Source organism: Hyalella azteca, unplaced genomic scaffold, assembly GCF_000764305.2.
Source record: "Hyalella azteca isolate HAZT.00-mixed unplaced genomic scaffold, Hazt_2.0.2 contig8205, whole genome shotgun sequence".
NCBI lineage: Eukaryota > Metazoa > Arthropoda > Malacostraca > Amphipoda > Hyalellidae > Hyalella > Hyalella azteca.
This window is the reverse complement of record NW_025938304.1, coordinates 39,608-111,696: the sequence shown is the minus strand read 5'-3', so window position 1 is coordinate 111,696 and position 72,089 is coordinate 39,608. Positions and strand designations below refer to the sequence as shown.

The 72,089-nt window shown below is 38.5% G+C and overlaps 3 protein-coding genes and 2 long non-coding RNA genes across 5 annotated transcripts in view; 1 reads left to right on the top strand and 4 right to left on the bottom strand.

Moving 5' to 3' along the window:
- LOC108681454 overlaps nt 1-6,742 on the bottom strand; it is a 10,392-nt gene extending 3,650 nt beyond the window's left edge. Inside the window, exons 1-4 of the mRNA XM_018170483.2 lie at nt 4,748-6,742; nt 4,074-4,303; nt 585-813; nt 263-411 (exon numbers count right to left, since the gene is read on the bottom strand). Of these exons, the coding sequence (XP_018025972.2) occupies nt 263-411; nt 585-813; nt 4,074-4,303; nt 4,748-6,639 (2,500 nt within the window). The 5' untranslated portion in view covers nt 6,640-6,742. The remainder of the gene's footprint in view (nt 1-262; nt 412-584; nt 814-4,073; nt 4,304-4,747) is intronic.
- Nucleotides 6,743-30,597: 23,855 nt separating this feature from the next.
- Nucleotides 30,598-39,700, top strand: LOC108681458. The gene is made up of 10 exons (XM_018170486.2): nt 30,598-30,837; nt 31,273-31,387; nt 32,276-32,412; nt 32,709-32,827; nt 34,312-34,586; nt 35,154-35,277; nt 35,471-35,581; nt 37,068-37,225; nt 37,915-38,129; nt 38,507-39,700. The coding sequence occupies exons 1-10, from the start codon at nt 30,795-30,797 to the stop codon at nt 38,647-38,649; spliced, it is 1,440 nt and encodes a 479-aa protein (XP_018025975.1). The 5' UTR covers nt 30,598-30,794; the 3' UTR covers nt 38,650-39,700.
- A 2,866-nt stretch (nt 39,701-42,566) lies between these two features.
- On the bottom strand, nt 42,567-43,913 carry LOC125178240. The gene is made up of 3 exons (XR_007156833.1): nt 43,822-43,913; nt 43,387-43,541; nt 42,567-43,013 (listed from the first exon to the last, which is right to left on the bottom strand). It is a non-coding gene; the product is annotated as an uncharacterized LOC125178240 (long non-coding RNA).
- Nucleotides 43,914-47,785: 3,872 nt separating this feature from the next.
- On the bottom strand, nt 47,786-49,807 carry LOC108681459. Its single transcript, XR_001931500.2, has 3 exons — nt 49,769-49,807; nt 49,268-49,351; nt 47,786-48,458 (listed from the first exon to the last, which is right to left on the bottom strand). It is a non-coding gene; the product is annotated as an uncharacterized LOC108681459 (long non-coding RNA).
- A 6,254-nt stretch (nt 49,808-56,061) lies between these two features.
- Nucleotides 56,062-59,616, bottom strand: LOC108681461 (spidroin-2). The gene is made up of 3 exons (XM_018170492.2): nt 59,547-59,616; nt 57,410-57,562; nt 56,062-56,791 (listed from the first exon to the last, which is right to left on the bottom strand). Exons 2-3 carry the CDS (start codon nt 57,556-57,558, stop codon nt 56,167-56,169), a joined length of 774 nt encoding a protein of 257 aa, XP_018025981.1. The 5' UTR covers nt 57,559-57,562; nt 59,547-59,616; the 3' UTR covers nt 56,062-56,166.
- Nucleotides 59,617-72,089: the final 12,473 nt, after the last annotated feature.

Sequence of the window (72,089 nt, the reverse complement as noted above, 5' to 3'; positions counted from 1 at the left end):
TTTATCTCTGACAATTCATGTACTACGGTCTAAAGTTACCTAAAAGGGTCTAAAAACTACTGATTGGCTACAACAGATTCATTCTCTGACTCTTCATGTACTTGGGCCTATGTTGCCTTAAAATTAAGATTTTTTCGAAGTAAATTCTGTCACATCACAAACACTTAAAACTAAGCATATTTACTCTATATAGGTAAAATGTTAATTATTATTCTACGGATTTTATCTATTGACAAGGATCTATGGATCTATTCACACTCACAAAGCTCCTGGTGCTTGTGCTGCAGGGGCGTCAAGTCAACGTGCGGCTCCGTGACAATCAAGAAGTCTGAGTTGGGCGTCGCGACTTTGGCCAAGGATTGGATGCTCTTCGTATCCTTGATACAGCCAGCAAACAATGACAACGAGCAGCTGCACGGCAATATAATATATATGAATTATATACATATATATACCTCTAGGCTCAAGAGGGTCACAAGTTCAGTGCTTTAAATGTACAAAAATGGTAGTAAGAAATATAATAATTCAGTAATATATATATTATTAATATATAATAATATGATAAATAATCCTCCCTGATGCACCTCGAGGAGTTCAAGGCTTCAAGCATGTGGTCACACGGACGGCGCGGTTCGTGGTCCTTTAATAGTCGCAGCTCAAGAATTCCTTTGAATGTCCTAGCCACCTCGCGCCAGGACTCGGGCGCTGGGGCGTCCAAAAGCCTGACGCTGAGCGAGGCCGGCTGTTGGTAGGGCAGCAGCAGTGCAGTGGCATCAACACAGTGGCCTCCAAGCCACAGGAGTCTCCCGAAATCTGTTGGTTTCCGATATACTCTGGTGTACAACGGAAACCAACTATGTAGGGAGTCCTAAACGCCACCAGCGAATGCCAAGAGTGCTACAAAAGAAGTACAATACGTGCTCTCATCCAACGAGCTCTCAAAACCTACTCGTCTGAGAAGTATTTAGATGTGGAGATGAAAAAACGCGAAAGAATCTTAGTCAATAATGGGTTTGCCAATAGAACCATCGACACCGAAATCTCAATACACCGATTGACCCAAAACAGACTCAACAACGAACCAGAGACGAACGCAAACGTCACAACGTCTACTACGAGAATCAAATGACCAGCGTTTATAAAGCAGATGGACAGATTCTTCAATCCATAGTTCACAACAACATCGTAAGCGTAACTAACAATAAAATTAAACTACTGATGTATTATAAAAACAAGAAAATGCAGAATCTTATAATGAACAATTACCCCTGCAGAAAACGTGAATTTTCCAAGAGACCAATGTAGTCAATAAATTTTTCTACAATAGAGAAGGTCGTAGAATTCTCCCTAATATGGACTACATTAGGCCTACAACTACGACATTTATTTATTTATTTATTTATTGAAGAAAAGTCGTTACTCCGATGGTTCGAGGAAAAGTTACCCAGAGGGAGTAAAAAAGAGCCGACGTCTCGCGTGCCACTTTCGTCTGGTGGACAAAGGAACCACCTGATGGAAGCCCACAACGAGACCATCACTCGTACGGTGCTGGAAGAATGCACCAGCGTCGTCATGAGATGCCCCGACGCCAACCGACTCGCGATAGCTGAGGCCCTCATCGTGAAGGCTAGGACACCAGCCATCAACCTTCAAACTACTGGATTTGTCAGAACCTTGAAATTGTTTTCGGAGTGATTTTGGTGCTTGCGATATTGGTTTTCTTCATATATTCGGGATTTGGCAATTTTTTTTCTAACCAAATTGATTATTGATTACAAACCTATTTACATGATTTTGTACTTATCTTGATCAAAATTTCATCACTCAGTGCGTCTGGTAAGTCGATAATGAATGATTAATACATTCGAAACATCGTTAACGAAATAAAAATGTCCATCGGTACTCTGATTTTTGATTTACCAGTGCAAACGAAAAATATTGTTCGATATATTCAAATAACTAATAAGAAAACGTTCAATAAAACAAATTATCCGGTCTTCGATGAAACCTGCTTCAATAAACAAATTCTGCCAACCTATACGAATTTACATTTAAGTATTATGTATATAAATAAGTATCATATCATTAGATTATCTTATAATTATTGCCTGATTTATCTTTTATTTTCTGTTGCTTAATCCTATAAAACATTCATTTCAGTTTACATCTTCTTGTTTATCTTGGACATAATGAAGAAAAAATTGCCAAATGGTCTTTGCCAAATGTTCTTCAAGTTGCCAAATAGTCTTTGGGAAGTGTGGGAATTCAGCAGTAAAGGCAGATCCACAGATGAAAGGGCGCATATATTGAGGGAAAGTAAAATTTCTTCAATGTATCAGATTTTATTGTGTATGAGACTTTAGTGTCCTCCTGGGAGGCAACATGACCGGTATACAACCATCAAGAAACAACCATAGTGAATCAGATTGGCACACAAACTTTAATGACGGTTTTGCGATTGTCTTCGCCTGCTGAACGAAAGGGAGCCAATGGATGCATAGTACCTCGATTTTGCATTTGACAGTGTTCCGCATGAGCGGCTGTTGCGTAAAGTGAAGTCTCTGGGAATAATGGGAAATGTACTGCATTAGATCAGGGATTTTATAAAGGGAAAACACTCCATTGGATCAGAGATTTTCAAATTGGTAGACGACAACGTGTCAGTATTAACGGAACCGTATCAGACGGCATCAGTGGGCAGCGGAGTGCCACAAGGAAACGTTCGTGGACTTGTTTTGTTCGTTGCTTTTATGAACGATCTGCCAGAAGTAGTGTCAAACGTGTGCTCCATGTATGACGATGACACAAAAAGTTTATAATACAGTTGAGGATGCGTTAAATAAAGTGAAATTACAAGATGATCTTAATAGTTTAGTCGACTGGGCTGATACGTGGCAGCTGCGTTTTAACGCTGACAAGTGTAAAGTACTTCACTTCGGGAAGAACAATGAACAGCAAGATTACAGTATGAGAAGACATGGTTACAACGAGAGAGTAATGATTGAGAACTCTAGTGTGGAAAAAGATCTCGGAGTTTGTGTCGACAAGGAGCTGAAATTTTCTAAGCTCGTTGAAACGAAAGCTAATACATCCAACAAACTTCTTGGTCTAATCAGACGCTCATACGAGTTCCTAGATGCAGAAGCGATGAAGCAGTTGTTTGTTGCTGTCGTGCGTCCGAATCTAGAGTTTGGAAACGTTGTGTGGTCACCGAGATTTGAAAAGGACAAAAATTTAATAGAGAATGTTCAAAGACGTGCAACAAGGATAATTCCAGGCTTGAAGGGCAAGTCCTATGAAGAAAGATTGAAGATTATGAAGCTTCCAAGCCTCAGTTATGGACGTCTGCGTGGGGACCTCATTGAAGTATACAAGTGTACTCATGGTTTATACAAGGTCCCAGAAGGATTACTAGAATTTGAAACAAAAGCAACACCAGGGGCCACGGCTATAAACTAAAAAAACTGCGCTGCAACTTGTCCACGCGACAACATTTCTTCTCGCTTCGAATCACCGACATGTGGAACAGCCTCCCTGATTACATCGTTGACGCTCCGAGTATGAGCGCATTCAAGAACACACTAGATAAAGCTATGGAAAAATATTTGTTCAGACTTGAAATGCCTAGCACCATGTCGAACCCGATGGAAGTCTAGTAGCTATTTCAAACTATCGTCAGTCGTGAAAAGATCCGGTCACATGACACGATTTTAGATCTTCTGTGAACAAGTCACGAAAAGTTCAAGAATCGGCGACAGGCCACATCAGGCCTACTTTTTAGCGCCGACATCACTATGTTTTGTTATGTTATGTTATGTTATGTTATGTTATGTTATGTTATGTTATGTTACGTTATGTTATGTTATGTTATGTTATGTTATGTTATGTCTGTCTCTTATACACATCTAGATGTGTATAAGAGACAGATGTTATGTTATGTTATGTTATGTTATGTTATGTTATGTTATGTTATGTTATGTTATGTTATGTTATGTTATGTTATGTTATGTTATGTTATGTTATGTTAGAAGTAAAAGCTCTCAAACACTAGAGGTACTCATGAAACACACTACCTTTATCAATGGTCATGGTCCAATTGCTGCTGTGTGCCAAGCAGACTCCGGCAATCGCTTCAGCAATATGTTGCGAGTCATGACAGTTCAGCAAGATTTTATCCCAGCAATACATGTCCGTGTTACCGCCTCCAATAGCATCACGCAGGAGCGGCCAGTTTTTCCAGAAGACAGTGGACTCCTCAGCAGCACTCAGCCCCATGAACACATACGTGAGCACTTCTGCGAGGCTAATTGTATTATTGATTAGTAAATCAACATTCATGTTGATTATTAATATCCAAATCACATGAAAAATATTAATATTCACATTCATGCCAAAATTTACCTGGAATCATTTGAACTTAATATAGAAACATTGTAAGTGCAGCTACTGTGATTGTTAAGCTAATATTGTAATTGTGAAAAGTAATTTTTCCTGCAGTGCAAACAGCATCGGAAGATAATATGAACAGTGAGACACTCATTAATTAGGTCAAAATAATGTAGGAAGACCTAAATTAACTAGGTCTCTTTATAAAAATTATTACTTAGGAAATTTAGCCCTGTTAAACGTAGGTGGAATCAGGCCTAATAAAAATATGATTGAATTCTCTAACGACGACCGCCCTGGAGTTCTATCTCAAAGATAACTTTAAGAAACTCAATTGAATCTTTTTCGACAGAAAACTTACTTGAAACTTTCTACTTTATATGACGTCAGGATGGGCGGCAAGGCATTATTCTTACGGAGCTCCATTAAGACAGGCTTGGAAGCAAAGAGTTCTTGTATGCTCTTGTGATGAAAGAAAAATGTGCCCGATTTAGAATTTTTACTTGAACGTTTTATTTTCAAGACAACACCCAGAAGAGCATTAGGATCAAGCGTCCCAAGCGCCCCATATTCTCTGAGTTTTGACCTGATACTGCGTCTCAAATCGACAACTTCATTTGCAGAGAAAACCAAATGATGTTCGCAAATCATCTTCAAGGCGAAATTGCCCAAGTCTTGGAAGAAAGCATCGATAAGGCCAGCCTTGTCAACAATGGAGTAGGCAGCCAGCTTTGACTGAATAATTCTCTCATACAGATCATGTGTGACTTGAGCTACAGCAGCATGAGATTTCCAATCATTTATCCTTTCAGGAAAGTTCCAGACCAGGTGACAAAAGAGAACCAAATTAATGGGACGAACAAAAAGTTCTTGAATGTCCCGTCCAAGAGAGCTGAAGCTCTTTACAACATTCTCAGCATATGGAGTGACATGTTTTTCATACTTATCCAGAAATCTTAGTTGGTCATCTAAATCACGAATTTCTGCTATCTCACACTCATGGAATTTCACACCTTCTCGCTTCAGAAAGTCCTTGAGCTCATCGGCAGCACTTGGCCTGGTGGTGATGATCACACGACACTCATGTTTCCTCATTTTGTTCACCATCTGTTGCACAACCTTATACGAGTCTTTATGACATTCATCATAGCCATCAATGAGAATCAAAGGGTTAGACTCGGTGATTCCTTGGATAACAGTTTCAGGGCCTAGTTTCTGGCACACATTTTCGAAGTTTTCGTCTACTACATCAGTAAATTCTTTTGTGGAAACATTCCTGCATTCATAATAAAGTAACAAATTGTGATTCTTCAGATTGGCAATTTCTACCTCTGCATCTGAGATACCATAGTGCTGGATCACCAAGTTCTTGGCCAAAGTGGATTTCCCAGACCCGGAGTCGCCAATGACCACAACGAACTTTTCGCTGCCAGTTAGGAGTTCAGTGTAGGAGATCTTGTCTTTGGGTTGATCTTTAGGTTTCTGTAGTGTAAATTCCAGGGAATGAAAAACTTTCGAGCGTTCAACGTTTTCATCGCCGAAGAGCAGAGTTTCTTCAGACAACATCGCTTCCCACATGACTTTGGCTTCTTTGTTTCCATAAGTTTGCAGGAAGAAGCAACAATAAGCCTTAGCTTTTTCATTATCTGTGCGCACTTCATCCCACATGCCATCTACCTGGGTTTTGAAACTCGTTACTTCATCAGCTGGGATGCTGTACACGTTGCCAGCTTCATCTATCACATCATGCAGGGCTTTGAAAATTTCATCAAATTTATAAGGGTCCACAGCAGAGTCCTCTTTATGCACTACATCATTCCTGTGGTTTTTGGCCGTTTTTAGCAGGCATTCTAGTTGGTTAGGAACTCTCGCCTGGAGAACGTTTGTGTGTGTTTCTTTGGATTTGAAGATCTCGCACAAAAATAAAAACATGAGACTTACATCATATTTTGAAGAGTTTTCCCGAAGCATTTTTATATCGTTAGCTGACAGTGTAACTTTAGGCGTTTTAAACTTGACTCCAAGAAGATTCTTCAAATATTCATGTTTGGATTCATAGAGCTCCACTTTTTCTTCAAAATAATCGGCATAAGTCTGCCCTTGCTGCTTGTCGCTGCATTCCCACTTTAGTACGGCTCTGAAAACTTCACACATGGGAACTTGGACGGCAAAAAAGTTCTTGTATCTGTTGGCTTCCTGAGGTGAAAGCTCAATTCCAGGAACTAATGAGATGTTCTGTGTAATTCCAGCCATTTCTACTGGCAAGCATGTGCAGCTGGTCTCCCTGCATATAATTATGTGAAGCAAATTGTTTAAGTTCTCGTGATGTTTCAAACTATTAATATTTTTTTGTGTGGATGTGCGTTGGATTTTTCTACGATATACTATAAGCTGCGAACTGAAATAGGCAAAATTATATCTGCAACATAAGAATTACAAAATGGTTTAGTTTTATATAATTTGCAACACAGGAGAAGCTTTTTAAGCATGGAATTAAATATTTTAGCAGAAATAGAAAATGACTGAAATGAAAATTTCATTTGGCTGAAAAGTTCTAAGATATATATTTATCTTACGATATATAGATGATCTGAGTTTATATTGATGGGGTCAGCCCAGTCTAAAGGTTGGCAGCACAGTTGGAATAGTTGGCTACTGGCCAATTAGAAATATCAGGTAGAATTTTTTACAAAAATTGTGGGTAAAACTATTGCTATATGGGCAATTTTCAAAATATCAGGTAAAACTGGGCAATTTTTCTATTTTTTTATAACAGAGATTAGGCACAGACCCAATTGGGTTAAATTAAACACAAACCCAGGCATTTTTGTCTCATTCCCGGGTGGCTTTTGTCCCATTTTCCAGGATGGCTCTGGAATTTTGATGATGATCAGTCCAGAAAAATTTGTTTAGGGACCAGATAGATGACGTATTACCTCTAATCTAAATAAAACTGCTTATTGAGCCACGAGATTTATCTAAAATATACAACTTTTGAGCCAAAATATTTCAGTTTTCATTTAGATGTTTCTTATCTTTATTTTAATGATGTAATGATAGCGATGGTACTACTGAATCATTTAGAAGGGTGGAATTCTAGGGATGAAGGTTCATATATTTTAGTTCAATACAGCCAGGGGCCCTGGTCTAGTTTTTTTTTGTATTTTTATCGTAAATATGTGCACCCTTTTATATATTAACTCTACGGAAATTACTGCATAATTCCACAATTTCCACCCTGCCAGGGTGCTAATACAGTACAATACTATAAAATGCTGTAAAGTACTGTATAGTGCTGCACAATGCTGTAGAGTACTGTAGAGTGCCGTACAATGCTGTAGAGTACTGTAAGTGCTGTACAGTGCTGTATAATGCAGTACAATACAGTACAGTACTGTACAATGCTGTACAGTGCAGTACGATGCTGTACAGTGCTGTACGATGCTGTAGAGCGCTGTACAACACTGTAAAATACAATACAATACTGTCCAATATTGTACAATACTCTATAGTACTGTACTAAACTGTACTATACTGTACGATACTGTCCGATACTATGCAATCTGTACTGTATTGTACTGCAATATAATGTTCTATACTATCGCATACTCAGAGGTGGGCAGTAGCGCGCTACATTTTCAGTAGCGGCGCTACATTTAAGGCAATGTAGCGGTAGCGGTAGCGCCCGCAACATATTTAAGTAGCGATACGAGGTTTTGCCGCTACAGCGCACTGCTATATTACTGTCTCTTATACACATCTAGATGTGTATAAGAGACAGNTCAAGATGTTGTCAAATCACCAAGGTGTAGAGCCGACTGAAAAAGTGAAAAGATAGAGCATGCAGGAGAAGGACCAGGTCTCATTAGAACAACCGAAGTCCATCGCCGACTACAAGTACATGGGTGGTGTGAATAAAATAGATTGGCTCATCAATATATACAGGATCAAAGTTCGTGGAAAGAAATGGTATTTTTCACTTATCACAAACTTTCTTGACACGAGAGTCATAAATGCACACATTCTGTTTTACATGGCAAACGGACAAATGCCCTTGATGGAATTCAAGAGGAGAATATTAAGGGTATATGTGCAAGTCTCATCTTTGTCAGATCCTAAGAAGTCAGGTCGCCCATCATTCAGTAAGCAATCAAAGCGATGAGTGGTAGACGACATATGAAGAAGTAATTTAGGGCACGTTCTGCAGCAAACAGATGGTGAAAGACAATGGATCGAAGTGCATCGTTTACAAAATAAATGTCAGAAAAGAATGAACCAAGTCCAATGTTGGGCTACACGTTGAAAGCTTCCCTGAATGGCATCAGTGAAATTCCTCTAATTTTGAGGGTAGTTATTACTTTCATATATTTAGTTTGAAAGGAGCAGTGTTTCTTCATGTAATCTCATTAATTTTGTGGTTACAAATAAAGGATTGTGCATTTAGCATTAGAAATAAGCACTAATAACACATACTTGCTTCATAAGTTTGGAAATAATAATAAGAACCGTTGCGAAAAATAATTGGTATTTTTATTACCCTTTTGCCCATGATCCCCATTTGGGACTTTTTCTTTAAACTACTGCTCCTCTCATTATATCCTCTAAAATTGTGCAGAAACTGTTTTATGTGACATATTTGCACCATATGAAGGTGTTTAGATGGAAATTTCACAAATCAAAAATTTGGGCGTTAATGGGTTAAGTTGTTACCAGTTACCACTCACAGGTTTTTTTTTCATTTTTCAGTTTGCTTACAGTTATTTTTACACAGCTATTTTTATCTTTCACCTTCCCTACATTGATGTCTACTTTAATTTACCATGCAATCTCAAAAATAATCCACATATATATACAAATAAAAGACTGATTTTTTATATGTATATGTGGATAATTTTTGAGATTGGTAGATTAAAGTAGACATCCATGTAGGGAAGGTAAAGCATAAAAATAACTGTAACTTTTATTTACTGTATCTAACCCGTACTAGTTCGGTTAGGTTAATTGCAGTAGAGTTGCATTGATATGTTTTGAAAATGTTTTATTATCATTAAATGTTTATGAGTAAATCCCAATAGCAGAACAATAAATATTTAGAGATTTCCAATAATTTTGGCCATTGTAGCGGCGCTACATTTTACTGTAGCGGTAGCGCTCGCTACAATCTAGTGGGTGTAACGGTAGCGGTAGCGCCCGCTACATTTGGAGCATGTAGCGGTAGCGGCCGCTACATTTCAAAGTAGCGCTGCCCAGCTCTGCGTATAATATACTATACAATCTTATGCTATACTATACTGTCGTACACTATTTGTTTTTCCATCAAAATACCTGTTTAAATTTTATCTCATCCAAATAATATTTTCAGAGATAGGATTTTAAGAGAACAATTTAGTGAAACTAACCATTAAATTATTATTGAACTGGAAAACACGAGTAACTGCTCACACTTTATGAGAGATTTTCCTAAGCGCGACGATTGTCTTCTATCCATCAAATGTTATCGCGCCATCGGTAGCATCACTAGGAATAAACTATGCGTTTAAAAATTACTTTATAAAGACAACACTTCTGAAGGAGCCAGTGTCTCTGATGTCGCACATGTACAATGGATTTCTAATTTATTCTCANGAATGTGGCAACGAAAAGATCAGTTCGCTGATTGGCTGCTGCGGGAGTGACGTCACGGGCGTGAATGTGGCAACGAAAAGATCAGTTCGCTGATTGGCTGCTGCGGGAGTGACGTCACGGGCGTGAATGTGGCAACGAAAAGATCAGTTCGCTGATTGGCTGCTGCGGGAGTGACGTCACGGGCGTGAATGTGGCAACGAAAAGATCAGTTCGCTGATTGGCTGCTGCGGGAGTGACGTCACGGGCGTGAATGTGGCAACGAAAAGATCAGTTCGCTGATTGGCTGCTGCGGGAGTGACGTCACGGGCGTGAATGTGGCAACGAAAAGATCAGTTCGCTGATTGGCTGCTGCGGGAGTGACGTCACGGGCGTGAATGTGGCAACGAAAAGATCAGTTCGCTGATTGGCTGCTGCGGGAGTGACGTCACGGGCGTGAATGTGGCAACGAAAAGATCAGTTCGCTGATTGGCTGTTGAGGGAGTGACGTCACGGGCGTCGTCACGCTGAGCTGCGCTCTCATTGGTGCAGGCGCGAGGGGAAGTGCGACCATCAACATTATCTAGAGTGCTATCGACATATCTGCTATCATGTATATTATCATGTATATTATCTAAAGTGTTATAGACACATTATCATATATCATACACGAATAAAACAATTACTATCTGGTCAATGTTGTCTAGTTAAAAAAGTGTAAATGTAGTTAGACCAAATATCAATATGAAATATATTAATGGAAATGTTTTGATGACAGCATATTTTGAATGCATCTTTATGAAGGCAAGTGTTTTTTAAGTGTAAAATAATAAGAAGCTTAATTCTATTAATTATTATTATTTTAATGTTTAATAATTAAATTAACTAATTAATTATTAATGATTAATTCTTAATTTTTCGTGACCTCACCAGCAGCTGTACGTGACCTCACCAGCAGCTGTACGTGACCTCACCAGCAGCNGTGACCGTGACTACCGTGACAACAGCCGCGCCGTTATCGCTGTGACCGTGACTACCGTGACAACAGCCGCGCCGTTATCGCTGTGACCGTGACTACCGTGACAACAGCCGCGCCGTTATCGCTGTGACCGTGACTACCGTGACAACAGCCGCGCCGTTATCGCTGTGACCGTGACTACCGTGACAACAGCCGCGCCGTTATCGCTGTGACCGTGACTACCGTGACAACAGCCGCGCCGTTATCGCTGTGACCGTGACTACCGTGACAACAGCCGCGCCGTTATCGCTGTGACCGTGACTACCGTGACAACAGCCGCGCCGTTATCGCTGTGACCGTGACTACCGTGACAACAGCCGCGCCGTTATCGCTGTGACCGTGACTACCGTGACAACAGCCGCGCCGTTATCGCTGTGACCGTGACTACCGTGACAACAGCCGCGCCGTTATCGCTGTGACCGTGACTACCGTGACAACAGCCGCGCCGTTATCGCTGTGACCGTGACTACCGTGACAACAGCCGCGCCGTTATCGCTGTGACCGTGACTACCGTGACAACAGCCGCGCCGTTATCGCTGTGACCGTGACTACCGTGACAACAGCCGCGCCGTTATCGCTGTGACCGTGACTACCGTGACAACAGCCGCGCCGTTATCGCTGTGACCGTGACTACCGTGACAACAGCCGCGCCGTTATCGCTGTGACCGTGACTACCGTGACAACAGCCGCGCCGTTATCGCTGTGACCGTGACTACCGTGACAACAGCCGCGCCGTTATCGCTGTGACCGTGACTACCGTGACAACAGCCGCGCCGTTATCGCTGTGACCGTGACTACCGTGACAACAGCCGCGCCGTTATCGCTGTGACCGTGACTACCGTGACAACAGCCGCGCCGTTATCGCTGTTGCTGCCCACCTTGAGTGTGGCAGGGGGAAGGGTTCGAACCTCCAGCTCATACCGCTCGTGACGCCATAGCACACCATACACTACTCATTCCATATCATGAGTAGCCCGTGCTTTAGCTCATTAGTATTCAAGTTTTAGCTCATTAGTATTCATGCTTTAGCTCATTAGTATTCATGCTTTAGCTCATTAGTATTCATGCTTTAGCTCATTAGTATTCATGTTTTAGCTCATTCAAGCATAAGCTAAAGCAGCATCTTGGAGATATACTGATTTTCAACTCACTGCAGCCAAAATCAATCGGATAGTGGTTGTCATGCCCTGAATAAGCCCATTCACCCTCTCAAGATACTCCTAAATGTGTTGAACTTTATTCCACTAATTTCTCCCGGATTGCTGCCTTGTAAATCGTATTATGGAAAATTACGATAAATCTAGGTATATATAGTACATATACATTAATAATGACCCCAAAATAACATATTTAGGGCTAATACACGCGCTTGAAATGTTTTTCCAGGGGTGGAAGTGCAGAATGTGCCAACGAGGATGTTACTAATGAACGAGGCTCCCAATGGAAGGAAAAGTAATTAATGGAGAATTACTAAGTTCAACTAGTTTATTCTGGTAGGCAAGCGAGAGAATATTTCTTTGTCAGATCCCCGGAGCAGATCGGGAAGAGCGTATCAAATGTTTCAGTCAGAATAAAACGTCCATAGTGCTCAAGCCACGTCTGAACCAACACTGTGAGATAGAGAGTAGAACTCGGGACGCTACAATGTGTTCCAGCCGAGCAACTACCATTCGCTCAAACAATTTGCCAGCATATGAAATTAGTGCAATAGACCTATTTGATTTGGGCTGTGAAGGGTATTTCCAGGTTTCAGAATCAGTAGAACAATTCCCTCCTTCCGGGCAAACGGGACTACACCTGTAAAAATGTTGATAATATTTGGGAGGGTTAATGTGTACACTGATTGAAAAACAATAATGGTTCCGAGAAGTGTTCTTCGCTCAGGGTTTCAGTTTCTAAGGTTGCAATTACTCGAATTACTAGGGTTGCAGTTACTAGGGTTGCAGTTACTAGGGTTGCAGTTACTAGGGTTGGAGTTACTAGGGTTGCAGTTACTAGGGTTGCAGTTACTAGGGTTTGCAGTTACTAGGGCTGCAGTTACTTGGGTTGAAGTTACTAGGGTTTGTAGTTACTAGGGTTGCAGGTGCTAGGGTTGCAGTTACTAGGGTTGCAGTTACTAGGGTAGCAGTTACTTGGGTTGCAGTTACTAGGGTTGCAGTTACTTGGGTTGCAGTTACTAGGGTTGCAGTTACTTAGGTTGCAGTTACTAGGGTTGCAGGTACTAATGTTGCAGATACTAGGGTATCAGTTACTAGGGTTGCAGTTACTATGGGTGCAGTTACTAGGGTTGCAGTTACTAGGGTAGCAGTTACTTGGGTTGCAGTTACTAGGGTTGCAGTTATTTGGGTTGCAGTTACTAGGGTGTCAGTTACTAGGGCTGCAGTTACTAGGGTTGCAGGTACTAATGTTGCAGATACTAGGGTATCAGTTATTAGGGTTGCAGTTACTATGGGTGCAGTTACTAGGGTGTTAGTTACTAGGGCTGCAGTTACTAGGGTGTCAGTTACTAGTGTTGCAGCAAGAGATTTTTAGAGCGTCAGTCACAGCTGATGTCTGCTGACAGGTACCAGACTTTTCTACACTTTGATGAACTTCGGCCAATGAACAAGTAAACGCTTAGATTTCCGCTCAGAGATTGAATTGAGATGCTTGACATGGGAGCCAAGTGCTTACAGTTCAGAAACCAGGATTGTTGCAGTGATTGTTGGGTTTGATCTCAGCTACCGTCAATGGGTCTGGTCGAAGTCAAGTTGCCCGGTGGATAGGCACAGCAAAGTTAGAGCTGAAATTTGCGTGTTCGAGACCCGCAACAAGCTGTGAATATCCTGCTACTTTCAGAATCGGTGACAGGTTCAACGTACTAATCAACGTTGACACCGCAATGGTATACTAAACAAACCGCATCCACATGCTACAATGCATTTCAATAACATTCTATTACGTGAATGAGAACTCAATCGCGGAAAGAGATATGGGAGTTTATTTCGACAAGGATTTGGAATTTTCTTATCATATTTATAGTTACGGTAAGCAAAATTATCAAATTCCATTATCATCAACAGATAAGAGATGTATAGCAATTTTTTATTAGTTTCTAAATAATACCAAAAATGTCCCATTAAATGAAAACAATTTTATTTGTTATCAACTAACAAACTTTGGGAGGATCATCCAAATCCTGACTGTGATTGTTGTAGTCATAACGGTGGAATTCTAGGATCCGACGCTCCTTCAAGCACATAGATGCAGAAGCGATGAAATTGTTGTTTGTCGCCGATTCTTAAAAAGGATAAAAATCTGGCGATTTTGTTCATAAACGTGCAGTAAGGATAATTGCAGGCTTAAAGGGCAAGACATATGAAGAAATATTAGATCTATGAACATCCAAGTCTCTGTTATCGACGTCTTATTGGTGGCCGCATTGAAGTAAACATGCATAACCATGGTTTAAATAAGATTCCCGGAATTTGTTACAGAAACCAACACTAGTGGCTATGATTACAATTAAATGCGTTGCAACTCATCCATGCGGCAAAAATTACTCTCGCTCCAAGTCACCGGTGTGTAGAACAGCCTCCATGACAACACCGTTGACGCTCCGAGTATGATGTATAGAAAATACTCATGGTTGAACTAGTATAAGGTTGACCCATCAGAAGCCCATTTTCGCGGATGGAGTTCGTTGTTCACCTGTGACGTCACTGATCTCAGTGACGTCACGGGCATTAACCAATCACCGGAATGCAATCAAACAAGTCGACCAATCCGTCATGGGAATGACGGGTTTGTTCACGTTTCTTGATCTACGTGACGTAACAAGAAAGCTGAACTGAAAGACGGAACTTCTTGTGGGCCAACCTTATATAGTTCAACCATGGAAAGTACCATACTGTACTACACTGGCTGAATGGTTCGGATATGATCCGTTACAATTTCCGGACCTGCGAACGCGCTACTCGGAATTGTTGTTTTCAATAGAAGCTGGTGACTGGTGTTGTGTATTGAAACTCCTTGTGTTGTTCAGTTTGTCTGGGTAAGAGGTGTGCTGTCCCGATCTCCCCTGACGCAGCCGGCTGCCACGTCATCTCGGATTTTGAGAATGCCAATGGATGTTACAGTACTAAACAGTAGGAACAGTACTGTCCCGCACCAAATTCGAGGCATCAGGCATTGACTTGAGCTGACAAAGGTAACGGTAAGTGTACTAGTTTAGCATACTAAGAGACCAAACCTTGAGACCTAATCCTAATTCTTGAACACTGATCAGCACTTCCAGCTTCTTAGTGCAGATATGTATAAATTACTAGACACCATGACTAAGTTTTCTGGCCATCTCTGAGGCCCAAGATGTGATTAGCTTCACGTCCTTCACCAAGTGTCAGGATTGAAATTTTCATACTTGTTTCTGAAGTCTTGCATCACCGTCATGACAAATTTTAATACAATTGGAAATTTGCGGCTCAATCGTGCACTATTGTTAACAATTAGATAGGAGGTAATTCATCTTACAGGAATCTTGCAGTTCTGGAAATGGCAGGAAAGCTGAGAAAGCTCTAGTTGTGGCCCTAAAGGGAGATGTTTTCCATGCTTGCCAAGTGTGGACTGAAGAAGTTGGAACCATGTTAAACTGAGGACATTTGAGTAAATTTTTAAGGGGATTGTTGCATTGCAAAGATTTCAAATGAAGCTTCAATAATTTTGCAAAAGCAACAATACAAAAGTAGCTTTGGAATGTAAAATTCAATAAGATCACCTGATTTGAATCATTCAATTAAATTGGCCAGGTAACTTAAAGTTTACCAAATTCTTATTATTTATTTGATTATTTTAATGCCTTTTGCATATAAGTATTTCTGTATGGACTAAGAATAACTGCCTTGGTCAATGGTAGCATTCTAAATGCTTTCTAAATGAATATGTACCTATGGCTATGTAATTGAGAAATGCAGGACGGCCACTCATTTCCATACAAGGGGGACGCAGGCAGCAGCAGCGCAGCATGCTTGTCCTGTTGGTATTGTATCGGATCAAGCGCGCTGCCGCTGCTGCCGGCCTGCTTTTATTGGAGCGCGCTCCTGTCCTGCTGTATGAGTGAGTTGCGCTGGAGCGCTCTGGCTGTCCTGTGGATCTAAATGACCAACCATTTCCTGGAATTCCATCATGATTGACTACAACAATCACAATCAGGATGTAGATGATGCTCCCAAAATTTGTTAATTGAAAATATTCCATTAAATAAAAACAAAATTGTTTTCATTTAATTTATTATCCCATTAAATAAAAACAAAATTGTTTTATTTAATGGGATATTTTTAGTATTATGTAGAAATGAATAAAAAATTGCTATACATCACTTATCTGTTGATGAAAATGGTATAAAAAATGAAAAAAATAAAAAATATTGATCAGATTTTTTTTCAGTAATTAAAAATTGTTCAAGTTAGAAACGAGTGAAATATTAATCGGTAATTTATATACCGTCAAACGGGGTAAAAAGGGACGGTTTTGACCGTTTTTTGTTAATAACTTCTTACCATGAAACATTTCAGAAACAATTTTAGGCTCATTTTCTAGCTCTTTGCAAGGGCTATCAAATGGCATCTTCAAGAAATTCCATATGCTATTTGTAAGGCACTAGACGCAATATGAAAGGCTCCTGAATTAATCTTGAAATGGGGTAAAAAGGGACACTTGAAAGAAAACTCAATTTCAAACATTTGAAGCATGCAGAGTGTACTCATCTATTACTAACAGTACTCAGAAGTCCTCCTCTTTCATTGTAGATGATCAATGTAGATGTAAAATAAATGACATTTTCTGTGATTTTTACTTGTTTTTCCTTTATTGATATGATATTACCGTATTCATTAATTACCGTATTATTATTAATGTGATATTACTGTATCCATGGACATGCCATTGAGCATTAACAAGAACCTTGTCCACTGCAAGCTTCATATCAGCAGCCATGTAGCATTTCTTCTGTATCTGTAAGCTTACAGGATGGTTTATAATTTTGCACAATTTTAATCAAGGCTAGTGATTTCACTATAACAAAAAAGAGCATGAAAAACATACCTGAAACAGAAAATAATGTTTTAGTGACAACTAGCATATGTTTTGAAGAAATAAATCATAGTTTAGGTCAATTACTTTTCATTCTATGATGCCTTTGCACAATTCTATACATAGCATTCTATGTACAGTTTTGTGACAACCGATGATGCACTAATTTTTTGATAAGTGAATTTTTTTTGTGGAGCGAGGTAAATGTAATCAAAATTCTTTGTTGTTAATCAATTTTATTGTTAACTGGAGCCTTTTCTAACTGAGGTTCTACTGTAAATGCATTTTTAAGGGTGTCCCTAATTACCCCATGGGGGTGTCCCTTTTTACCCCATCACGCAAAAATGGCTGCCATTTTTTTTTGAATGAGATAGGCAAATTCTTTCAATTACGTTTTCAAGCCGACACCTGGGTGCAACTTTTATGTAAGTAAAATTTTTCAATACGACGAATATTTTTTTTGCTCCAGACCTTAGCAGAGGTACTTTCCAAAAGCGCACTTTTCACACTTTTTTCGGCAATTTTTTAGACATAGTAAATGTTTGATTTCTTGACTAGCTTTATACATAATAGATGGTAAAAATGTTGAAGTATAGCCCCTATTTTTAGTTTTGCAATATTTTGATTAGTTTAGCTGCTACAACATTTTTACGAAATGTGGGACGCGCGTCCCTATTTACCCTGCCTGTCCCTTTTTACCCCGTTTGACGGTAAATCTTATATATTGATTTTGAGCCAATTAAGCAACCATTAGTTTGCTGCATGACCAGCCACTGACACTTGCAATTAGCCTCTGAACATTACCCTGCTACTCGAGGCCACTTATTCTGAAATTGGTGGTGGTTAATATTAAGCAGACTAAGTGGCTGTTACGACTGGAAATTTTGAAATGCACCTTAAGAGTTGGCTGTATTGATGAGTAGAAGCAGACTTTCTCTGGCCCTTCAAGTTTGCTGTCATTCCAGAGATGGACATTAGCAGTATCATTTTGCATAATAAAGTACTTGAAATGATGAAATTATTGAAAAGCTTTAAATGTGAGGACATTTTATAGTTAATATTTTGTTCAAATGACATCTCATCCCATATTGTTACAGATTTAAAAAGTTTTCCCAAATTTTATCCCTAATTGGGACAAACATTCTTGTTTTGTGTTGTCTAAAATAAAGGAGTACTAGAGGCATTGGTCTAGTTGAAATTCTTAGGACTAACTATTATTAGGACTAAAAATTGTTAAATCACCATTTGATACAAGTACGTTACGTCCCTTAGGGTTAATGCGTACAGTTAAATGAGAGGGAATGTCATACCAGTGTATGCTGATGCACATTGTGCACAATAGTATTCATGAACTAGAAGTGATTCGTAATGCACAGGAGAAATAGCTTTATACCTATTGAATGAACTGATTTGAGCTTTGTAATGATTTTTGTGATTTGAGTAAAAACCAGGCATGGCCAAAAGCCATTTTACAAGAAGATATTGAATATAAAATCAAACATGATATGCACTGTCAAACATGGTAATAAGGGAAAATTTTGAGCATTTTTCACTGATAACTTCTTACCATGAGACATTTAATAAACAAGCTTGAGCTCATTTAAATGGTCTTTCTGAGGGCTATCATATAGCATCTCCGAAAACTTCCATGTGATAGTCGTAAAGTGCCAGACGCAAAGGAAGAGCATCTGAATTACCTCTGAGAAAGTGGTAATTCGGAAAACTTGAAATATATCTAGCTTAATTTTAGAACATTTGAAGCCTACAGAGTGTACTCATCTATTACTAACAGTATTCTGAAGTCCTCTTCCTATGTAGATGATATAGATGTAGAATAAATGACATTTTCTATGATTTGTACTTGTTTTTACTTTATTGATATGATATTGCCATATCATACATTGCTGAATTATTGATGTGATATTACACTATCCATGGACATGCCATTGAGCATGGACAACGATCTTGTTCACTGCAAGCTTCATATCAGCAGCCATAAAGTATTTCTTCTGTATCTATAAGCTTACAGAACAGCTTGTAATTTCACACCATTTTAATTGGGTCAAGTGAATTCACTATAACAAAAAAAAAAAAATCATAAAAAACACACCTGAAACAGAGAGGAATATTTTAGTGACAACCATCATATTTTTTTAATAAATAAATCATAGTTTAGGTTAATTACTTCTTATTCCATGTTGCCCGGTGCACAATTCTATCTATGACATTCTATGCGCAATTTTTTGATGACCGATGTTGCATTAATTTTTCGTTAAGTGAAATTTTTTAGCAGAGCAAGGTAAATGTAATACTACTTTGTTTTTAATTGATTTTTTCTTTAACTGGAGCCTTTGCTAACCAAGGTTCTCCTGTAAATGCGTTTTTAGGGGTGTCCCTTATCACCCCAGCTTGCGGAAATGGCTGCATTTATTTATTGAGCCACGAAAATTCTGCCAATCTTGTTTTCAAGCCAACACCTGTGTGCAACTTTTTTGCAAGGAAAATTTTTTAATAGGGCAAATATTTTTTGCTACAAACTTTGACAGTGGTACTTTTCCAAAATCTCACTTTTCACACTTTTTTCAGGGATTATTTGGAGGTAGTAAATGAATGATTTCTAAACTTGCCTTGTTTAAATTTAAATTAGTTTAGCTGCTACAACATTTCTACAAAATGACGGAGTACTGTCCCAATTTACCCTGCCCATCCCTTAAAATACCCTGTTTGATGGATATTAAGTGGAAAAGTCACTGCGATTAATGTTTAAATTTCATTGAACAAGTATCAAAAGGTGCTGTAGCTAAATAAGCCAGTTCTTAAACTGATGAACATAAATATTTCTAATACAGGGTAAAAAGATCTTGAAATTGTTGTTTGATTAACATTGCAGCCAAAATATGACAAATTACTCTTTTATTCAAGCTTTATGGTGAATTTGATAGACTTGAGGATTGCAATTAAAGTTGATATGAGTTAGATTGTTAAAAAAGTTGATATGAGTGAGATTGTTGGAATGTTGTCATTGATGTATCAATTAGGTGGAATATTGGCTTTAAATCAAATGGATAATTAGTCACCTAAGCAACCTTGTGACTGCACAGGTAAATATTTACATAGGTACATAGGCAGAACCCAGAGACCTATGCCCAAACAACTTGTTGGAAAAACTTGCCTGCAAATATTGAAAATTGATTCAAAACTAAGAATTCAAGAAGAGATTTAGAAAGCTACGGTCCCAACAAATAATGAAGGTTACTGTCTTAGCCATTTACATCCTTGAACAAAGAATTAAGGAACATTTCAATGATTTAAAATGGTTTAGTCTTAAAAAATTCTTTACACCAAATGAATCCTGAACATATGAATAATCCTTATTAATTTTGGTCATGACTTACAAAATATCAAGGCATCAAATGAAGTTGTAAAGTTTATAATAGCTTTCAGATGAAAATACAGAGGTAACTTTAGTAAATTACCATGTTGACTCCAATTGCTTCATCTTGTACTATTATTTTTTTTTTGTATTATTGTGAAATACACAAATTGAGGATTTATATTGATATTTAATTTGTCCTAAGCATTTTACTATTGGAATAATTTGTATAATGTGCTAATAAATCCAAACTACTGCGCTAAAATCTATTTTAAAAAAGTGTTGAAATAATTTAAATGGGATACATATGTTTCACTACGTCCTGGAAAAATAAACCTTGTGGTAGGTACTTATATGTACCGCTTTGGAGTCAATGTGTTAAATAAATATTCCTCTCTAAGTAAACAATAAATGAAAAGTAAATCTATGGAAATATATAAAATTTAGTTACAAGATAAATTATCATCTCCAAATTAAATAGTAAAATATAGTTTCTTTCAAACTCTGTAGTTCTATCTGTGTTTTTCCTATCAATGTGATACAGTTGCTTTCATGCACTCAGGATAGATTCACTTACCCCCTCTTTCTCTTCTGTCTTACTCGACTATGAATAGTAACTTGGGATAGAATTAACCCTTTTAATTCTTGCATTGGTAAATTTGAATCAAATCATTTTTACTTGCCTCATCATCTTTTACTTAGATTGGAATATCAATTCTGTTTTGTTCTATATGCTTGTTAAAGTTTGTGTGATGATTTGACTGAAGCCTGGCATTGAAATTTAGTGGAGTTATATAATTTGATATCTTATACCTACTGTTTGTAATACGTACTTTTTGAAATAATAGCTGGACTTGAAACCATATTTATAGTACAGGAAACACAAAGTATTGTAAATTTGTGAGTGGCAGATTAGATCAGTAATAATAATTTGATTTTTAAATTGGTGTAAATAAACTTGGACAAAGTTTTTCCAAAGTTTAGACTTAGTGGAAAGTTTATATAAAATTTACTGCTGTTTGGATAAATCTCATGAAAATTTGGAATCCTCTTGGGCAAATCTTGGCCAAATAATATGCAAATTTTTGACAAATCTTCCACTAATTGTTAGTTAGAAGAACAAATCGGCCAAATATTGGTTTGTTGACTTGACTTAAAAGGTTTTGACATTTTTGTATTCAAGACAGAATCATACTCATTGCAAACTAAATTTAATTGAGTTCCAGTTGCATTTCTTTAATCATTCAGTTTCATTTGCGTATCTTGTCCTCCACAGATCTTCAATGCAACAAGCAAATAATTAAGTGCTTAAGCTAACTTGTGCCAGTTGAATTCTGTTGCAATTATTGAAATTATCATCTAGGGTTTGAGCCTCTATCCCATTTCTATACATTCCCTCCAGTGTTATTACCTTTGCCACATAACTTGAGAGACTTAAAACATCAACTGCTGTAAACAATGATTACCACATGTGGAAATGGCTGCCATTACCAAAGAATGCTGTATTGTGTTGCACCAACTCTCTGATGCTGCTGCAGTCAGGAGGGACAGATGTCCTGAGCAGAGCCTGGCAAAGTCAAGTGGTTCTCCTGGTTCTGGCAAAGTCAAGTCTGAAAGTTAGTCAATTTTAAATCACCTTCTCTTGACTTATCACTATGCAAAATTGGATTTTCAATTGTTCTGTTTAATTTCAGCTCATCTTATTGTTATGACATTTGTTGTAGTTTATGTGATGTTACTCAATAAGATTTAATCTTATTTTGCCGGAATGTATATTTAATAGATTTCCTTCACCACATATCTGAGGGAATCTCAGCTGTTTTGCCTAAAGCTCAGAAGATCTGTTAATTTTGGATTTTGTTACTCATAAATGTAAATTGTGCATGTATTTTCTGATGATTTCCCACCTCTAAAAATAAATAGAAATACTTCTGATTTCTCTCAGGTAAGGATAAATCTTGTATCAAATCATCTAATTAACTTTGAATATCCATTTATATGTTTATCTCAGAAATTCATTTCAGTGTGAAAAAAGTGCGATTACATTGCTACAATAAATCTTACTATCAGGAGCAAAACAAAAGCTCTATCAATCTGTTTTCAGACTTAAAAATCTATGTTTCTAACTTTGCACACAGAATAGTTGGCAGAATGGTTTAATCCATGCTAAAATTTGCAAAGGTAAATTGATGGCTTTAGTTAGGGCTGATAAATTTAGCTCATTCATTTGCTAATACAAATTATTTTGTTGAGTCAATTTGTATTGTTATTAGTAACAATTCTCAATATTTGTTGATACAAATAAACATATTTTAATTTGAGTAAGATTTGAAAGACAATGTTTAATCTGGGTGTTATAAATAAACAATATAGTTAAGCCTCCACAGCTACCAACCAAGAGGGCATCAGCTCCTCCATGTCCCTTGAAGGTGGCAGTTGTTCAGGGCTGCGTTAAAACCAATGTGAAAGACGTCACAACTCGCTTGTTGATGCCTGAATGTCATTCAGGTATCAGCAATCAGTAGCTATATGCATGTATCAGTAGCCATATGTGAAGTGACAAATCAAACTAATTAACTCTGAACTTGAAAAATTAAAAGCCAAAGTTGCTAAAAGCTAGCAAAAACTGTCTCAAGACATCACCAACATACAACGTCATTGCAAGATCCTTGTTGTGTGCTGTTGTTGTTTGCTTCGCGAAGCCCACAACCTACTCATTTTGAAGTACGAACTGCTTTTTATTAGGTAATTGATTATATTGAGCGGATTAATCAAGAAGATTGTTTGGAATTGTCATGTTAAGCAGCAGATTTAAGTTCTTGGCCATGAGGCAGCATGGCCCAGTGGGTACGTTTGGAGTACCAAGATTGGAGCACTGAGTTGTGGGTTTGATCAAATTTACATGCGATAGTTCTGTTCAAGCTTGGCAAGGAGGTCAGGTGTTCAAAATCCTAAACTGTACTAAACTGCACATTACTGTACTAATACTATTACTAATGCTTATAATTATCACATACAATACTACATTATACTAAACAATATTATGATTTGCTGCACTATATTAAACTAAACTTTTTTGAATAAATGAATCTGTTTATATCTGCTACAATTTCCGGACTTGCATATGGGTGGCTCGGAATGTCTTCAATTTAAGCAGTGTGTTTGTTGAAGCTTGCATGATGATGACGGGCATTGGCATTTGGTAAGGTCACAAAGTTCAAGTTGCGCTGCCTTCATCCTGACATTAAGTAAATAAAATCTGCCACAATTTACTTTTGTTTTTTATGTTTGCAAGATTTTGCCCAAATCAGTAGCATTAGTATTTCAAATTCTGATATGGCTAAAAAATGTGATGACTTTAAAATGACTCCTTCCTCTTCGCCTGCTTCTGTTGATCCACATTTTTCAGTAGGTAACTAGTAAGTTTTGCATTCAAAAACTTTAAATTTAATGCCTGACAGTCTGAGGGACACTATAGGGATCTTGTTTCAGATCACTATTGATTTTAAGGTAACGGAATAATTAATTACACCTCTTGAGCACGTCATGATTAGCATCCTGATTGTTACCGTTAGCACCGATTATGGAAGTGCAATAACCAGTTGATAACAGACCCCCGACTGGTCAAGCCATCACAACCTTGACCTTTTCACGGAAATCACAAAAAGTGACCATATATGTTCACTTCAAATCTCCTTTCATAAACAAAACAAAAACCATGGCGTTTGAATGGTTTTTGAGTCTTCATTAGCTTTATTAGCAGGCCTCTGTCAATCACGAATTATCTGACCATTGCCCCATACACAGCATTACACAATGCCATGCCCAAAAATTAAAATATGAGCATTTAGATGAAATTTTTGTTATGGACACTAAAAAATATGCTCTTTCTGCATTTTTTTAACAGATTGAAGTCACTATATGTCTTCAATTAATTAAAATTGCTTGATGAAATTTAATTAAATTGAAATAAGATCTGAAGTCATTACCTTAAAATAGTAGAATTTTATTCATATTACTTTTTCAGTGTAACTACAATATTTGTCAGATTTTTCAAATGCAAATCACTCCTTCAATATGCCAAATTTTGAAAAATTCCTATAACTGTTCATGATTTTTTGTAGTTGTATAAGAAATTTGAATTTCCGTATAATTTTATGCATGGCTGCATAAGGCTTAAGTTTGCATTCATGCTCAATCTAGAACTGTTGAACAATTGATCAACACCATGTGGATCTGCCACCTGTTTTGACTTATGATCAATAGTTATTACCTACAGCGGACAGTAGCCCAGCAATATCGTTGCAAGTGCATAGGTACGTGCCAATCATTGGGTGTTGGCAAATTGGAAGCATGCACTTTAGTACTGTAGCAGGGGAGTTGTGTTGCTTCTGTAGCCCAACCTTTAGGATTTCATTCTTGTTGGTTTACTTTCTTGTGTACTGTGTTTTCTCTTTATGTAAATTTTAATGGACTTCTTTTTCTCTCTTGTCCAGAGACGTCAGTTATACAATCCAAGCAAATTCCCAAAGAACAGGAAGTAAAATTCTGGTGTAAAACTCAAATTTTTATCATGGATAACTGGACCAGCCTAGTAACCTAAGCTAGCACATCACTTAAAAGGGAGTAAGTGATTGTTCATTGCATGCGGTATTTCTTAATTCACTCATATGCAGCCACCTGAATGGCTGCGGCCGGTGCAATCCAGCGCTCCTCACTTGAGTAGGGGTGCAATTTGAATTTTTAAGGCCCTCCAGGAGTGGTAATTGTTAAGGATATGGTAGTTATTTTTTATGAAATGGCAGTTATTCCAGTACTGGCGCACGTAATGCACTCGTACAGGCTCTCCTGCTCCTTTTGGAGCAAGCGCGCTCCTATTTTGGCCACCACGCTCCTCAATTACATAGGGACATGTCATATAGAAGGCATTTAGAATGCCACGATGCGGTGAGGTCCCCATTGGGAATTTATTTGGGCAGTTTGCAGTTTCTGTTATTCTGTGGAACTTGTGTCTAAGTTTAGATTGGCTGCTAGATTTGTGTATTGTAAACCTTCTTCAGCCTTGATGTATGATTTTAGTGCGTCAGCCCTGTAACAAGTGTAGAGGATTTCTAAATATAGGACGTTTTTAAATATTCTATGCTAGTATGTGTATTTACTACCCTCCATGTTCATTCATCAAGGGCCAGTTGAGAACCTTTTATACATGCCATGATAAACCACTATGGCTTAACCAACCGGACAAATGATAAATAATAAATATCTGGGACCATAACGTAATGTGAAACTGAAAAATAATAACTCCTATTGATCAACGTAAAAATATAAGGCTATAGATAAACTTAGGATAATCACGCAGCTACGGTACCTAAATTAGACATCAGTTTTGGATAGATTTGGTCAAAAGACAAGTTCTCTGATCCCTAGGAAACAAGTCTAGAACATCATAGGAATTGGCAACAGGCTAACCCTGTTCTTTTCTTTATTGTCAATATTACTATTCAATACTACTATACTTGACTGGCAATTTTTTTAGAATACAGTTCATTATTAATTGCCTGATCTACTTCAAGATTTCATTTAATTTCCAGATGATATATAATGCTGGTTTCCATGTTACTTAACTGGTCATGGGATTCACAAAGAGATTATTAGAAAAAGTTTCACATTTGCTACTATATTTGGCCATGTTGTGAGCAAACATAGATTGAGCAAATTCTGCATAACTTTTAACTCTCTCTGCATAACTTTAACTCTCTCTGCATAACATTAACTCTCTCTGCATAGCTTTAACTCTCTCTGCATAGGTTTAAGTCTCTCTACATAAATTGACTCAATCTCTGCATAACTTGATCTATAACTTCATTAACTGAAATTTAGTGAACATGGGCAGATGCAACGTCCCATTGTTAAAGCAGTGGGCACATTTCTTACAGGTACAGAACAGATGAGGAAACTGTGAGGCGATAATGGGTAGCCCTGCAAATGAATAGTGTCTGAGCAAAGAAACAAAAAAAAAAGCGGAGACTAAATTTATGAAGATTCCAGAACATTTATAACAAGTTAGTTATAAATGTTAACATGTCAAATTGATCATAGTGATTAGACTACATGTCGAGGCAAGTTGTGAAACTTCATCAACCTTTGTTGACCATTGCTATGTCCAGGTGTGAAAGGTGGCCTCAGTGAGGTCACCTCAACACCTTCAGCAAGTCAACAACAACAATAACCCAAAACTTCTGAGGGAATTTCATATAGATAATGCAAATAATTTTTCTTTCATCAGTTAACTGCTTATTTTGATGCTGGATAATAGCTACTTTTTAGCTTAGCACAAAACAAATGGAGCTCTGACCACCATAAATTTATAAACGAAGAGCACCAGCACCTTTCCTGACACTTTTCTTCTATTACCTACTTAATTTTGTTCTAGTTTTGTTGGTGCTTTTGAGCTTTGCAAAAAATAAAGCATTTGAAATGGAACAGGATCAGAATCAAGAAAGAGGTGAGTGTCATGTTGTCAGTTCAGTGACAACCTTGATGTTTATTTTGAGAAATTTAATTAATTATTAATTTGTATCATTAATTAATATAGTTCTTTCTTGAGGGTCTCTGTTTCCATTAGTTGTCCAAATAACAATGTCACAGGAATAAATGAAGAGATGGGCATTTCCTTAGTAGTAATTGTTAATAGATAGTAATACAGGATAAGGTACCAATGAGGTTTTGTACAAGTAGCTACTAAGGTGGAGTTTACAACACTTCTTACAGGTATTTAAGTAAGTGCCGGAGTTGACAGGTTAGACGTAGTGGACACATCTGATGTTAGGCTGCGAATGGACTGCAGCTAAGAGGCTTGGCTTATGACTTCCAATGCCTGCCTCTGACTGACTGGTGGTCAGCTTGAAGAGCTTATATAGGTAGAGTCAGACCCATCACAATGACATCACAAAAGGTGACATAAGCGAGACTAATGACATCATGGGTGCTGATGCTCTGACATAAGTTTTCCTGCATCATAAGTCTCTAGCAGTGCAGACATGAAATTAATTTGCCATATTCTATATGTTAAATGATTTATTGAATGGAATTTTTATACTAGGAGAATACTATGGTGTATACTGATTATGATGTTCAGTTACATAATGACAAAAATATTAACACGTTGAGTTTGATATGACTCACCAGTGGGTTGTTGCTGATTTCCATCTGCTGCAAAATGACCCACGGGTGTGTTGTTTATAAAAACAAACAGGACATTTAATAGAACCACAAAATTTGGTATTACTGCCAATTTTAGGCTATCCTGTTGATACACTAATAAAATATAAAAGTGTAAATAATAGAAAATGTGTTTAAATAATTTATTTGATCACCAAAAAAAAAAGTTTATCATTTTAAATTGGCAGGTTCAATTGAAACCCAAACAAAATGGCACCAGCAGGAAGTTGACAGTTTTGGGAATCACATTCAACGTGTTAATACATGCAGAGTGTAATTTTTGAGAGAAATAATGGTACAAGTTTTGAATTAACTCATAAAGTCATCAATGACATCATTTTGGTGTAATGGCAAACATAATGACAAATTAGAAATTTACTAATTACCAGTTTAATTTTATTCCCTTGAACTTGTTCAAAATTTTATTCAATATTTTATGTATGATGTTGCTGGTGTAATGAGCTGGAAAATCATGCAGTAGCCAATAATGAATGAGATGAAAATGACTCTGAATAATAAATGAGATCATTTATTCAGAGTAAAGTTGTTGCCATTTAATCAACAAGTTGAAAACAGGTTTATCTTGCCTGCATCCACAGATATTAGACCTAGCAACATCTTGTAAATTAATTCATGATGAATTATTGACTAAATTTTAAGGCAAAATTTTGATGAAATTTCCTGTATTTCTATGAAAAAAACATGGAAGAGTATAACAGAACATTCTATTTGGTTGAAAGTTTATTGTCTGTACTTGAAATACCTTGTAACTTTAGCATTGCTTTCCAACTGTAAACTTGTATTTTATCCAAGAAAAAAAAAGCAACCATTACAGCCATTACAGCCACACACCAGTAAGGCTGTGTAATGCTGTGTAAGGCATTACACAGCCTTACTGGTGTGACTGTCATTCAACCTAAGTGCATTGCAGTTACTGAAAATAAACCTTTTCTATAAATGAAGCTATTTTTTAAGAAGTAGAGGACAAATGTTAGAATATCATTAATTATGATTATGTATGGGGCCGGAAGAAGTTAGTTGGCTATTCTCAATTCTGCCGTAAATTAGCTACCAATTAATTTTCTTCATTGAGCAGGTCAAATGACACCTTGGGGTGATAAATTTCCAGACCTCACCTCTCAAATTGCACCATTGACCATACATGTTGTGTTACCTCTCTCAGTAAGTTAACTTCTAAATGTTAAGTCTCTGCATGTCAGTATTGGCCTAACTCCATTTTAACCAGTAATCAGTTTGTTTCCTTCAATAAAATTGGTAATGGCAAAACATTTTGCAATTGTAATTTTTCTTTTAGTTGATTTTGGAAATATTTCAAAATATTTTCAAAATCAAATTTGGAAATTTGTTTTCAAATATTTTAAATTTATGAATATTTTAAAGATTTCTTAAATTTGCTTGTATCATTCCTGTGATCTATCATGTCTCTCTTGCATTTATATTAGTTTGTCTCAGAGTGTCAGGTTGAAATGCTGCAGCTAACAATAGTTACATTGTAACACATAAGCATTATAAAAAAGCTTATTGTAGCTGTAGTTGACATCATTTGTTGGACAATTTCAAGTTAATCAGAAATGGTAAAATTTTGCAGACAAATCTTCAAAGCATGATTTTCTCCTCTTCGCATATTTTTGAAGTTTTTTGGGGCCTAATGACTTTAGTCTATAAATGAGTTAGCATTTTATTAATTTGTGTTCATGGCCCTTGTATTTTGGCTTAATTTTATGTCTGATTACCTATAAATAACTATTATTCAACTGGTAGTTCATGATTGGATTGTTCTTCATACATCAACTGATGCAGCTTTTTTTTACAATCACAGCAACTGTATTCTATTTTAATTTTTTTTAAAGCCTGACAATAATGTTTTTTATCTTTGTTTTTTCACTTTCTTTCATTTTAAAGCCTCCAATGTTTTTTCTTTGAACTTTTATCGTTTGATTACCATTTGTATTTGAATACCAGGTTACTAAAGATGAGATAGCGAAGAAGTATTGTATTGCACAAAACTGCATCACCCTGGAGCAGAAGCCTGGCGAGAAGACTGCCTCTGCCATCATTGTTCCCTCCAGCTGGCATGAAAGTGATGTGTGAGTTGAAGAAGCCTAATAAACATATTGTGTAATTTTGATGTTGTTGTGAGCAACTACAGCAACTCCCAACTTGCCTCTCTGTCCTGCTAAAACATTGGTATCATATTCTGGTTTGCTGGCAAAGGTATGACCTCGAAGTATTTATTCTACATTGAATGCTGAAATATACCTAAGTTTTCTACATTAACTTTTCTGGTGGCATCACTAGTTATTGATCTAGCCCGGGTTAAAAATAATGTCTTCTTAAATTCTATCAAAATTCTTAGCACCAATAATAAGGTTTGAGAAGTTTGTTGCACTATGAGAAGTTTTTCTGCATTTGTGTAGGGAAGACTTTAGATTGGGCTTGCACCAGGAGTGGTTTTCTTGGAAAGTGGAGAAACAGCAAGTGGCCGGCTTGATGTTTCAGAGGGTGCATTTGTTCTGATGTGATGGCTGCAATATCCGCTCCAACTTGCTGTTATTTTCAGTAAAGTTCCAAATGCATGGATGTTAAGGGTACCAAAATTATATTAATGTGTGTTTTGTCACTTTTTGGTTTAGTCTACCTTTAAAGTCCTTTAGAATAGAATAGAATAGAAGTGTCGGCGTTGAAGACATAGGCCCATGGCCTGTTGCCGATTCTTGAACTTTTCGTGACTTTAAACACAAATTTAGCAAGCTATACAGGATAATGACGTAACTATGATACAATATTACCATGAAAATGTTCTTCTTTTAAATAAAACAAGTTTCAACTTCATAACGTTCTTAGTTTTTTATTTATTAACAAATTAAAAGGGTTACTTAATTCTGAAACACCCTGTACTTGTTTTTCAGAATTTTGAGTGATTATGATGCAGTGTTCTTTGGGAAGCAGAGAGCATTTGTAAGGCAATCTTATGACACGGACACATCCCGACCCTCCTCAAAAGACTACAAGCTTCATAAGCTTTCCAATGAAGAGTTTGACTTGAGCCCTGCACGCAGTGGGCAGCCTACACTTCATGTCCTCCATGATGACGTCTTGCTTCATATTATGAAATATTTGAGTGTTGCTGAAAAACTGACTCTTGAAGCAGGTAAGTTGTGTGAATGGAACAGCTGATCAGCACCGGCTGTTTCTCAGTAGCCATTCTAATCAATCCATTTATCATTATCCTGGGAGTTACTTAAAATTGCTATTAAGGGAAGACTTTCATATCACACATTATTATAGAATATGTAAATTTGACTAAACAATGACAAAGAGAATGAAGAGCAAAATATTTTAAATGCTACTGTCAGATGTCAGAATTTATAATTATTTTCTCTGTTGATTTTTTACGATGCTGGCATATCTCTTTACACTCCTACAATCTATTGAACGTAAATGGGAATATCATGGTAGTCACCTGCTTATTGTCAGGCTCAAGTTTCCTCTAGACATCTTGCAGCTAAATAGGAAAATCAAATTATTATGTAATGGTCAGTGTTCGCCATTTTAATGATCATAATAAGCTATAACAATCTCGCAGTGTGTCGACGCTTTCAATCGCTGGTTTACAGCGTGCTGGGCCAGCAAAGCGTCATCGACTTCACTGGCAGCTGCGTCTGGGGAAGTGCTCACTCCAACCTCTCCAAATATCGGAGGTGGGCTTTGGCCGGCTGTCCTTACATGGAAGTAATTGTGCTGTGGGAAGTGATTGTACTGGGCAATGAATGTGTTGTGGCATGCCTGCCACTACATGGAAGTGATTGTCCTGTGGAAAGTAATTGTACTGGGAAGTGGTTGTGTTGTGGCATGACTGCCACTACATGGAAGTGATTGTCCTGTGGGAAGTAATTGTACTGGGAAGTGATTGTGTTGTGGCATGACTGCCACTACATGGAAGTGATTGTGTTGTGGCATGACGGCTACCGCAGAGAACGGATCGTGTTGTGGCAAGACGTGCCACTACAGGGAAGGGATATCTTTGCTGGTCGCCCCACCACAGAGCTTGCGATGTATGACTGTTGGTCTAAGTTGTTGGTTTGTCGTCACATATGCAGGATTACTAACATTTCTTTATCTCTGTCGTGCGGGCGGCCGACGCCCTTGTGAGCGGCCTACTGTACGAGAGTCTTGGTTCCTGTATCTGTTCACCTGTCCCGTCATATATTTTTTTGTGTCTTTGATATTCTAACTCTGCTAACCATTTGGGTTTATGAACGATTTGTGAAATTTGCGATGAAACCTGCTTTATTTTCAACTTCTTCGGTGAAATAGCTTGATAACTGAAACGATTTTAAACATTCTACTACTACTTTTTCAAGAACTGCATTCATTTATTGATGTTCATGATCTTGTTTATTCCTTGATATTTTTTCGTCTCTTATAAGTAACGCAAGGTTTGGACTCGAGTTTACTTGCAGTAGGCTACTCCATACACTTTCTCCCATATGTTTGCTTCACACTTATCTTGCATTTCAGCAACACTTTTGTTGCATTCATTATAATTGCTAGTGAGTGTTGCCAACCACGTTTGCTCTGCTTTCCAGCAAGTCGCCGGTCCAGCTCACGCAAGGCCTCAAGTTCTGCACCTACAAGATGCTCATCATGAACGCTAACCACCTCACAACTCTTAGACTCGAAGAGTATCGCTGCATCTTTGATGTCAACGTATTTGCTGCCATAGGTAAGCAGTTAAATTTGTCCCTGCTTCTTCCAAATCAGACCCTTCAGCTCTAATATTTACTTACAAATTTCAGTTGCAAAGCCATCAGTGATATTCAAATTCATTTTCACTGCAATTCGTGTTAAAATTCATGTTTTGATTGCAATTCATGGTGCTCCATTCGATTCTTTTATTCATTTTGTTTATGAGTGATTCGAAATAAAGACAGGTTAAAGTTTCAAACAGTCCATTGGAGTTTGTAAACGACTGCTGAGCCTCTCCGAATAACTGCAAATGACGACAATATTCAATTTTAGGTCAACTTGCTGTGAACCTGGAAGATTTATGCCTGCTGTTCTCGTCAAAGAGGAATCACTACACCTCCATGAAGACCATCTTCTCGCGCTGCTCAAAACTCAGGATTTTCGGTCTAGAAGTGAGGCTCGGATGACTGAGTTGTCAAACATTCATTTTCAAGTTAGAAGAAGCATTAAACATTGAAATTTTGGTGGAAATAAGTACCGTACATTATATTAGTAACTAGGATACAACAGTAAAATTTTGGACCAAAAATTACTCGGAAGATTCTTTCAGAGTTCGGACAAATCCGGTAGTCAGAAAATAGATAGGTGGAGTCCAATCTGCAGAGATAAGGGGTTCAGCTATCGCCGGTCGGTTGTTGTCGGGCCACAGCATGATAACGATGCTGGTGTGTATCTTCAGCACAATGCGAGTGACGGTCTGGTTGTGAGCTTGTCTTGCGTGGTTCACCTGGCCTCCAGTTTGAAGGTAGCTAACGAGACAGCGGCTCGGTGTCTTGATTGTTAGTCCAATTTGTCCGATGTTGTCCAAGACATGAAGAAGTCTACAACCTCCTTTGAAGCAAAATTTATAGACTACACCGGCCTCCCGGATAACGCCCGCGTTTTTGCAGGGGCCTTTGTTGCGTTTAGTTTGGAGTTTGACATTGTTGTCAAGAATGTCACAAAGCCTGTTGAATTCATCGACGATTTTGAGATGAACTTGCTTGTTAATAATGCTTTGAGACCGGGTATAGTAGTGAGCTTGTCTCTGGTAGGAGAAACGGCAGTTCAATGTCGCAGTTGTCACTCCAATAACTCCAATGTAATCCATAACGTGAAGAAGTCAACAACCTTCTCTGAAGTAAAATTTATAGAATGCACCTGCCTCTTGGAGAACTCTCGCTTTTTTGCAGGAGCCGTTGTTCGGTATAGTCCGGGGTTTGACTTTGTTGCCAAGAGTGTCACGGAGCCAGTGGAATTCATCGACGATCTTGAGATGATGCTGCTCGCTTGTAATACTTTGAGACCTGGTCTGGTTTAGAGCTTGTCTCGGTGGTAGGAGAAATGGCTGTTCAATTTCGTAGTTGTTACTGCAATCACCCGAATGCAATCCAAATAATGAAGAAGTCTACAACCTTCTTTGGGGCAAAATTTACAGATTACACCAGTCTCTCGCAGAACTCCCACTTCTTTGCAATGGCCATTGCTCAGCATAGTCAGTATGGCCATTGCTCAGTATAGTCAACACTCCATACCTTGGTCCTTTCCTGTTCATAAATCGAGGCAAAACTCTTGCCAATTTTCCCTGTGGCATTTTATTTGCGTTCCCTCTAATACGTCTTTCGTATTCAATCCTTCAACGATTTGCTCAGTTTTTATAAAGTCTTTGTTGATCTGCTTTTGAAAAAACCTTACATTTTGGAAGTGCTTTTCTTAAAAGGATCTGCTGACAGTTTTGGGCTTCCGCTGAGGACAGTTCTGTTTATTTTATGCTATGAACTTTGCACAATTTTATGGATGAAAATGGTTCTATTTGCTGAAAAAATTTGCATGTTCAATTTGAAGAATAAGAAAAATTTGCTTACGACTTTCAATTAATGATTGAATATTTTTTCAGGGCTTTTTCAACACGTCAGGTTCGAACGAATTGTTGCGAGACTTGAGGCAATGCAAATACCTGGAGGTGTTGCGGCTGGGCATGATAACGCATCTTGACTTCGCTCTTCTACGGAAGTTGAAAGCTCCTCTGAGAGAGCTTTCAATACGCAACGTTACAACGTTATCAAACTTCAGATCAAACGATGGCTTTCCGGGCTTTGCGGGCTTCCCTTTCAACTCTACCCTCACGACGTTCCGCTTGTTCATCTTCTTGCACTCCTTGCACCCAGAGTTGTAAGAGTCAAATGCCAGTATACAGGTTACAGTAGACAGCGACCAAAGAAATGCAGGTTACAGGGAAGACAGGTTAGAGTAAAAACAGTTAAGAGGGAAAATAGGTTAGAGGAACTAAAATGTTAAAGGAACGTAACTAGCGGTCGGCTTGGATCAAATTTCAATTGTCGGTGCTCCTCATGAGCGACTCGGATGATGATCAAGCTCACTGTTTACACTGAATATATTACATTATGGGTTGAATAATTAGAGCAAGTTTGATCTGAATGGAAGTTCTATCTTCAATTAAACGGTTGTTAAATATTTTTAAATGCATCATTTCTAAACCGACTTGAAAATACTTTTAGGATATATTAGTTCATGTTTCTAATTTGTCTCTTGCCTTGAAGTTGAGTAAAGTCGAATCAAGCATTTAATTCTCGCGGGTAAACTAACACGAAAATTATTTGAATGACCTTTCGTACAATTCTCATTTGTCTGTGTTGTGTGTGAGTAATATTACTTGTTTAATTTCTTGCATTAAGTCCATTAATTTTACATTTGGTGTTTGCTGTGCTTGGCGTGCAGGGGAGATTGGCTGCAGGATTGGCTCCCCTCCATGGCATGCAAGTGTCCAGCGCTCACCCAACTCCAGCTTGATTGCCACGGTTTTGCAGAGCCTCCCAATTTCAAGACATTCAATAACTTGAAGGTAGAAAAATGTTGCAAGCTTTCGATAATTCATCTTTAGAGACTCTGGACAAGACTACTATATTGTACGTGTGTACATAGATTTCTTTGATTACTCGCAATCCTGAATCCTTATCAAATATTCCTGTGATGTAACTGTTGGTTTATTCTTTTGATGTTTCATTTGGTGGCAAAATGGCTTTTTGTTGTCGCAGGTGCTACATTGTATGATTAATGGAAGGGATGAAATTGAGGTTCTTCTCAGAAGCGCTCTGCCTGACGTCGAGGACCTCTACATCGACTTTTACCCAGGAGAAGTTCATGACGTGAGTTGCGAGTCTAAATTGCAAATAAAGCAAGTTAAGGAACTTCAGTTGGAAACCTTGTTGATATTTTCTATTAACTAATAACTATATTTACTGTCGTTGAAGATTTCAGAGTTCTCAACTTCATGGTTTGCCACTCAGATTTTTTTCACATATTCACCTGTTCTAACTTTGATTTTCGGTTTTTATGTGATATATGAAGAAATCTTTCTTATTTAAACCATTAGTTTCCAAGGTTTAGAGGCAGAGGGCTGCTAGCTGCTCAACATCTCTATTATAATTCTAAAAGCTGGCATACAGTTTCTCCGGAACGGAAAATTTCAGGGATGAACCTGACCTTATTTTAGGGAATCTTAATCCTAATAATTTAGCATATCTTCGCTCGAGGACGTGTGAATAAGTCTTGAAAATATCTTAGAATGCAAGTTAGTTTCCTTATGATTTCGGAATGATACAGTGTTCATTGGACATATCAACTATCTTTGGATAGCATGAACTATCAATTTCTATTACAGTAATCCCTCATTTTTAGGCCTGTTTTAATAGATTGGAAATAAAAAATGTATATGACTCCCATTGGAATATTTTAGATGCCCATCTAAACATTACGCTCACGACATAGTCTCGAATAATTAGTGTGGCTACGAGTTGATTCTTTTCCATTTGTATCTTCTGAAAATAGTTATTTTTCTCCTTAGATGAACGCTGCAAATGAAGTGCTCTTATTAACGTAAGTTATTCAAGAGCCTAATATACGGTATTCACGTTGTTTAATCAGAGTTATTTCTCATTCAGTTTTACGTTGCGTTACGGTTGCAGATATTCATTATTTATCATATGTCAGTTTGGTTAAGCCGGAGTGGTTCATTGTGACACGTTTGAGAAGGTTCTCGACTGGCCAATGACGATTGAAACAGGAGGATAAAAATGACACATGGAAGTATCTCAACCGTAACGCAACGTAGAGACTAACGACGTAGAGACGTAACTAATAACTCGTAGAGATGGAAGAGTAATAACTCTTCTTCTAACTGTAGGTGGGGGGGGGGGGTGATTACCCGTTAGGGTTTTGAATGGTATACGCGGATGGTCGGTGCTCGTTTTTTTATATTAAATATTTATATTTATTTATATTTTTTATCGTCTTAATAAGTCACGTCTTTAATGTACGTCACTCTCGGTAAAATTCGTCAGTCTGTCAGCGTGATGGTGTCTTTGACGGTGTGTATTGTTTTGGGACCAGCTACCCTCAGCCAGCTACACTGGCTTTCGCGGTACGCCGCGCTACTTAAATACGCCCCGCAAGCTGCCACGAAGCGTCGCTTGGTATTCTACCCTAAGTTTTTCTCCCTCATAGAGAGGAGCAACCACGTTGCTCTTTATATTTTTCACAACTTTACATAAGCTAAGTTCAATATTATGACATAAAATAAAGTGAGAATTACCTACGTTTCATTCTTAGTTATTCGTAATTTCTGTTATTCAGCTCACCGTAGACTTTTCACTTGCACCGACGTCGGTGAAGTCCCTAACGCTGCCTTCCGTCGCTCTGGACGATGACTCTTACAAGAACCTCCTGCGGATGCCAAAGCTGCAGCGAGTCTTCGTCAAAAACGAGAAATTCTCACTGGCTCAGCTGAAACAGTGAGTCCATCTCTGATCCTTGCATATTTATGTGAACTCGAGTGCCGTAGTGGTTACTGGTTAGTTTGTTAGCGGACACGTTTTTTGTTGTTCAGTCATATGAGATGGGTGATTGATAGACATTTCCTTCCCACGCACACACACAGAATTATAAAACGTTGATCTTCAAATTGAAATTCTTGAAGAATAAATTGAAATTGACCAAGCGATGAAAGGATTTTATCATGTGTATATATTTCGTAAAAAAATTTGTAACATACATGTTTCCAGAATACTCCATAGCTGTTACTTGAAATGTAAATTCTAGATTTTCAGATTTATTCGTGTCTAAAGTGATAGGGAATTTAGCATTAACCATGGTTTGACTCTTGTTTTTGATTGCCTTCGAATACCGTTTATTATCACTCGTTCTCCAAAGTTTTGTCTAACGGCTTCGGATGAGTACGATCTCTCATTCAGCTACTCTAAGCATTTGTTAAATGGGCATTAAATACACATTTGTGGTGTTCTAATACAATTAGACGTTATGAATCGGAGCACATGATGCAAAACTAATGAATTCAGACAAATGGATTGATATTCATAGTGAGGGCTTGGAATAGTCAGAGCAGCTATAGCCGAACCTAACCTAGCCAGTACCCGCCGTGCCGCTACCGTAGACCAGCTCCCTAATGCGTGTCGCCCTGCAGACTCGTGGCCCACGTTCAGCTGGTCGAGATCGGCGCCGCGATGGTGTTCGTGGATCTCGCCACGGCACAGGAGCTCACTGAGCTGCGCAGGAAGGCGCTGGCCGAGGGCAGGTACAGGTTCCCTTCACTGTACCTCGACCACGACGAGCCCCTCGTGCTTCATGTCAACTACACTCACCATGCGGCCTTTGCAAATCCTCTCATCAAAATCAAAGGTTTGCTCTCACGCGTTTCTCTGTTACTGGAGCATATCAAGTGAACTATCTCGACTTTCTTTGGATAAGTCATGATCAATTGATATTTGATGCGGTCTGTTTAAGAGATACGTTCATTGCAGTTGATCTAATATGTTCTTCACTGAACAACGAATTTTCTTCGGCATCCCTTTGTTTAAAATTGTTTTTAGTGCAGACTAGCTCCTTTGTGCTGAATTTCTTTGGTTCATCGAAGCGTGCATTCCACTTTACTTTGCTGCCTTTTAAGCTTATAATTTATTACAAAGCTTGAATCGCAATAAAGAATTAACACCACAACTGAATGGCCCTGAATTTGTTGTATCGTTCTGATGTGCATTAACGTATTTTTGTTTCAGACCACAAGCTGGACAAGTACATCTACGAGCGCGTCGGGTCGTGTCGCTTGGACAACGAGTGGCTGTTCTACGGCCACGATTTTCTCCAGAACATGCATGAGCTCCTGCGCGACTCTCAAATCTTATATGGACATCTACGTTGACCACAGCGATGATTTTGACGACTACACCTCCAGCTCCAACCACGACGAATATGGTGGAGACGACGCCTAGCTTTATGATGATCAACTCGACGAAGACATGTGTACGTTCATGGTCCTTAGAACTTTAGCTTTTGTAAGAAATTCAGTTTCAAATTTATAGTTGTCAGATGTTTTCAAGTTGGTACGTTCCAAATAATATTTAAGTTAAGAAATTTCGAGGCCATGACTACATATTCAAATAAGGAGAATTTCAGTTGGAAATAGGGAGAAATTTTGTTATATGCTTTATTTCAAAACCGCCTTGCAGTATAATATGTCGCTGAATGAACGATTTATGTAATTCAAGACTCGTTCGATTTATAACAGTTGAAAATTGAAAAAAACGCAGAAAGAGCCTTTCCTAAAGGTTCCTGATAGCGAGATACAGCCCTTAACTAACTGGTCTGTTGTTATATGCGAAGTCTTTTTTTGTAGTTTCTTTCTCCTGAGTTTTAATCACAAATGTGAACAGGGAATGTTGATGTCACTTTAAACAAAAGGCTGTTTCTTTAAGAGATTTTATGATGCATCGAAAAATAGCCATCGATGACAACGTTAAAAGTTCTTTTTCATTTCTAATAAGCTCTAGCAATGTGCTTTTTGTTTCAATAAATATGAGTTAATCCATGACAGGAACTAAACTGTTACTTACTAATAACGTCATTCGTGGTCTGGGTTATCTTTAGATTTCATTCCGAGATTGATAAGGCTTTGTATATATTATATAATGCATTTTCCAGGTTTGTTTAGCATGCAAGTTTGTGTTTTTGAAGGGCCCCTCCATACTGCGGGGTCGCGACGTTACTAAGTGTTGAGCATAAGTCCTTGTTCTCAGCAACAAATGTCGAGTTTTCCTTCATCTTTTCCTGGTATGGAGACTTTATTATCGAGCAAACATTGTGATCTCCACATTCTTTCTGTAGCATCGCGGAACATGTGCATCGGAACATTTTCTTACCTTTAGTAGTTGCGCATTCATTATTGTTTACATTTATTCAATAAACATGACGGATTTAAAATTTTGTTTGACCTCACCTCATGGCGGACTGTGGCGGCTCTAGCGGGAATAATTCTCGATTAGTCGGGGCTCAGCGGTTGGCTCGGCTGAGTGAGATTGCTGTTGTGCTTCATGAAGTCTCAAGGGTGGAATTCATGTATGAAGTGTCTCATGTTAATCAAAATTTATGACACTTGAAAATCGGAATCGCTCATAAGAAAGAAGGAACCACTTTGATGAATTGAGAAGATCGAGCGGATTGAATAATACGAGTTTTTGGGGACCATCTTGTTAAGCAGCTGATTCGCGTTCTTGGCCATGCGGTTAGTTGGCCTACATGTTACAGTTCAGAGAACCGAAATTGGAGCAGTGAGCTGTGGGTTCGATCCCAGCTACCTGCTTTAGTTCTGGTCAAACACAGCGAGGTGCACGGTAGGGTGGTCAAGCATGGTAAAGTTGGAACAGTGAGTTGCGTGTTCGAGACCCGTAATAAGCTGTAAATATTCTGCAATTTTCGGAATTGTCGACAGGTTCAACGGACTAATCAACACTGACACCGCTATGCTATACTAAACAAACAGCGTCCAAATGCTACAACGCATTTCAATAACATTTTAACACAGCCAGCGAAGACGTAGAATTTCAACAAGTTCACTAACGAAGTGACAGTGGAATAATTGAGCACGGTAATAATTAAAGATTATCAAGCATTATATTTTTTTCATTTAAATTTATAACCATCAAAATTTTATATGACTGAGAAAATAAAAATTTCCGCTTTACTTCTAGCCCGTAGCAGAGGCTACTGTTGACTGGCAAGCAGTGCCCGACTTGAGCTCAAGGTTTCACAAACGATTAAACAACAAACTATGATTTAGTTTACAATATGATTAATTACGGGTCATATGTTTCTTAACACTTGCTCTGTGCCTTAATTCAGGGTGACATCTGAGGTAGCTTCATCCTGAACATCTGATGTAAAAACGATACTCACCCCTGCTACTTCACCTCCCTTCCAAGAATTATCGGCAGTTTGTCGACTCCATGACAGCAACTCCCAGGGTACTATCTTTGACTTCGCATTATTCCTGCTGTGCAAGTTTCTGTGATTTTATCAGCTTTTTAAATGCACGGTAACGCCACTTTGTTCAGCCTCGGTTTATTAATAGATTTTATGGAACTAGACAACTATTGGAAGCCCTGCCCGAATGCGGCCGGAAAGTTCGAAGTAAGCATGTGCACGTGCTGGCTCCGGCGTCGTCTGCGCTACGAAGACCTACTGCACGCCTGGTTACTGCGGCGGCTGTGACCACGACTTGAGCCCCGGCAACCTCTGCGCGTGTGTGGACCAGCCACGAGAACAGCCACGCACCGACATACATCGAAGGACTTTGTAGTAATTAGGTCCCGTAATAATAAATAAGCTCGTAATAATCAATATTATATTCAATACACTGTTAGAAAATCGACCGTAAAAAAAACGTTCCCACCGGCATTACCGTGGCCGGTTATTTACCGTTAAATTAAACGACGGGAACGTTTTCCCGCACGAAAACGGCACGCCCGTTTTGTACTTTGCGGCTTCCTACAGTTTCTTTCATACAGACTATTACAATCCGACATAGCCACACATAAGAAGACATAGCGAGACATAAGGAGACATAGCGAGACATAAGGAGACATAGCGAGACATAAGGAGACATAACGAGACATAAGAAGACATAGCGAGGCATAAGGAGACATAGCGAGACATAAAGAGACATAAGAAGACATAGCGAGACATAAGGAGACATAGCAAGACATAAGAAGACATAGCGAGGCATAAGGAGACATAGCGAGACATAAAGAGACATAAGAAGACATAGCGAGACATAAGGAGACATAACGAGACATAGCGAGACATAAGAAGACATAGCGAGGCATAAGGAGACATAACGAGACATAAGGAGAAATAAGGTGACATAGCGAGTCATAAGTGGACAGCGTGACATAAAGAGACATGGCGAGACATAGGAAGACATGGCGAAACGTATAGACATAGCGAGGCATGATGAATAATAACGCGAGGAATCGGTTCATATCTTTATTGGTTCAACTGAAATATCCTGCATGCATGTATGCATGCAGGAAAAAATTCCACGGATATATAGATGCATCTTCATTAATTAAAATAAAGAAAGAAACTGCAGTTTGATGCATCGTGAATATATTTATAAGGAGAGTATTACTGTTACATTACTATTACTAACAAATGAAATCAGTAGAAATTAGCTATCACTCCAGTAAGAAATTTACATTAACGGCAAATTAAAACCGAAGTGAATTCCATACAATTTTTCATCCGAATCCAAATGGCGTACGGGTGCCGATAACAGGTCATCATTCCCGATATCAGTTATTAGACCAAATCAACGCAAGTGAGACGCAATATACTGAAGCGGTCAGGGACCTTAACATTGAAATAAAAAGCAATTTAAAATAACAGTCGACGTATGCAAAATATTCTGAAAATCACAAGGGAGCCATCTCGAAGAAAATCTAATCTAGTTACATGGGAACGTCCGTTGTAAGAAGAGGCAGTCGAAGAGGTGCTCAATGGAGCGAAATGGTTCCACCACACTCGAGATCAGCCGCGCTTGCGAAAGGCCTCCCCTGAATGTGAAGAACCCAAGGTGCCTACAAAAGCACGAACGTGGCTGATATAGCTCGGAGTGGTAGGGGCGCGGGAGCATTGCTTTCTCGGGGGCGCCCTGGAGAGGTGAGGCGGTCAGGACCCTGGAGAGGTGAGGCGGCCAGGACACTGGGGAAATGAGGCGGCCAGGACCGTGGGGAGGTGAGGCGGTCAAGACCCTGGGGAGGTGAGGTGGTCAAGACCCTGGGGAGGTGAGGCGGCCAGGACCCTGGGGAGGTGAGGCGGCCTGGATCCTGTTTTCGGCGGTCCCCGAGGGGTTCGAGGCGATGGCCCCAAGGGGCCATCGCCGTAAAGGCTCCACAAGGATCCGTAAAGGCTCCACATAGGAGCCTGCTGGCAGGCAGCCACCTACCAATACTTTGGCAAGGAAATGACCAAAGCGGGACAGCAGGGCCACCTTCACAAGTCTACACTGGAGGGGCAGAGACAATCGGGGAAATAATGAGCGCAGGTTTGGAGGGCGCGCGCCAGGAACTCAGCAGAATCTTCGCCGTGGGGCTACCCAGGCTGCGTGCTACTTTGCTTCTGTAGGTTCCGCGGTCGGGCCAAACAGCAGACATTACCCAGTCGACACCTCTCCTCGTGGTCACTATTGGATGCACTCCTGCAGATGGAGAACTTAGGCTGGCAGAGTACCTGCAAAAATTATTTAAGTTAGTTCAAAATAATTGCATTTATAAAAACTGATAGAGTCTCCACCTGGAAAATGGACAACAATAAATTGCAAATCAATGAATGGAGGACCTGAGGCCTTAGTATGATCAATGTATCATAAACAGTAGATTGGATGAGCACATTTGTGAGAGTTATTGCCACAATTAGCACTGAAATCAGCGCCGCGATTCGTTTTATCAATGATTGAATCCATTAAATGCCTATCTTGTTCAATTTGGCAATTATGCCCAAATGATTAAAGTTTTAAATGCCTGAAATTGACTTTAAAGATACATTAAAACACGTTAATGGAGCGGAAACTGCCGATTCTCAATATACAGAGGGAATCACAAACCTCTTCAGATACCACAGCTGCGCTGACTGCATTCAGTTATACGTTGTATGTGGCGTAGTGTGAAGCGAGAAGCGTCACCAGTCCGTCAACGAGGCTCGACACCTCGCATTTGCTGATGGAACGACAGCACTGCTCTGCGTGCACTAATGACGGTCCTGAAGAGGTAAAATATGGAATTAATACAATCACCATCTGTTTTAATCATCAAAGCAAAATATTATCCAAATATTGAAGCAGAACCAAGTCGACAGTTTACTAGCATATTTTTTCTCAGAGCTCAACTGATTTTCAGTTAATAGTGTCAATTAATTAGTGACATTTTTTGACGCAGAATACAAACCAAGAAAAATTCTTCAAACTTCAAATTAAAATTGAGACAACTCGCCCAAGACAGAAAGAGCATGGGTCGTATGGCCTCTTTTATGAAAAGCTCACATGAAGATTCAGCTCCTTCAATTTCACTTCTAATGAATCCTGTCACAAGTCAAAGTATGATGGCCATGATGAGGCAGAGAAGTGCAGTAAGTGCAGTGATATCTACGAATATTATCATATCCGAGCGCTGAGCGGATTCTCAGCAAAGTTTCTTGTTAAATTGATTTATTTAAGATGAAATATAAATTAACTTCTTATAAATTTCTTCGTTCTCCAAAGACGTGCAACAAGGATAATTCCAGGCTTGAAGGGCAAGTCCTATGAAGAAAGATTGAAGATTATGAAGCTTCTCTTCAAACTATCGCCAGTCATGAAAAGATCCGGTCAAATGACACGAGTTTAGATCTATGAACAAGGCACGAAATGGAAAAGAATCGGCGACAGGCCACATCAGGCCTACACTTCAGAGCCGACATCACTATGTTATGTTATGTTATGTTAAATCCTGTAAACATTTGCATAATAAGACTGTCTCCCACAAGGAACTCTCGTTTTTCGTTCATTAGCATTTCTCATCGCAGACAAATTTCTATTGATCATGCACAGGGAAGGTGAAAAGTCAAAGTTGATGATGTATTAGAAGAGAAACGCTGAAAAGAGAAGTTCTACATCATTATGACCCCGTCGGACGGTAACCGACTCTTATTTCATTGATGGTTATGATAGCAGAGCCTAATCTTGTACAACCGCGAATTGGAATTTTTGTCTAGGAACTCCCTAAAAAGTTTTAAATTAGCTGCGGAATAGTACTAGATTGCCGATTCACGCCTGATTCACCTCAAAGCCGACCGAGGTGAACCCACTCTCGCACCCAGCTCCCGGGTTAGAGTCCCACTGAGGACAAGTTCTCCCGGGATGCTCAGCTCATGGTCAACTTAGCCATTCATCCAACTCTGCAACTCTGGTTGATAAGTGAGTATCTGGCTTGTCCAAGGTGGTGTGTAATGCAATAAAAATGGTTCTGGCGGATCAGCGAGCCAGTGATGGTCGTAGAACTGCCAGTGGCATTAAAGTGCCCGGAAAAACTGATCAATCACCCCCCCGCCTCCCTAGTCGCCACTACCAGGATGGGCAATTACAACAACAGCCTCCTTTGCTCGTAAAAGGTACGAAAATGAGATTTGGTCGACGCAAAAGCATCTGCCACCTGAAAACTGCCCATTTCCTCAACACCTCAGCGACAAAATATAGTGGTTGTGGTAACGAAGTTAAGATGGAAATAACGACTAAAATCAGCAGTGTGCCCAGCAGGAATTTCAGGCTTCATGCCTCGTTGATATAGCGGATTAGCGGGGTCGCCGGTTCTTAACATTAACAAGGCCTGTCGCCGATTCTTAACATTGCAGAACATCCACAGCTTGTTGCGGGCTCGAACTCGCAACTTACCGCTTCAAATTTTCTTTGCTTAACCGCCCAGCCTCCTTGCCAATTTTGACCAGAAACTGGCGCACAGAGCTGCGATCGAACCCGCACCTCTCTGCTCCAATCTTGGTACTCTGAACTGTAACCACTGTGTTACAGTCTTAATTAAGACTTTCGTGCAGCTCAATTCAGAAATAAGAATCCCAGTTCCTGACTCGTCTACTTGCATTCCTACTTGTCTCCGCATTCACTAGAAGCAAGAAGCTCAAAACAACTAGAGTGCATGCACACTGCACATGTCAATGGAGCGTAGCGTAGCGATCTCGGCATCATATGTTAGGCTTCCACAGCCTGTGGCCGATTCTGTTTGGCCTGTTACTCTTTTTAGCGCATTTTTATCATTTATTGAAAAAGTGCACTATTGTGCTCGCCATGTCCGTCCGTCCGTCACTTCACGTTTTCGTCGACGAAAAAATGCGCTGTCTGTCGCCCGCTGCAGTGAGTACTGAGTTATATTTTTAGTTATTTTTTTGCCTATACTGGCTACTGATCTTTTGATCAGATCTAATAAAGTTGGGAGGCCCGTCTACACTGTACACAAATTCACGCATAACACTGTCCAGTCCTTTTTAAACGTGTTGACGCTGGGAGCTTCCACCACTTGTGCTGGCAGTTTGTTCCATCTCTCCACCACACGCTGGGTGAAAAAGTTTTGACAATGACTTGTATTGCAACGTTGCTTGTTCAGCTTGTAACCGTCGCCTCTGGTGTTTGTATTCATTTCCAGTTTTAGTATACTGTTGTCCAAATTATGAATATTGTGTGTGTATTTGTAGCAATCGATCATATCACTTCTCACTCTCCTATACGTCAAACTTGGTATTTTTATCTGCTCAATTCTTTATTTATACTCGAGATATTTTAAACCTGTATTACTTCGGTTGCTCTACAATTAGCTTCTTGTCTCTTTCAAAGAACGGTGACCACGCTACATTTCTAAACTCTAGGCGTGGACAGACAATTGCGATAAAAGCATCTTTATAATTTGGTAGTCCAGGTACACAAATGATCTCCTGATGAGACCTAACAGTCTGTTGGCCTTGTTCACCTGAATTTCGACGTGCTGAGAAAACTTCAAACTTATGTCCACATCCACACCCTAGTCCTTTTCAAGTTCTATCACTTTTAATTCAACACATCTCCGTACTGCCGCGCTTTCGTATGCGCATATTATATTTGTAATGCCTATTTTGCATTTCAAAATGGAGCACCTTGCATTTTTCCGCATTGAAATTAACCTGCCAAGTGTCTGCCCAGCCAACAAGATTATCTAAATCACTCTGAAGCTTTGTTGATTAGCGTTCGTTTCCACGCTTTTTACATCTTGGTGTCGTCCACGCACATGAAGCACAAGCACTCGACGGCATTTAGAATAGAATAGAATAGAAATGTCGGCACTGAAGAAATAGGCCCATGACCTGTTGCCGATTCTTGAATTTTTCGTGACTTGATTCACAAGGGATCCCGCCTTTGGAACCCGATCTTTCCATAACTGACAATTGATTGAGATAGCTGCTGGACTTATTGCCTGGCCCGTAATTTGCTAGGCATTTTAAGACTGAACATATGCTCCTGCATAGCTTCGTCTAGTCTGTTCTTGAAGGCGTTCATACTCGGAGCGTCAACGATGCTGTCAGGGAGGCTGTTCCACATGTCGGTGACTCGAAGCGAGAAGAAATGTTGTCGCATGGATGTGTTACAACGCAGTTTTTTTTTAGTTTATAGCCGTGGCCCGTGGTGTTGGTTCTTGTTTCAAATTCTAGTAATCCTTCTGGGACCTTGTATAAGCCATGAGTATACTCTTATGCTTCAATGAGTTCCCCTCGCAGGCGTCGATAACTGAGGCTTGGAAGCTTCATAATCTTTAATCTTTCCTCATAGGACTTGCCTTTCATGCCCAGAATTATCCTTGTTGCACGTCTTTGAATTCTTTATTAAGTTTTTGTCCTTTTCAAGTTTCGGTGACCACACGACATTTCCAAACTCAAGGTTCGGGCACACGACAGCTTCATCGCAAACAACTGCTTCATCGACAAACAACTGCTTCATCGCTTCTGCATCTAGGAACTCGAAAGAGCGTCTGGTCAGTCCAAGTCGTTTATTAGCTTTATTAACTTGACCTTCAATATGCTTAGAAAATTTCAACTCATTGTCGATATTAACTCCTAAATCTTTTTCCATTGTCGACTTCGTTAATGGACACCACGACGTTCGGACACCAAATCGTTAATGAACACCACGAAAAGAACATGCCCCAGGACACTTTCTTGTGGCACTCCGCTTGTACAGCCGCCCTGTCCGGAAGACTGCCATTAACGCAGACTTGTTAACGTCTACTGCTCAAAAATGCTCTGCTCCATCCTAACGACTGACCATCCACACCAAGTGCTTTTAGCTTGACGAGTAACCTCTGGTGAAGTACCGAATCAAAACCTGTCTAGGTAACGTGTGACAATTCTTTATCAGCCAGCTGCTATGCAGGACATGCACGGATAAAGTCAATAATTAGTGCATTTTAATGAAAAATATGTTAGATCTCAATGTATTATTGTTGTTGAGGTTCAGATGTATTGAGCTGTAATTCTGCGTGTGTTTTTCTTCCGTTCCTCCACCATTTCGGATTCCACTGTATTAGAACTTTTAGTACGAACTAAAACACAAAGTGTAGTAGTTATAAATCTTAATTTAGCGAAACAAATATTACCAATTTATTGATAAAACCCACACATTAAACGATCTTAAAATGAATATCTGTTCTATCCAGTTTTTATTTCACCAGAAAGTTTCTCGATATTGACAGATGAAATTGCTTGCTAATTGAATCTGAGTAACCGTTTACTAAATCATTCCCAGCAACCGTGCAGACGTAAAATCGTCAGTAACAGAACTCCCTGAAGTTCAAACAACAGGCCGACTATACTGATTATATAGTCACTTCTCGACTATACTGATTAGGCTATAGTAATTGATGGATTTCTGATCCAAGCACAATACGAATTGAATAGAGCGTGCGCGCACGCGAGTTATTAGTTTCCCATAAATGTCGTTGCAAATAATTTCCAAGGCTTTTTGAACCATGTAATCTTTTCTTTCCGCCATCGCCATCATTTGCGTTGCCTGGAAAGCTTCTCAGGCGGCTGAGTGAAGAAGATGTCTCGTGAGCAACAGCGCGGCGAGCAAGAACCAATCTGCCGCCGTGCGCCGCGCGTCATTCCCTGCAACGTAAGTTAACTTGCGGCATCAAACAGGAACTGCATTCCAAACATGATAACATACCACATTTCTAATATAATTTCATTCCATAAAAATGATATCCCACAGTCCTAACGTGATTTCGTCCCACAAAGAATGACACTCTGCATTCCTAACACGATTACGTCCCACAAAAAATTATATCCCAAATTTCTGACATGATTAAATGTCATAAAATATCTTTCCATTCCCTTTCTTTTGCTGACATAATTGCATTCTACAAATGTACTTCTTCTCGATCAATGTACTTCTTCGTACTTCGTGGCGTACTTCTTCTCGATCAACTCGAGTGTAAAAACTTATGAAGCGGAATAAACTGAGATTTATTATCGTGTGATGCTCTTAGTAACGTAACACTAAGTCAGACTGTCAAAAGATGCAGTTCTTACAAACTAATTGTGAAGTTATATATGTTTTCTGATATATTTACTTCAATGTAGATGGAAGTATTTATCTACGAGTTAAAAGCTTCTAGTCGTACAATATTAATTGAGCTCTACTTTGGTACTTTTAGATCAACAATATTCATTCAAGTTTCAAGTATGCCACGGGTAGTGTACTCCAGTCGAATGTAAATCACCTTGCAGGACGCACACCCATTCTCAGATTTCGGTTCTTTAAGGCTGCAATTACAGTTATGACGCCACTTTTAGCCATGGACAACAGGAGATAAACTGTTTAAATACTGACCTACTCATGAATTATCGTTAAGTTAATACGCACTTTAATGACTAAAAATGTTGACGAAGTTAATAACTGGATAAGAACTCACCGTTCCGCACTTCAATGTAAAGCGTGAGGTTGCGCGACAGCTCTCTTGGGTCTGGCAGAACTCCCACTCGGCGTCCTGGTCGCTCTGAAATAAAGTTTGCTGCAAGGTAGAACGCAAATATTTATAATATGTCTACTGTTCTAACTATGTGTTTAGCGTAGGTCAACAGTAAACAAAAATAAAGAAATAAATTAGTCAGGCTGCAGAAGTTCAAGCGACGACTGACTAAAATAAATTTTATTTTGTAACTTTTAACGATATTATATGAAACTCGATGGTACTCGCAACGTACCGTTGCACGATTACAAATATGGTTTTGAAATAAATATTAATCCTTTAATTTATTTGAATTTGATTTATAAGTTATTGTTATACAAGATCTGTTTTCGAATCGTAACCTGTAATCGAGTCAAATTAACAAACGGAAATTATTTTTCGCGCCGAAATTCAGGTTCATCATGAAAAATTCATCATAAGAAATTATTGCAGGTACAAGCTTACCGCAGTCGTAGAGGAAGTTTATCTGTCGTATGTCCATCTGAAATTTCCAAAAAGCAATTAATCTTAGTCTGGAAAATATAGCCAATTATCTCAATAATATGGATTAAATGGCACAAAACTTCAATCATTAGGAGATTAAAATTTCCCCTAATGAATGTAGATTTTACAGAAAAAATATCAGTAAAAAATGTAAGTGTGTCATCGCATCACGTATTATTTCAGAAAAAATAGATGAATATTCTGAAGGAGAGTTCGTCTAATGTTATTGCATGCAACGGATTTGACAGTCCTGAGAAAATGTGAAGGCCGCACAGTATATTTCCCGAATTTCGAGTTATTTATGCAACATCAACCAACAGTAGACCTATCGCGTTAATGTTGCGTCATGGAAACGTACAATATCTACAATAACACTACATGTACTTACACTACTTACAACAACACTACAATTTCTACAACAACACTACATTATTTACATGAACACTACAATATTTGCAGCGACCCTACAATATTTACAACAACCCTACAATATTTACAACAACACTACAATATCTACAACAACACCACAATATTTACAACAACCCTACAATATTTACAACAACACTACAATATTTGCAACAACACTACAATATTTGCAGCGACCCTACAATATTTACAACAACACGACAATATCTACAACAACACCAAAATATTTACAACAACCCTACAATATTTACAACAACACTACAATATTTACAACAACACTACAATATCTGTCTCTTATACACATCTAGATGTGTATAAGAGACAGGGTTACACCAGAATGTAGGATTGGTTGCACTGGAATGCAGGATTGGTTGCACTGGAATAGTTTGACTTTGATGATCGAAATTTATGGGGTTCGCAGTTTCTTTTCACTGGAGCAGCCATTGCATGAATTTTGAGCTATGGCTCCTGTGTTTCAATTTTTATCAAGAATCTTGAACCCTCAGAAGAGAAAGTTGATTTAAACATCAATATTTGTCATGTGGATGAAATAAATTAGTCTAAAACAGTCAAAAATTACTCTAAATTAGTCATAGTCGTGATAAATTCACAATTTTGGTCGTGAAATACCTGGCAATTTATTTAAACCAAATACAACGCAGAGCTGATTAATACTACATAGTTTCTTAATCATTTTTCCCTCGATACTTTTCCCGAGCATTGGCCAGATGTCAGAGCCAGAATTAATATTCCTGGGGCCATACTTTCATAACTCGCTAAGTAAACGAAAGTACTTACGCTCTATTTTCTTGTCTATGATTGGTGGATACTTTCAAAGCTCGCTATGTGAACGTAAGTACTTACGCTCTATTTTCTTGTCTATGATTGGTGGATTTGGCTTGATAGGCCGTCAATGATTGGCTGATGAACTTACGATCTCTTAACTTTTTTTGAAAGTATAGGTCCTGCTCTGCTGACTCACTGAAGGGCGCCGAGATGTTGTACGGGATGACTCCCTCCGGCCACAACATGGACCGGTGCTCGACGGGGTTGTTTTGGAGACCTGGTCCACCATGTGTCTGCTCATCATAAAAATCATAAAATGTTAAATTATACAATTTAAGATTTTATTTTAATTTAAGATTTTAAATTAAGATTTTACATTTTTACGATTTTTAGGATTAAAATCTTAAAATTCAAGATTTTAATTTAAAATTAAGATTAATTCTAATTTAAGAGTCATGTCGCTTATTCAATACGGATAAAATCGTAACCACTAATTAAAATTGAATTGAAGCCTGAATAAAAAATATGTTTGTTGTAGAAATCCTCGATGTTTCCATGAAAGTTCTTGAGGGAGTCGAATGTTTCTCAATGAACGTGAATGACGGGACCCCAAAGGTTATAAGCAGGATTTAGTGAGAAGCTTTACGGTGCTTTTACCCGGCTCTGGCCGGGCGGCATCAGGTCGTCGATGTAGAAATTTCTTTCGACCGAAAAAAACACCGAATTTTTTTGTTCTTATAGCACAATCATTTCCCATCTGACCGCTATTCGTTTTTAGTGATTTCGTCTGTTGTTCGTAGAGAGACAAATTTACGATCATCAAAACTTATGGTAGAACGAGATTTACGATCATAGTACACGTATGGTAAAATTAGGTTTATGATCATCGTACACATATGGGAGAACTAGATTTATGACAATTCAACACATAGGACGATGTATTTAATTAATAGTATCAGATTTGCGATCACCGTGCACGTATGACAATATGAAATTTTCGGTAATCGCTAATAATCCATATTTTTTAAGTAGCCTCGAAGGTTTCTTAATATATTCAAAGTATTGAGGTGGAAAACAATTAAATGATTGAATTTCATTCAGACAAAACCAAGGGATTGTGCGTGAATAACCATTTTTTATTTACCTAGAATATTATAGGATTTAAGAAAATATTTCTTCTTTTTCAATAAAATGTTATTTTACTGATGTTTCAAACCCAGTAGTACAGCGCAAAGCAATACAGCCTCGTCCGGAGACGAGATTAACTTTAGAAAAATTCTAATTTGTTGAAAAAGCCTTCTTGTGCGTAATACAGATAATTTGATTAAAATAAAAATATTTAAAATATATTCTAATTTTACAGTAATCTCAGAGTTTTAATACAATATAACCACAATCATAATTAATAACAATACAGAGTTTAAATATTCTAACAATTATTTCATCACAAATTATGTTCAGGTGCAAATAACTGCACGATTAAAGGTTCCTTTTCATTAAATGTTCGACGCACTCGTTTCGTTCCTGCATGACGGCTGCAGGAATTTTATTTTTCGACTTAACTTTATCGAAACATTTTTCTTGTAAGCAATATATGTTCGCGCACTGAAACATACTTTTCAATGCAGGTACTTCTGAAATATTTCAATTATTGATTTCAATATTTTTTATTTCTCTGCCATCGATCATTGAAAACGATAACTCACCTGTTTCATCTCAGCTCCGTTGTTGCTATTGTCAGAAATTGCAGGCCAAGCAATAGCTTGTCTCGTCTGCATATATATGAGCAACGTCAGCCACAGCAAAAGTAACTGAATTTTAGTGCATCTAATAAACCAGAATTGCGTCTCCATCTCAAGCATTTATGGCCTCGTATGCGGCACCAAAACCTCATTCGATGCTTGCCTTATAACTGCTCTCTTCTCAGCAGCTTCGGTCACGTTCAGCCATTGTTTCACCGAATGGCACGCTCAGAATTTCAGGGAATATCAATAATTTACAAGCAAATCCACAGACTAAGCCTTGAGGTTTGCTTGTCCATTACCTGAGCATCGGATTTGCGTTCTTCAGTCCTTACGATAACCATAATTTATCAGATGACGTTTATTAATATTAATATTACACGTGAGCAAAAAGTCATCGGTGATTTGAAAAAAATTCATGGTGATTTCTTCACTTGAAGAAATTAATTACTTCGATTCATTATCTAGGAAGTAGATTAAAAATAATTTAATTACTCTGAGGGCAATCGTTCACTTAAGTTCTATTTCTTACTGTAAATATCTCTTAAATTTTACTGTTCATCAGTCCTGTACAATACTTTAGCGCGACTTCCCTTTCTAGAGGAAGGAAAGATCAAATTTCACCTTATTGATAATGTAAAGATACACTTAAAAGATATTGAATGCATTAAATCAGAATTGTGTTAGGTGAACAAAATAAAACTTGAAAAAAGTGAATTGGCCCGAGCTACGGCCCGGTGAAAGTCCCCTGAATCGGGAGCAAGAGCTTCACCTGGCCAGCGCAAGCCAGCCCTGGGAGTACATGGAAACTGACGCGCTAAGTTCCGTGCCGCCCGTCCTGTCAATTAAGTGACAACATTGATTTTAATGAAACGAATGAATGATTTTTTATTGATATAAACAATTATAACAAACTAAATATTAGGGTCCAGAATATCGTCAAACTCTTGAATTTGAGGACATAGTAGCTGAGCTCTTAAAATGGTTGTTTATCTTATAATAGTAGGCTATAATAAATTGGTTAACTAACGTGTATATATTCAGCTGGAAGACAAGAAGGTTTTTATTATTTGGCTTGAGAGTAGTGAAGTGAAAACAGCTATCCATATCATGGAAACTAGCCGGAGCTACAAATTGCCTACTCTGAGCCTTCGATCGTGACGGACACCTAACCTGCAGCATGCGGTTCTCTCCTCGATCAGCTCTCGCCGAGACCAGTGCCTCGTGAGAAGACGAGCTGTTGCTGAAGCCCTAATGCGCAGATCGTCTCACACCTCAAAGCTGCCACCTTAGACGAGACGCACGCTGGAAGTGTCACTCCAAAGTGAAGACGAAGCGGACGAAAAAGTAAAGATGTGGCTTTGTTAGCATCTTCCATTGCTAACGACGCCATTTAATTTTTGGACGCCTTTTGCTATTTTAATTTTCCCCCATTACTCATTTTTCCCCCCCATTACTCATGTTGTATTCCGAGTTTGTTGTATGTAGGTCCACAGTTTACTTAGGTAGTAATTTCAGCCTATTTATTCAAGAATCAACATCTATACGGTCAACCTAGCATTCTCTTGTGGAACAAATTCAATTCAATTCACGTACCTCAGCGCTGTCAGAAATTTTCAATTATTCACTACTTTGCCGTCAGCCAGCACCGCAGGAGGAGCGACGTTAGTCCTGAACATCATCCTTCTTCCCTGTCTGCTTTTTCACATCTTTTTATTTGTGTGAACTGATATTTTTCATTTATTTATTCACGCTCTGTATTCAATTTTTCTACGGTACTCTAGACAATTTACTTGATCAATTTCTGTATCATTAATCAACTATTGAAATTCAAATACGTTGAAGCGTGGTCGCCAGTTTTGCCGTGGAACCAAATGCCATAGCCCAGACCTTCGTTTCCTTAATCTTTCATTTATTTTCAAACGTCAAATCTCGAACTCTCCTATTCTAACTTTCCGTCTAGAGTCTAGGTCTAGAGTACCTTCCTTTCACTGATTTCTCTTTAGTTTCCTAGCTGTTAATTGCCTTCCTGTAAGCTTTCAGCATTAGGACGCACCAAAATTTTAGGCTTGTTTATTTTGTCATTCATCTTGTCATCGTTTGATTCATAAATTGGAATAGGTTATTAGCAGATATAGTATCTTTTCTCTTCAACTGGACCATCATTCTCTATCCACCAGTGTTCATCACCTTTAAAAATTTCAAATAAATATGCATCGTGTTCATACGGCTTTAATTTTTTTTGTCCGATTGTGTGAGCCCATCATTCTTCCTCACAAGCAGTCGTAATTGGAATCTGACTGGTGGGCTGTTTCTGAACCGTACTATATACAGGCTAGAGTTAGCTTAAATCTTCAAATTGGGGTATGAAGAAATGAGGAAGGTTGCCCACACAGAATTGCACGAAATGTTGGGAACTGTAGCCGGCCAAATTAATTCAGGAATAAATAAAACCCAAATGGCAATCTTCCAACTGAAATTATCTTATGGAATGATAAGAATTTTATGTAAGTCTTGGCTATCTGCAGGAAAGCAGTTTTCCATTGTTGCTGCATGCATATGATTATGTGAATAGAACACATGCCTATGTTGAAGAATGAAATCTATGGTTAAATTTAATCTAAATTTGACTTATTAGACATAATCATTCTCCGCCGATATGACTAAATTTTACGATTGAATGCACATTATCTCAATCATTTCATTTATTAAAAATTACGTTTTGCACCAATTTTTCTCCTGACACTCATTTATTGCTGTGTTCATCCTCCGAAACATTTTTCCTTTGGAGAAACGGAGTATTTCAGGACATTCAACGAGTGTCGATGGGTCGCCGCTCTAAATCCGTCAACCTATGAGCTGCTGAGTGCTCCGCTGCTGGACTTTTCTCGGTCACTTGACCAAGATAAAGATTCCAGATATCAGCGCCTGAGTGGCTGGCATGGAGGCCTTTAAGGCGAAGTTCTCAATGCCTTCATAATAAGCGATGATTAATTTGATATGTCAAACAGACCATTCAACACGGTCATAAATTAACTGCAGTATTAATGTACTGTTTCAGTTTTTAGAATCATTTTCATAATTTGAAGTTTGTAGGGAATAATTTTGGCAATAGACTTACATTTAATATCACGTCCATGTGAAGGATTTATCAATGACGTACAGTCAGGAGTTTCTGATGCGATTCCGTTGCGCATATTCACCATTGAGCAGTAAACAGATCTGATAAATAAACCGTTTTTTCCTTGCTGTACTTTTTCAAGACATTATGACTCCATCGAAAGGAAAATGACTCTCTTCTTAATTTAATTTATTTTAATTATTATAAAAATTTGTCTTTCTTGTTCTCCATTCAAATGCTTGAATAGAATGGAAAAATATCATTTCCAGTAAAGAGTAGCTAAATTAGAAGAAGTTGAAGGTGGGGTTGTTGCATACTCTGCAGTCGCGGAGGCAGCACTTGAGGTTGCCGGGACAGTCAAAGTCGTTGAAGCACTCGTCCCTGCAGAAGGGGTTGGGGAGGAGAGATCCAGGACCGAAGGGGTTGGGGAGGAACCTAGTACTGGGGTCGTCGCTTCTGGGGGCGGCTCCGGTGGCAGCCGGGGCAGCAGCTGCTGGGGCTTGGCGAGTGGTACGTGATGGGGCAGGTGAGGCGTTCTGGCCTGCGCCAGCGGCGCTGCGGGTCAGGGGGCCGAAAATTCCTTGCCGGGGGCAAAAACCTGGCTTGGTGTTGCTCCCAAAGCCGCCTCCGAATCCAGGCCCAAATCCGCCTCCAAATCCGGGACCAAATCCGCCTCCAAGTCCGGGTTGCCCAAATCCACCACCGAATCCAGGCCCGAATCCACCTCCAAATCCAGGTCCAAACCCACCTCCAAAGCCACCTCCAAATCCTGGTCCGAATCCTCCTACGGCGAAGCAGCACTGCTGCTGGCCGCTCTGGCAACACCTGTTAGCGAAGGCCTGGTCTGTGGGGTTGCAGCGCGAGCACGAGTTCAGCAAGTTGCCGATCACGTTGCCGAGGCCGAATAACCTGCAATTGTAAAAGGAATTTATTTATATTTGCATTAAACGCTGTTATGAGTATTTAAAAAATATCTCAAGGAATATTTCTTATGTACGCGTATGAGTACTGAGAGCTGATCCAGGATAGGGTTGCCTCTCATTAACTTCAGAGAATAGCGGTAATAGCTTGTAAATGGTATACATACATTTGCTGCCAAAGCCAGAAAAACATTTTTAACCCTGGGATTACTCCAAGTTATATCACATATCATGCACCGACCTGAGGTTTGCTAAACGAGTGCAAATAGGATGGGAAAACATAAGCGAGTTTAGGAGTTGCAAAGCACAACTTGTAATCTTCACATAACGAAGAAAACTGCCGGTAATTATAAAACAACTTCAAAACCTGTTTTTGCGTTCTGTAGGTACACGTAGTCGGTAACTCTTGAGCATTTGGGTTATTTTTCTTTATTATTTATTCACATAATAGGTTGTTGATTTATGACACATAATAGGTTGTTGATATTTAAATTCCCGAGTAAGAAGCTGTCTGCTGTTTTTGACTGAGACTTTCAAACTTGGCTATGAATTTCAGTTCTTAATGATTCATTTAATGCAACATCCACTGAGATTCGTCGCGACCTACCTGGTCTGGGGCTCAGCTGGGTTGGCTAAACTCCTGGTGGAGGCAGCATCTGCAGCAGGTGCAGCAGCAGCAGCAGCAGTGTCAGGAGTGTCGTCTGCTAGGGAGACGCCCAGAAGCGCCCCCAGCGTCAGTAGTGTCAGGAAACGCATTTTTCTGTAAATTTATATTTGCAAAAAAAAACATTAATCGGTCAGATATGTGCTGGTGTCATGTGTGACATAAATAACGAAATAGTGGTATAATATACGTAAATAATAAAAGATACATAGAGACTGGATATTAATTGTTTAAAGTGATGTTCTTAATCTTTAATTTATTAATTATGGCAGACATGTAAAATGTACTTTAAATCGGCGATAAAAGACGTCTGAATAAGTTTATTTTATTTTGTAGAAGGAAAACTAATTTTTTAACCGTTCTCCGCAATAAGGAACAAAACCTTAATTGCACGGTTTTTCTCTGAAGATTTTATTTAACATTTCTTTATATTAACTTATAGTTAGTACAATTTAACTCGCTTTTGGATTGAGATTCATTTGTCAAGGTCGTAATTTTTGTGCTCTGCCAGTCAAGCATAAATATCAATGGTACCATCTGTAATTCATTCTCATGTATCGTTTGGTCATGAGTTACAGTCCATCGATTTATACATTTATGGCTTATTTTAAAATATGTGCTAACATTTTTATAATCCATCAATATAGCTTTTATTTTGCATCTGCTGCAACAATCAGCACGAATTCCACTGACTCCTATCATTGATATTTCACCGCAGATTTTGAAATTATCACGGACTTCTAAATCCATCGTATTGATCAATTTGCGTACAGTCATATGGCAGATACTTCCTGCTTACAAACAACCCTCAGTGTCGGCGGCGATGTCTTCCTTAAAGGATGCGGAACAACACATAAAGTCACCGCCAAGAGTCAAGGGTGCGTTTATCTACTGACGCGTCGTCGACCCGGCGGCAACCTTGAATTTCTCATCTCAGTTTTGGTGTGTGCGTCATGAAGTGACGGGGTACGATCTAGGGCTTCATATTTTAGGTCAGGTCGGTGTTAACAAACTGGCTTCACTGTATGAATTAATTGTAATAACTGGGTCCGAAGCATGCCGACGTTAAGATTGAAAAGTGTAATGATTATTTAGTATTCTTGTGGTGATGCTAATAACATTTATAATATATATGTCGTCCACCCTGATGATAGATCGCATTCCAGACTGTGACTTTTAGATCAAAACTTTGAAATCGTTAATTAATAACTTGAAATGGTATTTTTTTCGAGCAGCTTAATTGTGATGAATATGAAATTAGGACTCATATAAAAACAGAATTTGAGTAGTTGAAGTTCGATTCCATTGGTCAACTGGAAAATTAGTGATTATGAAGTGAAGATGTTTGCACAAATTTTTACGTGCCGATAGTCGATTCTATTTTATCTGCGATTCATTTTTTACACAATTTCATGCATTTGAAAATCGACGAGTTTGTTCAGAATAGCATCATAAGCTAATTTTTTACGGCATCGTACGAACATATATTAACGATCAAGATTTTGTCTATTGTCTTGCTTAATTCCAATATACTTCCCATAATTCCGAAAGTCGACATAAAAATTTCTTTAATAACGTTTGTCAATGTGAGGGTCCTATTCGTAGAACTAACCTAAATTTTTTTGAGAACTTTTTAATGCGCAGTTGTTGCTACTCTTAAAATCCACTGTTTATGAATAATCAACTCTATTACACAAATAAATGCATTCGTAATTTCTACTGAAAATTGTATCAAATATTTACAGAGTATTGAATTTTATAACAGTAAAAACTTTCAACTAAAAAATCAATATAAGTTAACACTTTTGAGAAACGGTGGATTTGGCGATAATTTATGAATTCCAGGTATTTTATAATGAGACATGTAATAGTTATTGCATTAGAAACTTTCACCTAAGTTACTTCTTTACACCCATATAACAATAATATTTCCTAAAGCATACATACGAGTTTACATAAAGCAACGGTAAGATCAAATCAATATTTCCCAAATACTCAGTCAAAAATTCATTCACTGCGCGAGACACAATGCCAACAAACCAAATCCAAATGTTTATTACAATAAATCCAACGTACATACCTCAGACAAGAGGATGGAAGCACAAGCGAAGGCAAGGCGTGTGGAACTGTCCTGAGACGTAGCACCAGACGCCTGCTTTATACACCTGCGCTGCCTGCGCTGACCTTACGGCCAAGAACATCCACCTCAGGGCCACGCATCGATTGCGCCCTCTTGTCTCTACCTGAACTCTTGGTGTCATAATACTTGAGATACTTGAGCGTTGCTTGTCTCTACGGCTCTACCTGCACTCCAGGTGTCATAATACTTGGGATACTTGTGCGTTACTTGTCTCTACGGCTCTACCTGAACTCCAGGTGTCATAATACTTGAGATACTTGTACGTTACTTGTCTCTACGGCTCTACCTGAACTCTTGGTGTCATAATACTTGAGATACTTGTACGTTACCTGTCTCTTATACACATCTAGATGTGTATAAGAGACAGGGGTCATAATACTTTAGATACTTGAGCGTCACTTCCCCTATAGTTATCAAGATTCATCGTCAGACAGAAGCATTCAAACCTTGAATAAAATATGCAAAAAAGGTATTGGTTTTTATATAAATTTCCATATATATTAATGTCAAGTTTTGATCTTTTTATTGCGGATATGTAGGCGAAGGATCTGATATATCAGCAGCGGCAACGAGTGAATAACTGTGAGGAATCTTTATAGCCGACTTTACTTTGATATCATGAATTGTATTTATATAAAAATCATTTACCATAATTAAAAAATTTTAACGTCCTTTTTATTGAACTATATTTGCATTATATTCAAGCACACCAAATCCACAAGGTGTGCTATATTGCCCAAGTATCAAGGAGACAGCTGACCTATGCGTATACCTATTGATTATATACCTTGTAAGGCTCGTAGTCATAAACTGAAACTCTCAATATTATTCTCAATCCGGAACTGTTTTTGTGCATGACGCTTGTATCCAAGTTTCCATCTTACATCGGAAATCCCAGCGGAACTTGGGGCTCTATCTCGAGTAAGAAAATCCCGGAAGAGTGAAAGTAAAGATGAAGGATTCCAAGAAACTAAAATCAACATGTGTTTTTTTGAGCATTATAGTCAATAAAATTCTGGTTCTAATGTGGGGTCGGTTAATTACGTGCCTAAAATCTGTCTGCTTCGCACACGTAAATTAGATAGGACTAATCTAAGCCTATTCGTAGTGCCCGCGTTCTTTGTTAAAGCGCAGCAAATAGCTTGTGCGTAGGCTTTGTTCACAGGACTTGTTATACAAGTTCCTACCACAATAGGCCTTACTTCATGCTACAATGAGAGAAAGCCAGCCTTGGATTACTTACAAGGCATTAACTAATGTATGATAAGGTTGTAATGAAATGAATGATTGCATGATTGAGACTGTATTATATTACTGTATATATTTAACCTTCAATAGCATAAAGTGAAGTTTCAGTGGTTACAAAATAATGCACTGATAATTTTTAAAAATTTGCCCGAAAATAATTCATAAACATTTGCAAACAACATAAATATAAAGACTTGTAAGTACAATGTACAAGAAGACGAACATTTTTTCATAGATTCTTTAATTATAATGAGAATATGTTTCCTGCAAAAGTCCGAGTTCCTGATCTCGATCGATCTCAATTTTTTCCCGCTGAAAGTGTCGTAACGGAAACTGAGAGCGTAAGTAAGTGAGGTCAAAATCAATGTCAAGGATTGCTTTGCTTGTGCTCTAGGTTAGGTTTACAGTCTACAACTCCTGCTTCCTTATGATCGTAGGAGTGCAGGAATTTCAATGCTCACAAATAATGAGCTCTAGTCAATGAATGTTCTAAATAATCATGTTTGTTAAACACAATACCTTAAATGAGTTATCTTTCTTAGCTTGGTTTATCATTGATTGGATTAAAAAAAATTCAGTACAAAGGTAATTGTTCATAGTCGTTACCTTTCAAAGGACTAATCCGTTATTTTCTGTCACAGTTTCGAAAAAAGCATGCAGGGCACTCAATCACTTCCGATACAAACATCAAGCGCCAATGCGAGTAAGAAAAATGTGAGAAATGGAATCGTAATGTTAATCTACAAGAAGAGAAGAGATTTAAAAACTTGGCTAGTTAATATATTATATGAAAATCTTAGCTTTCATTCGTAAGCTGTCAGAGTCAATAATTTTTTATTGATTTGAAGAAGCACAGATTTCATTAGTTTAACTCTAATTAAATCACTATATTTTACCCTTTCATCCCATATGACAAGAAAAGATTCTGTTGTAGATTTTCTAGTCCATATGACAAGAAAAGATTCCGTTGCTGAAAAGCATAAAGTATTCATACGAATTCACGAGAATTTCCCCGGGATTCGGCATTCGAAAGTAAATGTAAGCCGTGACCTTATTTCGTGAAGGGAATCCCGGCAACTTTAATATAATATTCTAGGGTGGTTGCCGCTTCACGGTCAAGACTCTCTCGCTACGACCAAGGCTGCCGATGCTCACTTCAATGTTGAGCGCAGGCGTAAGCTACAGGGGCCATACTTTCAAAACTCGGTAATTGAACGTAAGTACTTACTCTCTATTTTATTGTCTATGGTTGGTGGATTTAGCTTGAAAGTCCGCCAATGATTGATTGGCAGACGAATTTACGATCTCTTAACTTTTTTTGAAAGTATACTGGCAGGTCGCTCCACTTCGTCTGTTTAGAATGACGTAACTTTCTTCTAGAATATCGGTAAAGAATAAGTATTTACCGATTATTTTTAATGTTAACACTGTGAAAAGGTTTTATGTTCTCAAAATATGAAGCGGATGTTCCTCCATAAGTCTTTTGCATGGCAGTGTTGTACAGCGACAGTTATTAGTTACAGAATGCTTCATGATCTTAATTGCAATCGCGTCTGACCCAACTATATACATCGGCTTTGTTATTTACATTTACATTATTTACATTAAATATTTTGATACTTTAGCCTTAATCACGATTATTAATTTTTTAAGACAGTTGTTATTGATTACGGAAGTAAAAACTTCCCATACCATCCCAGGTTCACCCGCATATTATTTTTTTGTAAATTTTCTGTGATTACGAGTAAACTCTGTTCAAACTAGACACGTCTTGTATGAAGCGCGCCTTATACGACGAAACTTGCCACGGAATTTCTCGGAAAATTTGATTCTGCGAAGCCTACAATGAGTGAGGAGACGTGTTAAAGATTTAAATAAATACACAATGTCAATTCTTTTGTAATCTGTTTCGGAAAATTATTAATTATTTTAATATATATTAATGAGCATATTTATGTACATACAAGTATGCTTTGGTAGAAGTATAAGCTAAGTTAAAGTAACATATATAATGAAATAAGTTAAATATGCCTACCTATATCATTGTACTGTGCTTATTTTCGCAAGTTCACCCAAAATTTAGAAGCAAAGTAATTTAATTATATCTTCATTGAAAACGTTTCGGTTAACAGCTCCATCATTATGTCAATAATTTACAAATTTTCACGTATATTCAGACTTTAAAAAGTATTATGCTCGTACTTACAGAGTGAATTAATTATTTTCCGTAACAATAAAACTTAAACTGCTGCAAGAAAGTATTCTCAGTGAGTGAAACCAAGCTGAGAGAGAATTCAGATTATGTTAGCATTTGAAAGGGTAATTGTGTTGAAAAAGTTAGCTACGATTTCTCTTTAACTTTATACTTCATATTCACGTCGAGTACAAAAGGTGACTAGCCTAACGGAGTTGTATTAACATCACCATAATCTCATACACGGCTATAATTAGTACGTACTGTATGTGGCTTAATTTATTCTAAACCTAATCTTAATACATTTTTGCTAATTCGAGTCAATTTCTCCGAGATGGCCTTGCCATGGTTACATCGTGAGGGTAATAATGCCTCTTTACCATACAGAATTCATACACTTGTTAGCCGCTGAATCATGTATTACGTCAAGCTCATTCAGGACGGAAATGCCGTGTCTCTCAGTCCTGGTATCATGGTTATACGTAAAATACTGGTATTATTTGTTCATGTTTCTCTTCAGCTCATCGAGTTATAATTAAATCTTCTATGTGCTGTCAATGTTACACCGGAAACTTTGGTAGTTAGCTGAACGTTGAGCTTGGCGGTAAGTGAACCTTTGAATTGTACATCGAGTCTAAATTAGTATTCCAAGCACATTTATTTTGTATTCTTCGAGCATTGTTTGGAGACAAACAGTCCATTGCCCTGATGAAATAACCGTTGTTATTCAAGGCCAAGAATAGCATTCGGCGGAATATCATTGCGCTCCGCAAACTTGCATCGTGCCAGCGTCTTCACACCTCTTCTGTCACTCCAGGTAAACATTTAGGCTCGATGCCTCATACGAATATCGAAGGCCAGTCATTAGAAGGTTCTGGCACCTCTTTTGGGTAGAACAATGAGTGCCAACAGCTTCCTGGTACCAGAAACGGTTAAGTAGGAACCGGTCACGTAATGCTCTGTGAAGTACAGGTATGTACACAATAACGGAATCGACATTTGTGTAAAGTCTGATGTATGGTTAAATGGTTGCAGTGACTGAATACGCACGCCGCTCAGTCAATAGAAATCCTGCGAGCGAAATATATGTTCGCATTGTCGCTTATAATGTTATAATATTTCAACTACGAAAAAAGTGATACGAGTATCAATTTTACATCCATGAAGAAATTTCTTTTTTACTAAATTTATAGGAGATATCTGAGCAGTGAAGCAGACCCATTTCCCCCCATTTAATTCGTTTACGGGGCTGACACCGCGCACGTTTTAAATTGCTATTGTAATAATATTCGTCTGGCTGAAAAATGTAGAGATTAAAATTTCGAATTTTAGTTAAGAGAAGAAGAAATAAGACATTAATAAATAAGACAAATAACAATTTAAGGGGTCATATCCTTTTTAGAAAGGGGTCATTTTAGAACATTTCAAATTATTGACTCCTTGAGTTCTGGCTTCGACCCCTATAGGAGGTAGATATCAACCACGTTGCCGACCACTCTCCTCTGTTGAGACTTGATGTTTCTGCTTCCATTGGCGTTTGTTAAAAATAATGTAGTTATTTATTTCAGTTATATTTTGATCTTGCTTATGATGTTAACTAGCTTTACATAGGCGTGCATTCAATAGGAATTTTCCGTAGCGATTCTTCGACGTCTTTTTTCGTATTGTGCTTTCCTTTTAAAATAAAGAAAAATAGTCTGTAAATTTAAATCTATTCTCCCTTATACTAGATGAGTTATTCTTGCCGTAAGATATACAGACCCATCAAAATATAGAAGCTAACGATAAAGTGGCTGGCGTTCTATATGGACATGCACCTAATTATCCTTGCTTAAAAAATATCTTTTCTTTAAGCATGGAAACAATTTTCGAGGCTTAGTCCCTCATTCTGAGTGATTAGTTAGGTTTACTGAGAATTTTTCTGTCCGAAACTTTTAGTTTAGAGGTCAGAGATTTTTTAGCAGAATTCAATAATATCGAAAGAAATTTTATTTTTTAGGACTTTATTTACATTTACAGGGAGACGACTGAGCATAAAAGGGAACAATGAAAAACTTCAAGCAAGAATCAGCCATTGTTGAAGGCATCTCGTCGTCTGTGCGTCACCAGGAAATTTGTTGCTAAAGTTAATATGGAAACTGGATTGCCAGAGGAGGAAGCCGTCGTCCTGAGCTTTACTTCATGTTCGAAAAACTTGCAGGCTCGATTTTTTCAAGCACCAAACTAAACTTTTCTATTTAAGCTGAGTTATTTACCTTGAAACGCACATAATTATGAACTATAATATTAGAATTCGGGCGGAATCCGCGCGATCCTGAGTAAATTCACCACTCCAGAGCAAATTTACTAGAGAATCTAGAATCCTGAGTAAATTCACCACTCCAGTGCAAATTCACTAGAGAATCTAGAATCCTGAGTAAATTCACCATTATTTCATCGATAATGTGTCAGAGACCAGCTCTATCATTAGTTCAAAATTTTAAAAATACTAGTATAGTCAACAGAAGGACTATATTTAGAAGCAAACAACAGCTAAACAAGTAACGATAAACCTTAATTAAGATCATTGATACGTAGGAGCTGCGAGCGTTCCGATCCTGCGACATCGGAGGTGGAGTGTAATATCTCAATTATATAATTTGCATTTTAATCTAACTAATGGTATATGTAGTTAAATGTCATCTATAATTTTTAGTAATTTGAACACAGATTCACCAAAGACATATTTATTCTACGGTCAGATTATATTTAATTTGTTAGGAGATGTATAGCTATTTACAATTGCTTGTTTTCTTAACGATGATTTTACACACTGAAATCTGCGTTACGTGACTCATTTATTAGTGACACATTTATGTATGACTTAACCTTTTAATATTTATAAGTTATATCTATCGCAATTTCCCAGAAACGTATATAGGGTACAAACGAACAAAATAACCATAAACACTTACTAATACCACTAACCTACAGAGGTTTGAAGCTTAGTTAGTGAATTTTCGAATGGCATCTGCATACATTTTTTAAAAACCATCGTCATTCAATTGTGACAGCTATTGTTTTTCTATAACTTAAAGGTTATCTCGAATCAGTGAGTTTATTGACTAACTTCCCTGAACCAGTTTTTATTTTTGTAGCGGGATTGTCTTGTCGCCTTCCGTAGTTTTTCGTGCGTTTAAAACTTCGGAATAGAGCGCGATTAAGTATTGATTCGGGATTTGGGGCTTTGCGGCATAAAAACATTTGCTGTTTGACATTTTTATGGTCTACCTGCCACACATAATTTAATTATATGTGACCCAATTTATATAATATATATTAATAGTTAATATTAATTAATTATATGACCCAATTTAAACACATATTATTATAATAGATGTACGTATTCATGGTGCATGCCCTTATGGAACCATACGCACACATTTTCTATTTGGAGGAATTGCGAGGTAAGGAAGGAAAGGTGGAGGAAGGAAGGAAGGTAAGGAGAAGGAATTAAGGAAAGCTGAAGAATGACAAGAAAATGTATTAAAGGAAGGAAAGGGGAACGAAAGAAGGAAAGGTAATTGATCTAAGAAATGGTGAAGGAAAGAACGAAAAATGAAGGAAAGGAAGAAAAATGGAGGAAATCCTTCGCACCATACACGCGCTGCATTTGCTGCCACGACTAAATAAGCCAGCTTGCTGTGAGGCGATACAATTCTATTATTTCGCCGAAGGATGAAAATTGGTCTACAGTAATCGATGCATCTCTTATCTCCTTCATAGAGACACGTTTTCCAAAGTAATTGGCCGGCAAATTAACAACTATTCTCAGTTAATTTCTAAACGTTAATTCAAAGTGACACTCTGGTCCTACGGTTAAAAGGCAGAAAGAAAACCTCCAGTCCAATCAAGAGTTTACTAATATCCATCAGAATATCCGTTATGATAACATCTACAGCTCCATTATTTTTGCTAGATGGCTTACATGAAACTTTACCTCCTTCGATATATATGAGCACGAGGTTAAGAGAAGACGCGGTAAATTGTTTCTGCAGAGTTAATGTTTGCTTCCCTTTGCATTGCACAGCAAAAGGCCGAACTGGCCAGCCTCCTCCATCTTCGCAGCCATGTGGCACATGTTCAGCTGCAGCTCCTGAGGCGCAAGTTCATCGAAGTATTATGTGCCCAAGAATATAAAATTTTGCTCTTCATTGAAAATATTAGGCTAATCAACTAATGATTCAATGGAGAGCGAAAACATGTAGCAATATGAACATGTTGCAATATAAACTAGATAATTTAAATGGAACAGAAAATAATTTTTGCTATCTAGTTTAACAATGTAAATTACCTATTAAACCAACTCATTGCTATCGGATTATGAGACTGTTTTTGCTCGCGTTGTTTGGACTCCGTTTCAGAGTAGAAATCAGCTAAATTGGAGCGAAATAAATAATAGTGCAGTCACGGCTCCTCAGAGTGGCGGATTAGCACCGCATGCCAGTCCCGCCAGAGTGGCGAGGTAGCCGCAGTAGCCCCCTATGGTCTCGTCGACGACAAATACTCGTCTCTGGGTACCCTGCGCTGTTTGCCGAATGCGGTCGCAAGCCTAGAAAATAAATCGTCAAATAGAGAAAGACAATGGGCACTATTCGTGTCCTCTTTCAAACGTGAGTTCTAGCGGGACGAGAAATGTGTAAGCAGTAAGATAGAGATAAACTGAAGATAATGATAAAACTCAAGATAAACTGAATGAATACCAACACGGTGCACATGTAAGATAGTCTTTCACAAAGCTACTGCACATCGGAGTTGGTTCATTTCGCACCTTAACGATCTCGTTAAGTGACGCTTCACAGCCAAGACTGAAGTCGGAGCCTGGCACGTTGTTGCTGATCGACTGACGCAGGGATGCAGGTGATCGGGATGCAGAAATATCGATATTTTGTACGAGCTTCGTAGAGCTGCAATAGGCTCATGTGGGCTTCAAAACTCCCGATGAGCAACAACGAGTGAAACTTGTATTCTTGGAACTTTTCTGCGACCTGAATGCAATAAAATTGGTAGATTAAATATCATTGTCACGTCATCTGCCAGAGATAATTTAAGTGACAAAGAACATATTAATATTTTAGCGCAGTTCTAATGAATTGCTAGTAAATTTTGAAAAGAATCATTGCATAATCAGAATAATTCGAGCGAAAACCAAATTTAATTCTGCGAGCTTATCAAGCTGTTAATTAGCTTACGATTAATTTTCATCAATCTGTAATATGTAGTATGAACAAACCACTTGATCAAATTGCAAACTTATTTTCAGCATCAGAAGGAACAAAATAAACAGGCCAGCTTAGCTGCCGTTCGATTTCTCAACTCGATCATAGCGCAGAACACATCGCTACACCAGCTGCAGCAGCTTCAAACGATCAAAATATGAGAAAAGGAACAGGTGCACCAATACTGACCACTTCGAGATTCTTTGCCGGCAGAGAGGGTTCAGTTCCCAAAAAGGCACCACCCTGGCTGATCCAACCGGTCACCTCTGCCTAGGACATCTTCTTTACCTGTAAAATAGGAAAGAAGTCACCGAGCAAATTCTCAGAGCACCCAGTATTAATAAATTAAGGGATGCGTGAACGAGATGCGACACAGCGAAATAATCAATCAAGGGATGCGATAAAGCGAAAAAAACTTATAGAAGATGAGCATCAGAACAAATGTTACGCTAGATTCATTTAGTCTTAATTTCCCTTTTGCAGTTTAAGTGCATGTATGCTTCCAGCAAATTAATTAGGGCAGGGTGGCTCAGTGGATACAGTTCTCCCAGCTCTGTGCGCAAGTTTCTGGTCATAATCGGCGAGGAGGCCGGGCAGTTAAGCTCGGCAGAATTTTGAGCAGTGAGTTGTGAGTTCGAGACCTCAACAAGCTGTGAATGTTCTGCGATGTTAAGAATCGGAGACAGGCTTACGGCCTAATAAACGCTGAAAGCGTTTCAGTTGCTAGGTTCTTCAGTTTGAATAATGTACATATTGTTCATTATATTCCTATACGTTCCAATTTGCTTTATGTTCTTGATTAGTTATTTGTCAAAATTTTCATTGAACCCGTCTATTGTTTTCGTCATTATATTTTGTTCTCCTGCTCTCTGAGCAGGTACACGGATTAATTAAGTAAACTCCACCAGCTACAACCCCTGCACGTTTTTTACCGCCAAAGTGGCATTTACAATGCCCTGGCATTGAAACTTCCAGCAATGAATTGATAATAACCATTTATATTCAGAATTTTAAGCAAATCCGTTCGTATGATTGTAGAACATATGATTAGCAGTTGCGCAGGCTAGTTCGAGTCCGCAGGAGACTTCAGAGAAGTGTCGGTTCAGTCCAATTTTGCTATGATTTCCGACCAGCCACCTTGCCTATTTTGAAACAAATGACACATTATTTGATCATTATGCTGCGCTACAAGCCTATGGATGACGGAGCCGTTGGTTGACTTTAACGTTAACCGTACCAGTTAACTTGTACGTAGTCTTTGCCGCTTTAAGCCCTATTGGCGAATGCTAAATGTCACTGTCGAGTGCGGAGTAATGATTTACATTAAATAAGTGATTGATTTATCTTATTTCATCACTCCGCACTATCTGGGTTGAATATATTCCGCGATAGAAAGCGTCGAACTAGTTAAACTGAACGCGATTGTTTTGCTTAAAGCACTATTGGCGTGTGCTAAATGTTAATGTCAAGTGCGGAGTGGTGTTTTCCATTGAATAAGTGATGGATTCACATTTTTTCATGACCCCGTATCCTCTGGGTTTAATATTTTATGAGATATGGAATTGAACTAGTTAAACCGTAAGAGGTCGTTTTGCTTTAGGGCTCTATTGACGAGTGCCTAATGTTATTGTCGAGTGCAGAGTTGTGATTTGCATTGAATAAGTGATTAATTAACCTTATTTCATCACTCCGTACTATATGGGTTGGAAATTTTCTCAGATATAAGCGTTTTACTTGTGGAACCTGAAGTGATCGTGAGGTTTCACTAGAATGAGAGGAGATATGATCGTTGAACATGCTAGAATAGACAACGGAAATATCTGTCTCAAACGCTATGGTTCCAGTTTCTCGATTCTATATAATTTGAAAAGTTGTGTTTCTTTTTGACACCAGTGATATATATTGATATTCTATTACAGCGGCAGCTTCTGAAATTACGGAAACACCTGATTCTCCGCCGCATTCGATCGATCCATTGTTCGCTACACACATGTCCCGTACTTTCGTTCGGGAGCGCAGCCGTGGGTAACAAAATTGACTCGTAAACAGGCCCTGGGCCCAACGCCAACCATCAGCATGCAATATCTACACATAGCTTCAGATCAATGAGCTGTGGGTAACTCTGGCTAACAGTAAATCCGCTTTGCACAACACAGCCACTGCTTCACAGCGCGAGCGCCGGAGCGCAACGGGCCTTACCGCAACAGGCGGCGCAGGTTAGGTTAGGTTACGTTAGGAGTAGCTGTTGGCCCCCTGTTGCGGTAGGGCTAGGGCCTGTTGCGCCTCGGCCAGCTGTGCTCCGGCCTGTGACTGAACGGCGCTGTTGTGGTGGGCGCTTTGTGCCAAATGCCGTGAAGATGCCCGGCTGAGTTACGCTCTGCTCAGGAAGGTATATGAATCGACAGAATCGCACTGTGGAGTGTGGACTTGGGCTATGCTGACCTCTAGCTATCCACCCCTTTCGTTCCCAGCATCTCTTTAGCCTAGTCTAATTTCCTCTCAGGTTGACAGGTTCAGTCGCCTGAGTGCTGAGTCCTGACGTGACGTGACACTGACAGTCTAACATGAGAAAGTAGAAACTTCTAGCTGTGGCCTGTGAGGCTTGCTGAAGTCCCGTGGAATCTTGCACATTGGCTCTAGCCTCTAGCCGGCACCCACCTGTCCCACCAGGCACCAGTCTCCAGACTAAAGAAGCAGCACTCTAAAGTCTAAACTAGCAAAAAGCCTTGTACCAATTCTGGTGCTCTCACCTGATCTTTTTCTCTGACAGTGCTGTCAGGGACAGGGAACAGGAGTACAGGACAACAGGTTACAGGATAGGAGGTGCTTTGTACACCACATGTCTTGAAAGCCGAAACCAATTTAGAAAAAGAAACTTCTGTGTTTTTAGCTACAGCTAATTAATAAGGGGAGCATCTGCCAGACTGCCACTGGTTCAAAAAAATCAATAAATTTGATTTTTTTATTGTGCATGCTCTAGTTTTTGTGTAAAGTAATTTAAAAAATATACCTATAAAATGAACCTTTTTTAACAATATGTAGGTACTAAGATTCCTTTAAATTGAATCTGTATTTATATTATAGAATATAGATCATTATTCTTGCTAATTGCTAAATACTAAGAGTCTAAGTGTTCTTTGTTTGCAGTTTGCACTTAGCCTATTTGAAAGCTACATACACAAAACAAGATGAATTTAGGTAACACATTAACAGAAACAGAGCTAGGTAATAGTGGCTAAACTGCGACAGTCTCGGCCAAGCCCTGCGCCGGTACCGTCTAAAAATTGTAACTGTAAATTTATTTGTTGCCGCTGAACAAAGATAGGAAATGTTCTGAACATGTCTCACACCGCTGCCTGTAGCTCTGCCACTGTACGTAATACCATAACTATGAAATATGGATGTATATGCAATAATTTTTATGTAAGGCTGTTTTGAACTTGTATAAAAATAATAAACTGAACATTTTTATAGCCTAGATATGGATATCAAGAAAGTACATTCATAGCTTATTATTCAAGATCAAGTTAAACTGGAGTTACTGGACAAAAATAAATCTAAAGATGCATGCTGCTACCCTAAATGCAACTAATTGGCATTTGGCAATAGAAAAGCTTGGGCTACAATATTAGGCAATTTTTTGTCATATTTGATATTCTTATTTTTTCAATAAATTTTACTTATTTGGCTCCCCTGAACAATTAAAATTTCTAAAATACACCATCTTAAAAATCTATCTCTTCCAAAGATTTCCAAGCTACAGCATTAAAAGATATACCATTC

What these genes read in the sequence shown, in the direction of transcription:
- LOC108681458 (XM_018170486.2), top strand. Translation starts at nt 30,795, where the DNA reads ATGAAATATTTGAGTGTTGCTGAAAAACTGACTCTTGAAGCAG. An exon ending in CACTCCTTGCACCCAGAGTT is followed by an intron (nt 34,587 to 35,153) that starts GTAAGAGTCAAA and finishes CTTGGCGTGCAG; the next exon opens with GGGAGATTGGCTGCAGGATT. An exon ending in TCACTGGCTCAGCTGAAACA is followed by an intron (nt 37,226 to 37,914) that starts GTGAGTCCATCT and finishes GTCGCCCTGCAG; the next exon opens with ACTCGTGGCCCACGTTCAGC.
- LOC108681461 (XM_018170492.2), bottom strand. Translation starts at nt 57,558, where the DNA reads ATGCGTTTCCTGACACTACTGACGCTGGGGGCGCTTCTGGGCGTCTCC. An exon ending in CCAGCTGAGCCCCAGACCAG is followed by an intron (nt 56,792 to 57,409) that starts GTAGGTCGCGAC and finishes TTACAATTGCAG; the next exon opens with GTTATTCGGCCTCGGCAACG.